This window comes from Trachurus japonicus, unplaced genomic scaffold, assembly GCF_045865225.1.
Source record: "Trachurus japonicus isolate A0001 unplaced genomic scaffold, Traja_1.0 AP030833.1".
Classification (NCBI taxonomy): Eukaryota; Metazoa; Chordata; class Actinopteri; order Carangiformes; family Carangidae; genus Trachurus; species Trachurus japonicus.
The window spans coordinates 65,364-137,452 of record NW_028220966.1 but is presented as its reverse complement, the minus strand read 5'-3'; the positions used below and the strand labels follow the sequence as shown (position 1 = coordinate 137,452).

The window sequence follows — 72,089 nt, the reverse complement described above, 5'->3', positions numbered from 1 at the left end:
ATGCGTACACACGAAATCTAGTGGTAGAACAGTGAAACTACAAATAGAACCCAGTGGAGGAGTCACAGTGTTAAGCAATCTCAAACTTCACACATGTTCCCTGTTTCCTAATTTTAAAAAAATTCTCAATTAGTAATTTAGCAGACATTTTGAATGATTGGTGTGACAAGCTATAAAAGTATGCAGGTAGATTTGTGTCATTATTCAATCAAAAAATATATTTAAAAAAAAAAAAACACTGTTTTTCTTTGATTGAAAATGTTTTTTTTTTATTATTGAAGTGAATGTTTTTTTTTATTGAAAATAGATCTTTTGATTGAAGAATAAAGACACAAATCTACCTTCATATAAAAGACAGCTTTTTTATTTCTCAGTGATCTTTCCTCTGACCCAACAGAATTAACAGTAGTTGTTACTTTCTCCTATGCAGCATTTTTTATTTTGTTGGTCACACCTGCATTTACTGTTCCAAACAGTATTTTTTGGTTTGATTCAACTTCTACAAGTAACTCAGGTAACTCTCGGTATCAGAGAAACTCTTCTTCTCCGCCCTCTTTGCCATGATTTTGGTGTGGGGAAAAAAAAATCCATTCACGCATTATTAAAGGAATTGTTGCTACCATATATGGTCAATTGGGGGCGTTTCTGAATGCAAATGACCCTAACCATGGTAGTTAGGAACAGGTGGGATTTATCATCACTGATTACTTACTAGTGTGCGTACGACCGGTGTCCGCACGTTTGATAAATACAGATTTTTTTGTACTTACACACATTCTAAATTTCATTCCTACGACAGAATTTAGAACCTTTTCTACGCACTGTTGATAAATGAGGGCCCAGATAGGTAGAGGAGAGTCCAGTGGGAACATAGGCACGCTCCCGGCTAAACAGTGAAGAGTCTGTGCGCGCTCCCGTGCCGGTGGCTTCGCTGGTTGCTGGAGTTACCCGCAGCGGCCGTCGCGTCACTAGCCATTCTGATTAATCCTGCCCTATGATCCTTTAAGCATCACTTGTTTTCTTTGTCTGCAACTTTTTAACATTTTATCTGATGTTTTAGTTTAATAAAGGAGCTGCAGCGCCGCCATATTGTGGTGACTGACCTAGATGTCTCACCATCTAATGTCTCTGTCAGCATTGAAGAGGTCCCCCAAAGGTAAGCATCTCAGTGTTACAACTAACTTTTGTAACACTGTAACACTGAGATGCCCATCAGGGGTGGACACATGAAGCACAAAGTATTTTATTTTTATTTTAACAAAGCTCTTTTGCACATTACGGTAGCCCACAGGTGCAGTGGAAACTATATAACAGAAGGAAAATGGCAGAGAAGGGCCTTTACAAAAAGCACTCACTAGACCATGCGCTGCTAAAGGACTTTGCTGTTCATTTGAAGAGAGACCTGGACAACAATAATTTCAAACAGGAGGTGAGTGGCATGATAAAGGCATTTATATAGAGGGATTATACGTCTACGTCACTGACATTCTTCTGCGCATGTCGCCTGCAGAAAGACAGCAGCAAGAGCCGTGATCATGTCTTTTTGTGCTGTTAGTTGCACTAATCATTTTGATAAAACTAACAAAACATGCACATTTTACAGAATACCGCCAATTTGCACCCCTTTCAAGGCAAACGAGAGAGAAAATAGTACACTGGAGATTCATTTTGAGCAATATAATGTGTTAGACACATTGGTTTCTCATAGCTCTTAGTCGACATGAGGGTGAGTAGATAATGAGTGAAATTTGAATTTTGGGTGAACTATCCCTTAAAGGACAATTCCAGGCGAATTCAACTCGGGGGTGTATTTTCATATCATTTTAGGTCTAAAAGAATGAATCTGAAGATTTTCAGTTTAATCGCTCCTGTTTTGCGGTAGTTGCGTCTGTCCCTGCATCGCCACGGCAGCAATGAATGGGAGTGGATGTAAGTTCCGCTGTTTAGGCTGTTTACATCCCTCAAAGCCGCATTTTTTTTCCACAGACAGCGTCAGATGGAGACTCAAACATGCACCGAGAAGTTTATTTACTTCAAGCAAGCCGACATGTTTGTAAAAGTCGATCTAATTCAAAGTCTCCCGGAGTCTCGCGCGAGACCCAGTTGCCGTGCGCGGTGTGTTCAGGAGCAGTGGGAAAAGCTACCGTTTGTGTCATAAACACAGGAATATCAACTCTTTACTTGCTTCAAGTAAAAACAACTTCTCGGCGCATGTTTGAGTAGCCACCTGACGCTGTATGTGGAAAAAAATGTACACTTCAAGCAAGTAAAGAGTTGATATTCCTGTGTTTATGACACAAACGGTAGCTCCGACTGCGCCTGAACACACCGCGCACGGCAACTTCGGGCTCGTGCGAGACTCCGGGAGACTTTGAATTAGATCGACTTTTACAAACATGTCGGCTTGCTTGAAGTAAATAAACTTCTCGGTGCATGTTTGAGTCGCCATCTGACGCTGTCTGTGGAAAAAAAAAGCGGCTTTGAGGGCTGTAAACAGCCTAAACAGCGGAACTTACATCCACTCCCATTCATTGCTGCCGTGGCGATGCACGGACAGACGCAACTACCGCAAAACAGGAGCAATTAAACTGAAAATCTTCAGATTCATTCTTTTAGACCTAAAATGATATGAAAATACACCCCTGAGTTGAATTCGCCTGGAATTGTCCTTTAAACCTCCTGACTGCTCAGCTAATGGGTTGTTGTTATGGGCCGTTGCTATGGCGCTTCCACAGTGCAAAGCGCTGTACCGCTTTAGAATCATGCAATGTGAACACAAACGGTCCAGAAAAAAGAACGCTACAGTTGTATCTGTTCAGTTGCTGAATCGGAACAACTGCAGGTGTGAAAGCGCCCAAATACTTATATGTAAATAATGAAATACATATACCCTCCCCTACAGATTTCTTCACAGATGAGAGACTCCACGCTACAAGTCACCATATTGATATATTAACACTCAATGAGACCTGGTTGCAGCAAGATGAATATGTTAGTTTGAATGAATCTACCCCTCCTAGTTACATTAACTGTCATGTGCCTCGTAACACTGGCAGAGGGGGAACTGCCCATTGGTCCGACCTCCCATTGGTTCGACCTCCCGTTACTCCGACAAAATCAACCACAAGTCGGACCAATAGGAGGTCGAACCAATGGGTGGTCCCGTTAGTTCGAACTGTCATCGCTACTTTGTGACAAGCTCTTCCATTGATAGGAGCATGCAGCTTTCTCTCTCTCTCTCTCTCTACGCACATCACAAACATACACGCGCGGCCCAGAATATAACCATATTCAGTCAGAGAGCCAGATCATGTCAGATCGCGCACAACCATCATAAATGCTGATCAAGATGTGTAAACTGATAATCAAAGCCCTCCCTCTCAAGAGTACAGAGTAAAAGAAATACACTTTTTTTTCTCTCCCCCCCTCCGCTCGAGCACGGCTGAACCTGGCCGGCTTGAGCTCACTTCACGGGTGCGAGCCTGCTGCAGCCGCCGCTGCTGCTGACAGCAGACTGAGAGAGAGAGAGAAAAAAAGTAAATTTTGCTTTGGTTAGGTTCAGGCAATGAAGAAAGGAGTTGGTTAAGTTTAGTAAAAACACCAGGGAGAGGCTAGACAGGCTGGAAGCATAAAGAGCCTTATATGTTATTAATATGAAGTGCTTGTTTTGCAGTTAATTATGCACATGATCCGTTTGATCCCAGAAAGGAAAAAAGGATCAATGCGCAGCCTCTGTTTCCTTCGTCTGTCTGTTCGGAGTGGGAGAAAGAGACAGAGAACCCAATCCACCTGTCTGTAATGTAAGTTTGATTTGATATGAGTGTCAAGGTTTAATTACGGACACTAATGAGCGCGCAGCAGTGCGTAAAAGTTGTGCGTAATGACAGCTCCTCGTTGGTGAAACACAATAAACTGCACCTCTTCTTCCACGTGTGTCTTATTGACAGGTGGAGCCTATATGAATAATTATATAAATGCATAGTGAACGGTAAGAATGGAGAGTTTGACTAATAACTAGTCCAGTTCGATCTAATGAGGACCTCCCATTAGTTCGAACTCTCATTACTCCGATTGTCGGACCAATGGGAGGTCGAACTAATGGGAGGTCGGACCAGTGCCATGGACCCGGCAGAGGAGGAGTGGCTGCTATTTATCAGTCAAATCTGCTTACCAACCCTCGACCTAATAGTTCATATAATACATTTGAAAGCCTTACTGTCAGCCTCTCTCACCCAGACTGGAAAGCAGAAATACCACTCTTACTTGCTGTAGTGTATCGTCCTCCTGCACCTTATGTTCCTAGACGAATTCCCTGACTTTGTCAAATTTAGCAATGAGCTCAGACAAAGTCATTATAGTGGGTGACTTTAACATTCATGTGGACGCTTATTCCAGCAGAGCTTGCTGCCACATCCTGTAACAATATAATGGACAGTTACGCTGATTTCACCCCCACACAGGTGGACTATCTTGTGGATAGCACTGCAGCAGCACTCCTTGGGACACTTGATGCTGTAGCCCCCCTGAAAAAGAAAGTTATGAACCAGAAAACAATAGCTCCCTGGTACAGCCCAAACCTGCGGGCTTTGAAACAGAAGACCAGACAGCTGGAAAGGAAAACACATTCCAGCCAACATGAGGAAGACCGTCAAGCCTGGAAGGATAGTTCATTAATATATAAAAAAGAACTCCATAATGCTAGAAGCAATTACTATTCATATTTAAGTCTCCAGCTGGTCCAGAATGCTACATCAAGGGTTTTGACAGGAGTTAAGGCCCTTTCACACCGGAGACGTATTTTTCGTGCGAATAATTCGCGCATCAATATTTTTTTCGAACCCCGGTTTTCATCACGGGTCCTTTCACACCGACCGCGAATGTGTTGCGGCGAAAATGCGACATCGTTTTTTTTCCGGAGCGAGGTCGATTTTTCTGAGCTTTCGCCCGGCGAATAAACGCATCAACCAATCATGTGGCGTGAAAAGGAGGTAAGCCATGTCACATCCCTCACGTCAGAACACAGACAGCTGTTTCCCATAACAGACGGTGGCCACACAGTCTCGGCCCGCCACAGTCTCTCACAGGAAAAAAGTTGTTTTTTTTAGCGTTTCACCGTCTTTGCTCTCATCTCTGCCAGTCAGCCCCTCCACCTGCCATCTCTCTGGCGTACGGTCGCACCGCACGTACACACACACACACACACACACACACACACACACACGCACACACACACACACACACACACACACAGGCGCATGGACACGTGCTTGGCCGCTAATGTAAACAATGTAAATAACCTGTGTCTTGGAGGAGAGAGGAGAGGAGATGGGGGGGTAAGTGAGAGGGGGAGGAGAAATAGCAATAGAGTGTGTTCATACTGTCAGGACAGTGATCAGATATTGATCAGTGATCAGACAGTGAGCTGCTGTGTTGAGTAAAGTTGGTAACAAGACAACAGTGGCATAGCAACGTGAGGGATAATTAACAGATTGAAGACGTGACGTGGAGGCGAGGAACCACCCGTCGCAAAGCGAAACTTTGGAATCTAATTGTCACATCTGTCGCATATTCGTGTCGCCGCCGGTGTGAATGGTTTTGATGCGAAATATTTGGCCGCGAATATTTCGCAATTTCGTGTCATAAATTCGTTACGTCCACGGTGTGAAAGGGCCTTTAGGAAGAGAGAGCACATCTCTCCCACTTTAGCTTCCCTCCACTGGCTTCCTGTAGGATTTAGAATAGACTTAAAAATCATTCTGCTGACTTATAAGGCTCTTAATGATAAAGCTCCATATTATCTGAAAGAACGAATCATTCCTTACTGTCCCATAGTGATGGGATCGGCAGTTCTTTTGACTGTACTGAATCACTAGAATCAGTTCCTTAAAATGAGTTTTTCAAAAAATTCGTTCACCGAATCACTCCAATCACCCCCCCCCCTGTAAGGGACGAAAAAAAAAGAAAAAAAAAAATTTCCCGCGAATATCTGTACTACACTCTACGTCCCCTATCCTTTTTAAAAAAAAATATTTTATATTTTTTATATTTTATTATTTTTATTTTTATATTACTACACAGTGAACGCGAGTCCTCTGTGCACAGTACATTCACTTAACATGACGCTACACAGCTCTGTGCATGCAGTACCAGGCAGTGAGTGACACAGCGCCACATTCAGCACAGTACGTGAACCTGAATCACGTCTGCAGCAGCAGTTCTCTGGTGCAGGTTCGCGAATCACCAGTGAGTGACTGAGTAACAGCTTCCCCAGCGGCAGTTCTCTGTGTCTGCAGTAGGTTCGCGTATCATGAGTGAGTGAGTGAGAGTGAGTGAGAATCACGTACGTCCTCAGCAGCAGTTCTCTGTGTGTGCAGTAGGTTCGTAAGTGAGTGGCAGCGCGAACCTGAATCACCGTGTCAGTACGTTCGCGAACGACACGGAGTGAATGGGCGGCCTCAGCACAGTACATGCAGTGAACGACGCGCACAGAGAGTGAACTGGAGCCCTCAGCCCCGACTGTCAGTGAACGCATCACTGAACATGCACCGTTCCCTCGCAATGAGAGTCTCCGCCACCAGATTCGCAGGTCATTCAGTGATTCACAGACCACACAGCAGTTCCACTGTCGGCCTGCACGCTGCTGCTGAGCTCAACTACTGAACTGAGAAAGGAACGAATCAGGTCAGGAAGTGATTCTAGTCAGTACGTTCACTTAAATAATTCGTTCCTTCGAATAGACTGCTGGGGACACATCTGGTTACACAGAGCCCTCTCCTCTCCTCTCCTCTAAACTGTCTTGTCTGTAACAACATCTATTGCACGTCTGTCCGTCCTGGGTGAGGGATCCCTCCTCTGTTGCTCACCCTGAGGTTTCTCCAATTTTTCCCTGTTAAAAGGGTTTTCTATGGAGTTTTTCCTCAGTCGATGTGAGGGTCTAAGGACAGAGGATGTTGCTACGATGCCATGTAAAGCCCTTTGAGACAAACTGTTTGTAAAAACGGGCTATACAAATAAAATTGCCTTGCCTTGCCTTGATTAATCCTATCTCTTTTTGTATAGATATGACAGGTTGCTGGAGAAGCAAACTCTCACACCACACGGCTCTTTGGCAGTACTCAGGGCTTTGGGTAAGCTCCACCGAAGAGGACTGGAGACCTGGGGTCTCATTTATAAAACTGTGCGTGGGATCGTTACTAAAAGTGTACGTACGCCCAAAAGCCAAGTTTTGCCTGCGCCAGTAAATATTCAGACTTATAAAACCCTGCGTACGCACACTTCTAAGCAAACGCTTCACGTTCCGCCCTTTACACGCCCTGTTTTAACCGTAGATGGTCAATGCAAACCACCACATGAATGCGATCTGCATGTCAATGAGACTGACGTGCCCTTGTTCTGTCGGTGTTGTAAATTAGCTGCAGGTGTGAAAGTGACAACATGACGTGTTGCTGCAGCTGTTAACGGCGTCAGCGGCACGGAGCGCACGCGGTGTTGTTTTGTTGTGCTGCCCTCTCACATGCTGGACCCGGTTCGGCACATTTACAACAATGACAACAGTTCTAATCTGAAACGAGTTATTAACCATTCATCATGGTCTCACTCTCCCTCTTTTCTCCTCCAGCGGTGCCGTGGTGCAGCATTACGCACGGGGCTCACCGCTGTATTCATACATTTACAGTAATTAGACTGATCGATAAAACTTTGAATAATTAGCAGAATCAGTTACATTCTGAGGAATGATCAAACATGACACTTCTCTTGATAACAAGAAAACAATGTAACAATTGTGGGAACAATTACTGGATTTTTTTTTTTCTTCCAGGGTTTGAGATTTAATTGACTCTCGATCATATGTTCACACAGTATCATAAGAACGGGGGGCAACCGCCATTCCGACATGCCACCACTCCGACATTAGGCCCTAATTGTCGGAATGGTAACACTTTACCCTTTAATAAAAGTCCCATCATTCCGACAATTTTCGTCCCCTAAGGTCGGAATGGCGGTATTTTTGAATTTTTTAAACGTGTTGCCATTCCGACAAATCTTTTAAAAGCCTACCCCAGTAGTAGTAGTTTCTAGTGCTGAACTATGACCAAGCGCGCTGTCCGCTGTGTCAGTGCTGAAATGAATGACAGTGTGTCACCGCCCGAGAGAGAGAGAGGGAGAGAGATGCGCAACCTAATGCATATTATTTACTATTGCGCATTTCCTTTTGCTGCTATAATAATGATACAAATTGATGGAAACTGGTAATAACAAAAATGCATCAAAATTACAGAAAGAAGTGTCAGGCAGGGAAGTGAAGTTTTGCTCGGTGCAGAGGGAGAGAGCAGAGCAGCAGATATTTAGCTTAACTGCTCCACAAAATGACACAAACAGGAGGCAAAAAAGGAAAAAAAATCAATCATTTTTTACTGCCATCTTCGATTAAAAAATATGTCAATTTGATAGGCTTTCAAATCACCAAATGATTTGCTGTGAATCATTTCGTTTGTTGTAATGATTGTGAGCATGGACAACGGACGTCTTGTCTATTGATTACGAAATGTCATTTTACATGTAAGCGGAGCTGAACAGACAGACACACAGCGGCATGCGTAAAACACGTATTTTGACTACTTCGTGCTGTTGCTATTTTTTTTAAAGTTACCTTTCGTTTCCTTTGGATTTTTGTGTGTATTATGAAGCTGTCCTGGTCCATGTTTGTAAGCCTTTTTACCAGGAGTAAATTCCCCAAAGTTGCAACAACTTGTAGTGATCCACTGGGTTTAGCCTGGCCATAGTCTATTGGAGCTGGGGTAGTTTGCTCCCCAGGTTTTTTTCATTGTGTATTAGGCCAGGGAAATTATCAGTTATGCTTGTGGTTTGCGCACGGGGACGTGCGGACCTTTAATAAATGAATGAATGTTTATTTTTTGCTGTACGTTGTGTGCGTAATGCGTGAAAGTGCATTAGTGGGACCGAGGGTTTAAATGGGGAAGTGACGTGATGAGAGGGGAGGAGAGCGAGAGACACAGCACCCCTGCACACACACATGCACGCCGGCACGGACAGTGACTGTGCGCTCGCACACCCACACACATACACACTCATTCCGACGGCTGGGACTCGGACTTAATGGACAGCGGGAGGGGAGAGGGCTTTCGGGTTCTGTTGATCTGTGTGTAATAGTTTATTATATGCCGCCTGTGATGGGCGCGTTTTGAGTTCAGTGAAATACACTGGGAACGGCCGCAACGCGAAACTTACGTTGCGTGACAGCCGCAGCAGCTCGTGCCCATTCAGTCAATGGAAGCTCCTCCACCGGCCATGTGAGCGACGCGCGCTCCAGCGGCCGTCGCGCGGCGTTTCTCTTCTTTTTCGCGAGTCCATTTTATTTCCTCGTCACGTACTACGCGGCCCTCCAACAGGTAGAAAACTACAGAGAACTGTGTATAAAACGAATATATTACGTTTAAAAGTGATTAAAATAAATGTCTCATGTACCAGAGGCAAAGCCAGTAGCAGTGCAACATTATGGGGTTTGTTTTTTTTACATTGTGGATCCATGATCGTGTAGTTAAACAGTTAATTGATACCATTTAATATAGTCTGCACTTGCAAACCTACATAGTCAGCAGATTACCTGTGAAAAAGGTACTGTCAATCCATTTTAACAGGAAGGATGTAAAAATGTGTTGAGATGCATAAAGTGCACTCATTTACTGCAGGCTTGACAAGGTGAAGCTGATCAGCTGCAACAACAAACAGTGAAGCCGTGTCGCGTCGCGTCCGTGCCTGGTGTAGCAGTTAAAAAACTCCGCCCCGCTTACGTATCGCGTAGCGGCCGTTCCCAGTGTATTCCTGGCGTAGCGACTTTGTTTATTGCTTCCCTGGACGCACCAGTAGCGCGAGCTTAGGTCCGCCTGCAGCAGGACTGCGTTGTGCCAGTTCCAGTGCTTAATTTGTAAATCATAAGGTGCCGGAACTCAAAGTACACATGACAGCTCGGGGACGACGAGACGGGCAGAGGTCCCGGAACGTATGCGGCGCACGTCGGGGTCGGGGGGGGACATGCTGTGGGACACAAGCCTCAATTTCAAATAATAGGCTATCCATGTTATGACGTTTACTTGAAATTATTTTAGGCACAGGCAAATGCCCACATCACCACAGGCGGTGCTTTACAGTCAGGAATTTTCTCAACAGGTCTAACTTGTAAAAAGAAGAAAAAAAAGAGCTTATAAAAAATCACACAAATCTTCCTATTATTCAAAGATTGGCACGGCGACCTATTAATAGACAGTATGCTCAGTTCAGTTGGTCCCCGCCTGTTGCTCCGGCCAGTGTTTCCCACAGTTTCAAATTAATTACGTCCGCCACGAATAGATTTTTCGGCAATATCGTTCCGTTCATTCATCTCCGCATAACGCTCTTTCGCCGTTATTGGCACGCACGCACACGCACACACACGGAGAAACAGACTGAGAGGGGGGAGAGAGAGAGAGAGGAAAGGGCGAGTGCAGCAGTGCACAGCGCGGTAAAAGCGAAACTATATACGGCCCGGTCAGTGCGTCAACTTCAACAGATCTCCGACTCTTTCAAATGACTTTAAATCTTAATAAACAACATGGATTTATGGGGATCTGTTCTGTAAATTAATATATACATATTATATATTTTTTTTAAAACATTTTTTTTTATGAGAGGTGCCGGATCTGCCCAAATAAGTACCGGAACACAGGGAGGCCAAAATTAAGAGGTGCCGGATCTTGTTCCGGCAGGATCCGGCTCAAATTAACCCCTGGCCAGTTCCCCTTATCTCCTTGGGGTCATCCCTATGTTCCCACAGCCCTATGTTCCCTCAGCCCTATGTTCCCTCATTTCTAACTTTTGTCGTCACTGAAAATTAGGCCCTATGTTCCCTCATTTCTAACTTTTGTTGTCACTGAAAATTAGGCCCTATTCCCACAGCCCTTTGGTCCCACCATTGGTTGGGTTTAGGCAATGAAGAAAGGAGTTGGTTAAGTTTAGTAAAAAGACCAGGTAGAGGCTAGACAGGCCAGATAGACAGAGTCCAGATAGGTAGAGAGAGTCCAGAGGGAACATAGGGCTGAGGGAACATAGGCACGCTCCCATATCCTTATTGTAAGGGAAATTATTACAAACTGACATTGGAGTGTGTGATTGTAAATGGCAAGACTTTGTGTTTGTTTATTTATTAAGCTTTCACTGACTGTATCACATCTGTACACATGTCTTAAAACATGAAAAAAAAAAAAAACGGAAACACACATACACACACACCCTAACCACCGCTCGGAGTAACGCACATTTCCTTATGGAAATTAAAGCCTTGTCGGAATGGCGGGACGAAACTGTCGGAATGGCAGGACGTTTGCATGTCGAAATGGTGACATGTCTGAATAGTAGAATGGCGGTATGTCGGAGTGGCAGCATGTCGGAATGGCAGCATGTAACCCATAGGAACATATAGTTATTTACACCATGTATTTATCCCATGCAGCCGCGGCGTCCTCTCCTCCTCCTGCGCTCTGGGAGCGGACAATATGACGGAGAGACGGTGGTGATTAAATATAGAGAAGGAATTTTGATTTAGAATTTTAAGTTAGATTCTAAGAGGATGTTTCTGAAACACCAGTCCAATGCAAAATAACGCTGTTGAATTAAATCACCATGGCAACATGGATCTAACGCATACGGATTGAAATTAAATGTGTGACGGCTGATAATAAAAACATATTTGTTCTTCTCACTCTACATTTCCTGAGTCTGACTTCAGTTCACCAGTCTGTGTCGCCAATTCCCCTTTTCCTCCAAACCATGCGTACGCATGGGTCAGAGTTTGCTTCGAGCTGCGCACATTCTCCCGTCAAGTTTGTTTTTTATAGATCACAACCTTGGCGTGGAAAGTCACGTACGCCACTTTCAGGCCCGTTTTGTGCGTACGCAACGGTTATAAATGAGACCCCAGCACGTTAAAGATGGCAGGCTGATCCTTTACTATCTGGAGGCTGTGGTCATATAAAAACACCTCCAAAGGCCAGGAGTGGTGGAACATCTGACTGTGAGTATGGCGGCACCGTTGTCACCTTCATTGTTGGTCAATTTCTCCTGGTGTCTCTCATCATCCTTATCAATTGAACTGATATCCTTATCATGTGCAGGTGCAGGAGTGGGTTGCCCGATGGCAGGATGAGCAGGGCTACGCTGTAGTAGGAGTGAAATAGCACAAAACAGCTGCGCAGCAAGTGGCCACATTTGCTCTGACACAAGAGGAAGAGTTGGTGAATTGAAATTCTATTGAATGGGTCTTGATGGTTACATGCTGCCACTCCGACATACCGCCATTCTACTATTCAGACATGTCACCATTTCGACATGCAAACGTCCTGCCATTCCGACAGTTTCGTCCTGCCATTCCGACAAGGCTTTAATTTCCATAAGGAAATGTGCGTTACTCCGAGCGGTGGTTAGGGTGTGTGTGTGTGTGTGTTTCCGTTTTTTTTTTTCTTTTCGCCGTCATCACCGGCGATAACGGGGGTACAGCCGTACTCTTTAGAAAAAAGAAAAAAGAAAAGAAAAGAGAGAGGGGGGAGCTGTACTCTTTCGCGGCTATTTCCGGAACGGAGAATGATAGCGACGTAATTCTTTTTTTAATGAAAGCAGGACACTTCAGCCTTTACATTGATCCCATCGGTGTGTTTGTAGCTTACCCAGAAGCTGAGAAGTCAAGCCATGACAGGCTAAACTCCAGGGAAAGCTGTGAGCGGTCACACGAGCGGCCAAAGATCGTTTATTTACATCAAGATGCTGCTCTGTTGTTGCCGTGAGTGATAAAAAAAAATGATTAGCTACGCTGGTTCATGCAGCTGCGCGTGAGTTTTCCTCTGTAGGCCTACACATACACCCGCGTACCCACCCGTGTTCATTTGAGTTCCGCCCGTGCCCGACCCGTGAATTTTCACAAGACAGCTTATCCACCCGTTGAACACCGTTTTTGCGGGGTACCCGTCGGATACCCGCGGGGATCCGACCCGATGCAGGACTCTTCCACAGGGTAATCCACCGGGAAAAATAATCCACTATGCCGCTTTGGAATTGCCGCCACGCCAGCTGTCCAAACGCCGACTGTGTCTCACTCTGTGTTCCCACCAAACGCGATGAACGCGATTGAATCGCGCGTCAAATGAAATCGCGTCGCGCTAGACGCTCCAGTTTTGACGCTGGTCCAATATGCCAAAAAACGCCTCATCGCGGCATCGCATCGCGCGACGAGCCCGCCCAAACAACAACATTTCTTCCGCCATTTCATTCTCTCGTCGACCATGGCTGAGATAACCACCATCGCTGCGCTGTACCTGCTCTGGAGGACTTCTCAGCTTCGCCTGCGGGCTAGGCGCCGACGTCGGTTCTGGGTGCATGCTACCCTACGGAGGCGGCGTGAGCTCGGCGAGTTCCACCGTCTCCTGCAGGAGCTACGCCTGGACGACGGCCGGTTCCAGCGGTACTTCAGGCTGACTGTTGGCCAGTTTGAAGACCTGCTAGCCAGGGTTGGTGCCAGGATCTCCCGCCTGGACACCAACTACCGGCGCTCCATTCCAGCTGCGGAGCGCCTTTCCATCTGTCTCCGGTGAGTTAACGTTTTTCGGTTTGTCAAATTCAATCAATCAATATTCACTGTAGTTAGCAAGACTCCGACCGGTACAGGACCGGGAGGTTTAGCTGCTGCTCTGCCCAGAACTGGTGCTTCATAGCCGGCCATAACCTCGTTGTTATCCAGTGGAAAACAATCGCTAAAAAAAAGAAGTAAAAAAGATCTGTGTGTGTGTGTGTGTGTGTGTGTGTGTGCGCCCCCCAACTTTGATTATGGTCAAATTCAATCAATCAATATTCACTGTAGTTAGCAAGACTCCGACCGGTACGGGACCGGGAGGTTTAGCTGCTGCTCTGCCCAGAACTGGTGCTTCATAGCCGGCCATAACCTCGTTGTTATCCTGTGGAAAACAATCACTAAAAAAAAGAAGTAAAAAAGATCTGTGTGTGTGTGTGTGTGTGTGTGTGTGTGTGTGTGTGTGTGTGTGTGTGTGTGTGTGTGTGTGTGTGTGTGTGTGTGTGTGTGTGAAACATCGCAACCCTCCTCACCCCAGTCTCCCGCACAGCAGCAGTGGGCAGGATGCCTCTGAAGTTTGTTCCACAATCATCCGCAGCCACTCATCTCTATATACCAGATCCACACGCCATCTCCAGCACTTCCCTCTTCATCCAGGAACCCTTTGCACATGTATCAATAAAAAAATGTCCTGCAGCTTCTGCATCTGCCTGATTATTGATTAGTGACCTCTGTGTAGACCAAAAACTCACATTAAAGTGTACTATTGCACAGATTAAGAAATTCTTTCTTTGTTTTGATGTTTCCAGCATCTTACCAAAGACAGATCCAGGTTGAACGGCTGACCTCCTGCAGTTTTGGACTTTTAACTGGTCAGGAATTTTCATAAACACACAAATTCACCCTTCAAATTGTGAACTAGGTTATGATGGTTTGTCTTTTAAGTGGGTTCCCTGAAAAAGAGTTTGGAAAACACTACTGATTGTTGATAGTGAGGCAGTGGATTCCTCATCAAATCATAATTTCTTGCCGCCTTAACTGTATATTTAAACTTTTAATGTTAATATGAAAAATCCCTTCAAATTACATTCTTTTGTTTACTTTATCTTAATAAGCTCTGCACAGCTGGAAGCTAAATTTACAGTATAAAATGTTGAAGGTGTGCAACAAATGTATACACATACATATCTGAAGTCTGATGATAATTGTCTGGTGAGAGAAGATGAAAGACAACAAAGGTAATTAACTTTTGTGAAAAAAGATTTATTTAGAAAATAAAATGTTATATATATATATATATAAATAAAAGATTGAAAAAAATAAAATACAAAGACAATATAAAAAAATATAATTTCAAAAATATAATTAATAATTACAAACACACAAAACAAACAAGGAAGAGCCTCAGGAACACATACTTGAGGTCAATATTCCTCGATAGCCTGGTCGTTCCCTGCAGACATTGTTGCCCCATTAGCTAATAAGCTACTCGGCACTGTCCAAATTGAGCACAACTGTGCTAGCTTCATAAATAAGTTTATGAATCTGGAATTTTACATAGGCCTTCACTTGGGGCTCCAATCTCTCCAGGGAAGGAGCCAGGCTATCGAGGAATAATTGATCCTCGGAGCGGGGAGGTTGGGGTGCAGGCTGCGGTGGCCTTTCCCGCAGGGTCTCCAGCAGCAGGGTCTGGATGCGGAGGTGCTCACTTTCATCATCCTCCCTCGCCCTCTTCTGTGTCTTCTTCCTTCCTGTATATAATAGAAACACCATCTGTCTCTTACTTGTCTGTTGGGTTGCTGTCTTTAGCTCTGGTCCTCTGGTCTTCTTCCTGGATCTGTGGCCATCCTCTCTAGATTAATAAAGCACAAGTTACAGTTAAATCAAATCTTGCTTGATCATTTGATCACACTACAGTCAGTAAAACACATTGGAAACTGTTGCTCACTCATCATCTGTTGGGATGTTCTTTCCTCTGGGGAGTCCTCTGGAAATCTGCTGTGGTCCTCTTGCATTTTTCTGCCTGGATCTTGTGTCACTTTTAAAGGAACATAAAGGGCAAAGGCATAAATTAGTTACAGGTTTCAAATCATTGTGTAAACATTTGGCCTGTTATGTTAGTGATGCCAGGAGGGCTAGTTGTAGTTAGCCAAGTCTCTGATATCCCAAGAAAGTCCAGGTTAGAGTCAGTGAGGAGCTTTTCTAATTGTTCAGTTTTAGATATTATGCTTATGTTAATGTGCCCACCTAGTATTCCTTTGGGTTTCGCTGTGGGGTCCCACAGCACCTTGGCATGGTTTACAGTTTGGAAAAAACTGGTATTTTTTTGTTTTTCTGTTACCTTTAGTGCTGGGTAGTGAGCTGGATGAGCTGGCCTTCTGGTGAATGTTGTTCCCTTCCTGACTGATGGAGGGAGCTTCTCAGCTGCTGGGTTAACGTTAGCCGTAGGCGCCCCCCCGCTGAGGGCCGCTGGTGGTGGTGGGGGCTTCTCAGCTGCTGGGCTAACGTTAGCCGTAGGCGCCCCCCCGCTGAGGGCCGCTGGTGGTGGTGGGGGCTTCTCAGCTGCTGGGCTAACGTTAGCCGTAGGCGCCCCCCCGCTGAGGGCCGCTGGTGGTGGTGGGGGCTTCTCAGCTGCTGGGCTAACGTTAGCCGTAGGCGCCCCCCCGCTGAGGGCCGCTGGTGGTGGTGAGTGCCTACTGACTGCTGGGCTAACGTTAGCCGCTGCTGGTGGAGAGCCGGGGCCGGTGGCCTGCAATGCTAGCTGGGGAGCTAGCAGGTGGTGGTGGAGAGCACCATCGCACAAATGACGGAGTCCAAAAAAAAAAAAAAAAAAAAAAATGACGGAGTCCACTGGAACGCCATTATCCATAACTCATCCTGGCTCAATTACTACAAACAAAACCTGGACAAGTTCTTTGACGATTTAAATCAGTTTTGCCAGAAGAAACGCTGATTTTTTGAAACGTAACCATGCCACTGGGGGAGAGGATCAAAGGAGGGTTCCTTGTCCCTGAGATCCAGCACAAGCTGGGTATGACGTCATAGAAGGGAATTACTACAGTGGGACTTTGGCTGACATCCACGGGATGGACGTGCTGGACCTGCACTGTTCTGGTATTGTATTTTAGGTGGTAATTTTTGTGAGTAAATTCATTGTTTGTCCATCACAATATTGTGTAGTTTGCTGCAGTGATGATGTAATTCTACTTTATAAACTTGCACATTGGTCATCCGTAGTTCAAAAAATAAATAAATAAATAAAAAAGAATTAACAAAAAAATAATGAAATATCCCTCCCCTGTTGTTGTTGTTGAGTTGTTGTTACTGGTGTGAGTCCCCTGCAGTCCTCTGGAGGTCTTCTTCCTGGATCAGCTGTCATCTTTGGCATCTGCAGCTTCATTGTTACGGCTTCCCCTCAGACATGCAGGCATACGTGGCAGGAGGAGGCGTGGCAATAGTACAGGGCATTAAATACCTGAGTATTCATAAAGACAAGAAATAAGTTATTACAACAGACATTATATTACATTGGACATTATCACAGTGGTTTTGTCCCACAGTGTAAATGTCTCTTACTTGTCTGTTGGGTTGCTGTCTTTAGCTCTGGTCCTCTGGTCTTCTTCCTGGATCTGTGGCCATCCTCTCTAGATTAATAAAGCACAAGTTACAGTTAAATCAAATCTTGCTTGATCATTTGATCACACTACAGTCAGTAAAACACATTGGAAAGTGTTGCTCACTCATCGTCTGTTGGGAAAGTGTTGCTCACTCATCATCTGTTGGGATGTTCTTTCCTCTGGGGAGTCCTCTGGAAATCTGCTGTGGTCCTCTTGCATTTTTCTGCCTGGATCTTGTGTCACTCTTACAGGAACATAAAGGGCAAAGGCATAAATTAGTTACAGGTTTCAAATCATTGTGTAAACATTTGATCACAAACTTAAAGAATAAAATTGCAATTAAATTAACAAAAAAATAACGAAATATCCCTCCCTTGTTGTTGTTGTTGTTGTTGTTTTTGTTGTTGTTGTTGAGTTGTTGTTACTGGTGAGAGTCCCCTGCAGTCCTCTGGAGGTCTTTTTCCTGGATCAGCTGTCATCTTTGGCATCTCTACTGTGGTCCTCTTGCATTTTTCTGCCTCGATCTTTTGTCACTTTTACAGAAACATAAAAGGCAAAGGCACAAGTAAGTTACAGGTTTCAAAGCATTGTGCAAACATTTGATCATAAACTGGAAAAAATAAAATTGCAGTCAATTAACAAAATAATGAAATATCCCTCCCTTGTTGTTGTTGTTGAGTTGTTGTTACTGGTGAGATTCCCCTGCAGTCCTCTGGAGGTCTTCTTCCTGGGATCAGCTGTCATCTTTGGCATCTGCAGCTTCATTGTTATGGCTTCCCCTCAGACATGCAGGCATACGTGGCAGGAGGAGGCGTGGCAATAGTACAGGGCATTAAATACCTGAGTATTCATAAAGACAAAAAATAAGTTATTACAACAGACATTATATTACATTGGACATCATCACAGTGGTTTTGTCACACAGTGCTAAAGACTACTTACCTGTCTGCTGGGTAGCATGTCCTCAGCTGCGGTCCTCTGGAGGTCTTCCTTCTTGGTCTGTGGTTCCTTGATAGACAAACATGACAAAGGTAACTTACTTTGCATTTTAATTGTTTTAAGAGAGAGAAAAAGAGAGAGACTTACTTTGTGATGGAGGAGGTTGCACCAGCAGCTTGGTCTGCATCTTCACAGTAGGAACTGACATCATCCACTTGGGGGAAAAAAGAAAATCAATTGGTCTAGTGCAAGTTGATAAACATTAACATCATGTTTCACATCAAACTTAATCTTGTGTTTCCCTTTACCTGGTCCTCGGCCCTCCTCCACTGCTGTCCCTACTCAGTCTGCCTCTTTTAGCTGTGTAGAAAGCTGCTGCAGCTGCAGCTTCCTGTCTTGAGCTCCCTGTCTTACATGTGAATGAATACACTGGCACTGTCCTTCTCATCATCTCAATGTCTCAGATATTGCTGACCCCGTATAAATAAATAAATACACATTTAAATAGATGAATAAATAGTTACATAAATAGTTGAATAAATAGATATAAACAGATACATTCATACATAAATAGATACATAAATATATACAGACTTGAACTTGATTAGAATGATCATTATCATGTGACCTGACAATTTCCAGCCAACACATAACACCATAATTAGTGTGTAGAGAAACTTAGATTTGGTTTACACACTTAACGATTAAAATGAAGAGAGCATGCACCCATGGAGCCTGCTCGATGGGAACATGCTTAGACACAACATGTATATGAAAACAATTACACAAACCATGAAACAAAATGCACCCAAATATATACAAGTGATTAGATTTTTCAGACAGACTAAATGAAATGCACCCAGAATGATGACAGCATTATTATGCACCCAGAGACAGCCTTTTTTTTTGTACCCAGAGCCAGTAGATATAATGAGATAAAAAGCCAGCACTTGGCTGGAATAAATAACATTAAATAAAGTTAATCACAGCATATGTGATTGATAAATAGATGAATAAATAACATTAAATAAATAAAGTTCAAATACATTCAATGTACAATCACAGCATGATTTGTGATTGATTGATAAATAAATAAATATATAAATAGTATAAATAGAACATGCACCCAGAGATAGCTTTTTTCAGACAGACTAAATTAAATGCACCCAGAATGATGACAGCATTATTATGCACCCAGAGACAGCCTTTTTTTTGTACCCAGAGCCAGTAGATATAATGAGATAAAAAGCCAGCACTTGGCTGGAATAAATAACATTAAATAAAGTTAATCACAGCATATGTGATTGATAAATAGATGAATAAATAACATGAAATAAATAAAGTTCAAATACATTCAATGTACAATCACAGCATGATTTGTGATTGATTGATAAATAAATAGTATAAATACATAAATAGTATAAATAGAACATGCACCCAGAGATAGCTTTTTTCAGACAGACTAAATGAAATGCACCCAGAATGATGACAGCATTATTATGCACCCAGAGACAGCCTTTTTTTTTTGTACCCAGAGCCAGTAGATATAATGAGATAAAAAGCCAGCACTTGGCTGGAATAAATAACATTAAATAAAGTTAACCACAGCATATGTGATTGATAAATAGATGAGTAAATAACATGAAATAAATAAAGTTCAAATACATTCAATGTACAATCACAGCATGATTTGTGATTGATTGATAAATAAATAAATATATAAATAGTATAAATACATAAATAGTATAAATAGAACATGCACCCAGAGATAGCCTAGCTTTTTTCAGACAGACTAAATTAAAGGCACCCAGAATGATGACAGCATTATTATGCACCCAGAGACAGCCTTTTTTTTGTACCCAGAGCCAGTAGATATGAGATAAAAAGCCAGCACTTGGCTGGAATAAATAACATTAAAGTTAATCACAGCATATGTGATTGATAAATAGATGAATAAATAACATGAAATAAATAAAGTTCAAATACATTCAATGTACAATCACAGCATGATTTGTGATTGACTGATAAATAAATAAATAAATAGTATAAATAAAACCAATATGTGAAACAAAAATGTCATAATTTAACATTTCATTCAAGACATAATTAGCACTTTTTTGGCAGAATGTGTTGGCTGGAGAGGCTATTACCCAGTCAAAGTACAATAAACTGGACTGTGATAACTGTAATATGTTTCTAGAACACCTGACTGAAGGCATTTATCAGGATGTGAAATATAAATGTGATCAATCAGGGTGTTCTTTTCAGTTGTGGAGTCTGTGATCAACTGAGTGTAACCTCTGGACTGGAACAAATCTCTGATGCTTTTCTTTCCTTTTGACAGGAGATCCTCATTAAAGTCCCCACAAACAACAATGGGCTCGTGATTAAGTAATTCCAGTGAGTCCAAGAGGCTTTTCATGTTTGGCAGAAATTTTCCCAAACTGAAATTTGGCGGTTTGTAAACAGTCGCCAATAGCACTTTGACTGGAGCCTCGATTTTCACAACAACAAACTCTAAATCAGTGACATCTTGCATGTATCTGCGAGGCTCTGCTTGAACATCGCTTTTGCAGTACACTGCAACTCCACCTCCATCTTTTTTTGCCATGTCCACACAGGTGTTGTAAGACACCTGTCTGCTGCGTGTGAACATGTCGTATCCCTCCAGCTGGAAAACTGGGGACACAGAGGACCCTGACAGATGTGTCTCTGTGAGGCACAACACATCTGCAAGTCTGAGTTCATGATGTGCTTTCAGGTCCACAATGTGAGATGGAAGTCCTTGTGTGTTGTGGTGGATGATTGTCAAAGTCTTTAGAGTTTGGTCCATTGATTTACAAAGAGTCAACAGGGGTCTAGCACTCTGGAAAGATGCATGAGTCATACTTTCCAGAGCTGTCTTGATTTCGGGGTCAGCATATATCTTTTTCTCATCAAAGTCTGTAATGGTGAGACCTTGAAGGGAAGTTGTTCGGCTCAGAGCGACGTAAGCCATTCCTGGTTCGAAAACACGTTTGAGGGACACGACTGCCGACGTCATGGTCATGCCTTGCACTTTGTGGGAAGTACATGCAAAGGCCAACTTCATCGGAAACTGACGTCGAGTGACTCCCTTCTTGCTCGTGCTCTCCTCAAATCTCTCGATGTACACCAAGTCGTCTGAGGGACCCAGGATCTTTTTACGGAACCTCTGTCCTGCTGTAGGATTGTCCAGCCGCAGCCCAATCAGCTTTGCAGCTTCTGGGCCACTTTTACCCATCACAATGTGCTCGATTGTTCCAAATGTCCCATTAACAAGCCCATCCTCCACGTCGAGATTCCTGGTCAGCATAACGCGTACTCCTTGAGCAGCCATTATGTTGTCAGGCAGGTCTCTTTTGCTTCCTTTGAAGTTGTCGAACAAGTTCACCATGCAGCCTGTTCTTGGGTCTTTTCTGTAGTCTTGGGCTGCAATGTCGACAACATTCTTGTGGAGGGCGGCTACAGTACCAACATTGTAATTGTCGACTTCTTTGTTTGTGGCGTAGATGTGTAGCCCGTCTGCTGGACAATCCTTGCCATCAGCCACTGCCTGTGTGAGCAACTGCCGGTCTTCATCGCTCAGACGATCTCCCTTCAGCTTTACTCGAAGGCGGTTCAGGAGTTCAGCAAAAGCTCGATCGTCTTTCTGTCTCATGATCTCTGTCAGGTTGACCATTGTGAAGTAATCCTTCCAGAGATCGAACTCATTCTCCTCATACACACAGTGGCTTGGCTCTGCCGAGGGGCGGCAGTTGGTAAAAGTCACCTACAGCGAGGACAGACATTCCTCCAAATGGTTTCCTGTTACCTTTGATCTGCTGAAGTCGCCAGTGGACGTAGGCAAACAGCTCTTTGAAAACCATCGATATCTCGTCGATGATGAGAATCTCGGCATTGGCCAGTGCCGCTCTGACGTCGTCTAGTGCATTTCCAAGGCCCTGATATGGTGGCTTCAAGGACCTTGGGAGCTTCAGGATGGAGTGCAACGTTTTGCCTGAGATGTTGAAGGCTGCTGTGCCAGTAAATGCAGTCAGCAGCACTGCAGGCTGGGACATGTCGGCCTTGTCCCGGAATCTGGGGAGCTCACGCAGAATCCTTGTTGCCTCCTGATGAATGCACTTGATGACATGGGATTTGCCACAGCCAGCTCCTCCCGTCATAAAGTAATAAAACGGGTCTGGATCATGGCCCCAGACACATTTAAAGCACCACTGATGCACGCTGTAGAATATCGATGCCTGTGTCTCATTCAGACTCTGATACATCTTTCTCATGTAGTCTGGACTCAACTCTGGTGCGTCTATTATCGGCATGGAGCCCCTCCTATCGTTGTTGACTTCATAGTCGGGGATGTCTTCGTTTTCTTCATGCTCTGTCTCCAAGGGTTCGCGCTCGGCGAGACACTCCAAGCGGTCCAGTTCCATCTCGGGTGCAAAGGTGTTCCAAGCATTGAGAACTGGACCACACTGCTGAAACTGTTGGAGTGCCGCGTCGATTTTTTTGCCTCCTCCTTCGTATCGTTTCTTGTTGGCGTCTACGATACGTCTGATGTCCCTATCACCCCTTTTGGCGCACTTGTAAAACTCTTCGTAAGTGGGGTATTGTGCATCAGTCAGCTCATCATCAGATCTGTGCGGGAGATAAAGCTTCAGCAGCCGCCTGTAGAACTTCTCTGGTGTTTTCTTTTCTGAGAAGCGAGCAAATCTGATGATGCTTGGTTTGCCTACAGTTCTCTTCTGAATGAACCCTTTCTCATTTTGGAGACGAATGGCACTTTTGCTTTCAGTTTGCTGGCCATACACTACCCTGTACTCTGATGCAAACTCAGCCAGACACATACCTTCGAACGGTCGTCCGACAGGTCGGTCTAAGTACTTTTCAGGCACTCCTGACATCCACACCTCCTCCGAACCTGGTTCCATGTTTTGGAGCCTGTTGATGGGATGACTCATTTTTAGACCGTCCTCATCAGTCTGAAGGAACACAACGGAACGAGAGCACTTCTTCAAGGGTAAGCTGCAAGTGCGAGCTGCAGCTTCTTGAGCGCTGACCTCTCTGTGCTTTGCGTACGCCTGCATGATCTGCTTCATCTCATCGCGCTCATTGACCTTGGATTTTTTGACGTTTTTTGATGACCGAGTTGAGGAATTCTGTCATCTCGTGCTCTGGCTTGGAAACATAGGACATCATGTACATTATGCAGCTGAAGTCATCAACCACGTATTGAATGCCCATATTGGCGTTCCAGGCTCGTAGCAGGTCCGGATTGTAGTTGTTGACCCAACAATCATTTGGATCACGCTTCAGCATCACGACATAGCTGCTTGTCAGATGGAAGACGTTGTGCAGGTACTCTTGTTCTGTCATGTTGCATTGGCGGAGCATGTCGGAGAAGCTGCTGAATGACGTGTCTGGTTGCATGAGCATCTCTCTTAGCGGCTTAAGCTTGGACTTGGCTTCCCTTTGCATCATTGATAGCTGTCTCTTCTGCGCCTTCAATTGTGCAGCTGGATCTGGGTTTTCATCTGAGTTGCTGTCTTCATCGGGTGGCCTAGTGATCATCGTTTCTTCCATGGGCAGTTTCGGGAAGCCAAATCTGCAGGAAACATTGCCTTTTTTGCAAGATTTTGAATGTTTCCTGCTGTGCACCTGAACCTCGGATACAATTTTGTGAAGCTCTGGGTCTCTCTTGGGGTCAGGCATCTTGCACGATATGTACTTTTCGATGAAGCTGGTGACGCGGCTGTCAAGGTCCTCTTCAAATCTGGGTGCATCTTTGATCCAGACCAGCATGTGAATGTGTGGGCTTCCTCTGGCTTGAAACTCCACACGGTAGAAGTAATCCTCCACTTCACCAATGGGTTTTGCTGCTGAGAGAATGAGGCTGGTCATCAGAGCGTCTACTTTCTTTTCAAACATGCGCATAACTGTGATGGGGTTGCTGCGCAGAATGTCACATTTGGCGTTCCAATCGAGCTCTGAAAAGTCCCCTAGTTCACCCTGCTGAGCTTTAATGACCTGCACGACTTCAGGCCATCTCATCTCAGCAGCAGAAAACGTCAGGAAGAACGTCGGTTTGCCAATCTGCCTGACCATTGCGTGGACATCTCTCAGTGTTCTCTCCCAATAAGCTGGAGTGCTTCTGAGGGGTTGCATGAATCGTGTTGCATCCTTGTCCATGATAAGTCTCTCCAGCTCTTCTTTGTCTTGCAGCATCGAGTTGGTAACTCTGCGGCCGTCCTTGCTTTTGGATTTTCCTTTGCGCATTTGAATTGACATACTGTTGGTGGCCAAGTGTGTCTCTGTGACAAACTGCGCAAAGAAAAGGTAGCTTTGGTCACTGGCAAACCGTGTATCTGCAGCAAATAGCCTGGCATTAAAGTACATGCTGGGGGACAGTTTGATGGTTCTGGCTTCATCTAAAGTGTTCTGTCCTGTTGGAAACTGCACAGGAAAGGCCATGGCTTCTAATTTTGGTATGGAGAAGAAACCTACTGGTTTGTTACCTTGGGCGGGTGCAATGCTGAAAATTCCATCACCATACGAAAGGATTTCCTGTGCAATGTCCGGGGGCTGCATGCAGGTGTCCAGAGCCAGACCAGGTCTCAGCTCCTCTTTTTCTTTGTCACTCTGCTCTGTCTGTGCTGCTGCATTGGACTGGTCTGGCTCATTTTGGCTGTTGAACACTTCTTCCAGGTCTATTTCACTCTGTGCTGCTGCATTGGACTGGTCTGGCTCATTTTGGCTGTTGAACACCTCTTCTAGGTCTATTTCAGTCTCCTCTGGGTCGCTGTGCTGCTCTGGGGTGCTGTGCTGCTCTGGCTGCGCAGCAACTGCAGTGTTGTGCTGTGAGTCTTCTTCGTCGGCTGACTCATCGTCTTGTAGACTCTCGTAAGTGGCACTGTCGTCAATAGACACATTTTTATACTCAGAATGTAGCTGTTTGAGTTTAGCCAGGCCAGCTAGCACATCCTTCATGTTGACGGTGTAGAAGTATTGGTGGCCTTTGTATTTAATGCGTCTTTTTAGTTTTACTTGCAGTAGCTGTGCTTCAGTGTTGGGCCTTGGGAGACTGTTTACAACTGTTTCCATCTCTGATGGAACACACACAACAGCGCCGTGTACAGCTCTCTGTTGTCCTTTTGGCAGAGCGATTATTTTAGCAAAAGGCAGGATTTTAGCAATGAGCTGCCTTTCAAGCACATTAAGTATAGCCAATTCTGGGGGGATGGGTGCTAACTCTAGATTGTTTGCTACTGCAATGGGTGGCATTCTGCCTCTGCTCAGGTGGTTGTCACAGGTGTGGCATATCCACTCCTGAAGTCTCTCTTGTGGAACAGAGCAGGGGGAAGAGCAGTCATTGTCACAGAAATGAACATAGTTTCCTGTCAAGCATGCGGCTGCCATTTTACTGTGTTTGCTATATTTGCCTCTCTTGCATGGCTTGACCTGATTGGGGAACATCGTTCTGTTACAGATTGTACAGACATATGTAGGGCCATGTCTAATGGTTTCACGGAACGACGCTATGGCTGCTTCCATCACAGGATCCATCAGGGGCTGGGGAGGTCCCTGGCTAACAATGTTTCTGTATTTTTTTCTAATTCTAAGTGCTTTCTGTATCTTGTGATGAATGCAAAACGCAGCATTTGTGGCCAGTTGGTTTACTCTACGCTGGCTAACGCGTTGTATGCAGCGTAGTCTAAACTCTGGGTCATTATGGTATCTGGTGTTCAGATTTTCCTTTTTCTTTTGCCTGTGGCTCTGGTTGGATGCGTATTTGGTTGTCATGTACATTTTCTTCTTTGCTCCGACTTCAGGATTCATGTATGTCTGGGACATGTATTTTTTCTGTTTGCTCCGGAAAGCAGGATCTGCCTTGTACCTCTCAGTTATGTTTTTTTTCTGTTTGCTCCGGAAAGCAGGATCTGCCTTGTACCTCTCAGTTATGTTTTTTTTCTGTCTGCTGCGGAAAGCAGGATCTGCCTTGTACCTCTCAGTTATGTTTTTTTTCTGTTTGCTCCGGAAAGCAGGATCTGCCTTGTACCTCTCAGTTATGTTTTTTTTCTGTTTGCTCCGGAAAGCAGGATCTGCCTTGTACCTCTCAGTTATGTTTTTTTTCTGTTTGCTCCGGAAAGCAGGATCTGCCTTGTACCTCTCAGTTATGTTTTTTTTCTGTCTGCTGCGGAAAGCAGGATCTGTTGCGTATTTTCGGTTGAGTTTTTCCTTCTTTTTGCTTTGAACTTGGGGATCTGCATAATGACGCTTATGACGTTGTTGCTGATGGTGACTGTCTTGAGCAAGTTTAATTTTTGCAGCCTGAATCTTTTTCATTCTAAATTCTGGACAGCTGGCATACTTGTTTTTTTCAGTTTCTGTCTTTCTTTTCCTCTTCAGCTCATGAGACAACGGTGCATGTTCATCTTTGCCGTCACTTACTTTCCGCCCGGCTTTTTGTCGTCTCTGCCTATTCAGCTTGGAGGCATTTGCTGTTTGTGGGACAACTTGTGGGATTGCTGAGGAAGTGTTGATGTGAGCTGCTGGAATCTCTGCTTGTGTTGGGCTGGGGACAGTTTCAGGCTCGGTGTCATTGGCTGGGGCAGCTGATTGTTCAGGCTGTTCACTGGGACTGACAGCGTCAAATGAAATGGGCACAAACTCGTAGCTGGCATGAGGTCCACGATTTTTAAACAGTTTGTGCAGGTGGTCAGCCAGGTCACTAAGCTCAGAGAAGGTCATCATGATTGCAGTTCCATAGTGGTGTGGTAAGCCTGCTGCATTTCTCGTGTGTGAATCAAAGACTCCATACCTCCCTGATTTATCACGGAAAACTGCAATGCACTCTGGAGTTATCATGAGTAAAGCCTGGCTGACTTCTGCTGACAGACACTCTAGCTGTGTGGCAAGGGATCGCCCAAACTGCTCAGTTCCTCCTGGGGTGGGTGGTTGGTCTTTAAGGGGGCCTAGTCTGGCAAAGGACATGTTGACATTGTACATATTTGTGTCTGTCAGCACCTGTTTTGGCATTTCCTCTAATGTCAGGTGGTCATTTTGGAATGTTTTGTCCAGAATTAGCTGCTCTTTAATTCCAACATAGAGTGAGTCTCCCTGTGCCATCACTTTGTCGAGGGCAGTCCTGTTGAACTGACTGCCCTCATTCTGGTATGCCAGGAAAGTCAGAGACATGCAGGTGCACTGTTTATTTCTGGAGAATCTTTTGTATCTCTTGTTTCTCTGACTATGACTGGCCCTCACAGTTTCAACACGTTGCTGCTCTGTCCTGGCCGGAACCTGAAATTATGTTATAAAAGGATTGTTACCATTAGCATTACTCTGTTTCACATTAGCATTGCCATTATTATTATTATTATCATTATTATTATTATTATTATAATAATAGTGTTACAAGTATAAATAATGCAGTTAGGTGTAGGGCTGGGCAATATATCGATATAAAAAATATATCGATATATTTTTTAATGGGATATGGAATTAGACCATATCGCATATATCGATATAGTTCAAATTTGCGCTGTGATCCTTGCTCCATTCAGGCTGCTGATCTGGAGCTATCTGCATTACACCATTACTCCATTACTGTGATTTCAAAAAAGGTACTCTTGTCAGGCAGTATTTATGTTTACATTTTGTTATTTGAGCAGCTGAACATTTATTCATGAACCAGGTGAAGAAACCTGTTTATTATTTATTCATTTGATTTTGAAACTGTTCACTGAAATAGCCGGTTTCAATAAAACTACTTGTGACTTGTCATATTTGGCTTTGACTGAACATTTGCTCTCACTTTGCGGAAAAAATATCTAGATATATATCGTATATCGATATTCAGACTAAATATATCGGAATATGACTTTTGGTCCATATCGCCCGGCCCTAGTTAGGTGGACAGTTCAGCTTTCTTCTAAGTGGGTTATATGAGGTAAACATGAAGTATAATATCTGCTGAGAAACACAGCTGCATCACGCTGCACCGTGACACAGGCAGTATTCTGTTATGAATGACGGACAATTAATCAGCATATTTTTCGGCACCTATGAGAAGTCCTGTCTCAAAATAATACACCTGTAAAGAGTATGATCTAAAGTAAAAAAAAATTGCAATGTATCAGAAAAAGGGTTTCTGTTTTTTTTTTTTTTTAAATCTAAAACTAAACACCTCACCTGCAACTCACTCAGTAGGCTACTCCTACACACAGACAGGCTCCACAATGAATGAATGAATGAATGCTGTATCACTCACTCACTTGGAGTGAGTACTGAGTGAGTTGCAGGTGAGATGGCTAGTTTCAAATACAAAAAAAAAAATCCAACCGGCTGATGCATTGGAATTTTTTACTTTATATCATACTCTTACACTGGTGTATGTTTTGAGACTTATCGTATGCAGTGAAAAACATGCTGATTAATTGTCCCTCATTCACAACAGTTACTACCTGTGTCTTGGTGCAGCATGATGCACCAGTGCTTCTCAGTCGGGGGCCAGATATTACACTTGATGGCAATTTATACCTCATCCAACCCCACTTCAAAAAAGCTTAACTATCACTTTAAAATGTATATTTAACATCATATTTGACAATCAGTTTGCTTAAACACACGTCTGTGTCATTTGAAGATAATTACATAAAGGAACCTTCCACACAATGATGATTATTGTTATTATTATTATCATTAATATTAGTAGTAGTAGTACCACCAGTAGAATTGACACTGCATACTTGACTATAACCTATCAATGTGAAATTATTACCTATGTTTTATATCATTAAAACGTGTTCCTGACATTGGTTTATATCAGTTTTCTGTGTGACATGTCCATTAAAGTCTTGTTGATCAAAGTTGACAAACCCCTGAAAGACCTACCTTCACCACATTGAAATTTCAGGATGTTGACAGTATTAACAAAAAAAAAAGGAGGTTGGTCCTCTATTTTTTAGAGAGAGACAGAGCAGTCTGTGGCGGCTAGATGAGGACAGAGGAGACAGAGTAGTCTGTGTGAGGAGCAGGGAGCAGGAAGGGGGGGGGCTAGAGGAGGACGGGGGGCTTCTGTCCTCCGGGGGCAGGATCTCCTTGATCCAGAAATCTGCTGATATTTCCTTTACAATCGATGCCAATATCACTGAAAACTCTGTATTTATACTATGAGCAGCATGAGCAGCACGGCTGGGAGTAAAAGTTTGGTGCACATAGCAACAGTAACCAAGGGGGGGTTGGAGAACTGTCATTGGACCGATCTGATGTTAATATTGTGTTCTGGTTGCTGATTGGTAGAGAGGAAAAAATCCTAAATGCATTGAGTGAATGGAAGGAGATCCCGCCCCCAGGTGTCTAGAGGAGGACAGAAGCCCTCCGTCCTCCTTAGAGGAGCAGAGCGATAGATATAAAATCGCTCTGTAGAGGAGGACAGAAGCCCCCCGTCCTCCTATAGCCCCCCCCTTCCTGCTCCCTGCTCCTCACACAGACTGATCTGTCTCCTCCGCCTGCAGGCGGCGCTGTTGAACCGTTTTAAGTGGATTTTCTTCCATAAAAGAGATTAAAAAATATGTTATAAATGATTTGGTAAAGGTTTATTTCAACCAGCTAGTCTTTATTAAAGGGATAGTTCACCCAAAATTCAAATTTCACTCATGATCTCCTCCCCCTCATGTGGACTAAGGGCTGGGAGAATTTTCAGAGTCCTCCATGCCTTCTCGGAGTTACGGTGGGGTCCGCGCAGCAGTATTTGTCCATATAATGGTTGTGAATGGTGCTCACGTTTATTCATTCAAAAAGACACACCAAAAAACATCCAAATACCTCCATACTGCTCGTCTGTAATATCCCTCTTGTATTGAAGCCCCGACATGAAGCCCCGACATGAGAAATTGTTCCGCCGGGACACATGAAGAGCAGTGAACTGAGACACTGGGATCTTCCGCTACAAACAAGCTTTTTTCTGAACAATTTCTCATGTTGGGGCTTCGATACAAGAGGGACATTACAGACGAGCACTATGGAGGTATTTAGATGTTTTTTGGACGAAGAAAAGTGAGCTCCGTTCTCAACCGTCATATGGACATGCAGTGCTGCACGGAGCCCCGCTGTAACTCAGAGAAGCCACGGAGGACTCTATCTACTCACCCTCATGTGGACTAAGGGCTGGGAGAAGTTTCAATGACTGATATTTGAATTTTGGGTGAACTATCCCTTTAAAAATATGTTGATTTTCCTCTTGCCTCTGAAAAATAGAGGACCAACCTCCTCTGACTCTATGGACCAGCCTCCACTGACATATATACATGGATATATATATATGTGTATATCCCATAAGGACCCACGGTGACACAGGTGTCACACTGCCTTCAAGTGTCCTGGAAAGCCCCTTACACATATTTATGTTGAACTTTTAACTCATGAAGTCCCTAAGTGACATCTACTCAACATCCTGGTGCAGTCACATGACTCTCTGTGAAACTCTCTATCCATGACAACATTTCCAAGATGGTGGCCAGCAGAGTTGGCACATTTCACAGAGGCCCCTACTTTTAAAAAGCTTGCCTTCTGTCAATAAAATAAGCCACCACCCATTTCACAATGCAAATCCTTTTATAACATGTCCCTTGTTGTATTTAACCTGTTCTGACCTCATTTTTTGAAGAAACTCATATAAAACAACTTAAGAAAATATTGCTGTGACATATACGTCACATCGGGCCTTAGTCTTAAAAAAGTCAGGAAAAATACCATGTGACGCCTATGTCACAATGAGGAAAATGGGAAAGAACTGCTCAATTAAATTAGGTGATTCAGGTATTTTGAATTAATATACTCTATGTTGTTCAATTTAAAACATAATTTAAAAATGTTAACATATAAATAATGTCAAATTCAATCAATATTTAATAAAATGATATATCAATCCGGAAATTGAACCACAGATTTAGCAGAGACACTCTTCTCAGTAAATGAACAAGATTTTAGTATCCCATGCTGGTCCCATATTAATGTAATTATGCTTTTTTGCTGTATTTTCTGTAACAAAATAGGATACAGTGTTCAGGATGTACTGACGACCATCAGACGTGCAATAGATGTTGTATACAGAACAACACATACAGCAAAGAAGAATGAGAGTTTACATAAGAAAATATTAGGAAACAAATAAGAAAAGTTAACTCAGTCAAACAGTCATGAACCAGGTTTGAGACAAGGGTTCTGGACTGCTGCACTGATGGGAGAGAGGGTCCCATGTGGTGCATTGTGAGAGAAGGACGTTTTACCCAGCTCAGTTCTGACGAATGGAATATGACCCAACTATCAGTTCTGTGAGTGGGTACCAATGTTTTGTGATTTCATAGTTAACAGAGATGATAAATAAGGAGACAATAACTGTGACAGGGCTTTAAAAATGGATAAAAACCAATGCTGTTTTCCCCTTACTGTCAGAAATGACCAGCCGACATTTTGATAAAGAGTGCCGTGCTGAGTATTATATGAATCATTGGAAATGAAATGTAAGGCTGAGTGGTAAACAGCATTCAGGGGAATCAAAGTGGAACTAGCAGCTCTTCCATAGATGTCATCTCCATACTCTAAAACAGAGAAAAAATAGTGTCTCCAATTTTTTTCCTGTGGTGAGTAGGAAAACGGTGCTTATTTCTGTATAGAAAGCCAAGTATTGTTCTTAGTTTAGCAATGAGGGTGGTGATATGGTGCTTAAAATTAAGACAACTGTCCATCCAGATGCCAAGGTATTTGTAGTTGGAAAGAAAATTGTGGTTGCACAGCTTTTAAGGCTTCAGTAACTGGTTAAAGCCTTCAATATGAGGCAATATTCACATTTCTATAGTGTTTGCCCTTTTTTGTTGTGAAACTTGTCTTAAAAAGGTGTTAATAGTAACCAGCAAATTTGTAATTTTGATATATGTTATGGAAATGCAAATAAAAGGTCAAATTTGTGTTACAGAGCAAAAGAAAATGTTAAGCCCATTTATTTTCAAGGGAAAATTTAAGATACCAAAAACGCCCGATGTGACATATATGCAACATTCCAGATCTCTGACAATAGGTGGCGCTATTTCAAAAAAAACTTCAAAAATGTGTTCCATGCATTCCACTTGGTCTGTGTTTCACCCCACTTAATTTTCCTTCAAGGATAAATGGGTCTGGGTTCTTATGGGATATGTATAAGGTATATGTATATATATAATAAGTAATAATATAATGATCATAAAATCTTTGATCCATTACTTGTACTTATTTCATTTTTCAATAATTTCTGAGATTATGTCAAAAACCACTGAATATTAGCTCATTCGCATTATAATTTCCCTGATTACTTAACATCACTATTATTATTACCACCAGCAGTAGTAGCAGCTGTAGCAGTAGTGCTAGCAGTATAATTTATGTGATTTAAACTAACTCAAAAACAGTAAAGGCTTTCTCTAAGATGTAACCAGACATAATATATAAACATTTTAAACAATATATTTACAACCACTCTGCATACATATCTTAAACACACAAGGTCAGTTGAAGTACTTGCCAAAATAATAATGTTCATAAAATCTTTGTTTAATTACTTAATTATTAATAATATAATGTGATCATAAAAACATTTTAATAATTATGTTACGAATTTTATCAATCACAATATTTTGCTTTATTATTGTTTAACATTTACATTTAAACAACTGTTTTGCACACTCTCTTCAACTGACCATTGATAAAACATATCCTTCATTGTTTATTGTGCTTTTGAGTTGAAGTAAACCACACACACACAAAGACACTTTATTTAACCCCTGATGTACCCAAATGTAATGTCCAGTGTGTGTTGGCTGGGGAATAGAGAAACTTACTTCATTAGCTGGGGTATGAGAGGTGGAGGGTGCATCAGAGATAAACCAGGGCCAAGCAGCTGATGATGGAGTCGGTGTTTGAGGCGTCTACAACAAAAGATAATACCAATTAATCTTTACACATGAGGCAACATATTGGACTACGAAAAGTTGGTAAACTGAATTTCAGAAACATTATCTCGGCGAACAATGTGGAACAATAAGGTGGATGTATTTCAAAAAACTTATTTCACCACTCCATGTATTGATTTTTTGCGGCTTCATTGTAAACAAATGCACATGGCCAGGGACTGCGGGGAAAAGCAGTGGACTTGCATATTCCTCTTTGATTAAACATTTGAAATCCCTAGTTTAATGTTACACTACTCTCACATTTCCATTGAAGGTAGGCTACAGCTCCCCTCCCCAGACTTTTTTTCTCTTTTTTTCCCCCAAGCACAGACTGATGCAGGCAAGGTGCGCTTGTGTGCGTCAGGGCGGAAGATGATGGTAAAATAATAAGTAAGGTAAAGTAAGTAAGTTTGTATTGACATGATCGCCGCTGTTTACGGGCTTCCCTCTTCAAACGGGGTGTTTGTGCAAGACGCTATATCTGAAGACCCCACATGCACGCTGCAACTATTAAGGTGGCGGCAAAAAATCACCATAGATCGGCACTGTTGGGTAAAGTCGGGCGGACATTTGCGTGTGCTTCACCTGTAAAGACGGCGGCGCTAAAAAAAAAAAAAAAAGGACAAGCAGTCATAGGAGCTCTGCTATACTTTTCAGCCTGTAGCCTACACTAATGTTTGGCTGTACTTGGTATAAAAAAATCGGTAACACTTTACTTGAATGCGTATTCATAAGCGTGTCATAAGCTTGTCATAACAGTGTCATAAGTCCGTCATGAATGTGTCATAAACATTATGTCAAATGTCATAATGGTTTATGACTGTTGTCATTAAGTGTCGTTCAGTTTTTGTAATGACAACTTGACATTGTTTGGGTTGTCTTGATTATGACAACTTGACATTAATCAAAGTGACATTACCAGAAGTTGTCTGTGTCATGACAACTTGACATTAAATTTGTTTGGGATGTCCTTCTTATGACAACCTGACATTAATCAAAGTGACATTACCAGAAAATGTCTTTGTCATGACGGTAACACTTTAGGCGAATGGGTGTTCATAAGACTGACATAACACCGTCATAATCATGACATGACGCCTGTCATAAAAAAACGTGGTAGGAGCGCACGCCTGTCATAAACATTAATGATGGATTATGACAGTTGTCGTTAAGTTTCATTCGGTAAATTATGTCACTTTTGATGCAAAGTTGACATTGTTTGAGATGTCCTTGTTATGACACCAACAAAACCTGTCATAAATATGTCATAGCAGATGTAACTGCCAGAAAAAAGGTATCCATCAAGCTTAATATCTTAACATGACATTAAACTGTCATATATGGAGTCTTTTGACACTGGCTGTCACAAGACCATTATAATTCTGTCATACATGTATCCTTTTCATTAAGATGTCGTTAAGTGTAACTACACTGCCAAATTTAATTTATAACTGTCACATTTCCCTCCTACAGTGATTTAATAATGATTTTGACTTTTCATTAAGCTGTCATCAAGTGTCATTACATAGTCAAATCAGTTTATAACACTGTCATGACTGTTTTTACTGCATTCAAGTAAAGTGGAAAGATTTTGACTCTTCATTAAACTGTCATCAAGTGTCATTACATAGTCAAATCAGTTTATAACGCTGTCATGACTGTTTTTACTGCATTCAAGTAAAGTGGAAAGATTTTGACTCTTCATTAAGCTGTCATCAAGTGTCATTACATAGTCAAATCAGTTTATAACACTGTCATGACTGTTTTTACTGATTTCAAGTAAAGTGGAAAGATTTTGACTCTTCATTAAGCTGTCACCAAGTGTCATTACATAGTCAAATCAGTTTATAACACTGTCATGACTGTTTTTACTGATTTCAAGTAAAGTGGAAAGATTTTGACTCCTCATTAAACTGTCACCAAGTGTCATTACATAGTCAAATCAGTTTATAACGCTGTCGTGACTGTTTTTACTGCATTCAAGTAAAGTGGAAAGATTTTGACTCTTCATTAAACTGTCATGAAGTGTCATTACATAGTCAAATCAGTTTATAACGCTGTCATGACTGTTTTTACTGCATTCAAGTAAAGTGGAAATATTTTGACTCTTCATTAAGCTGTCACCAAGTGTCATTACATAGTCAAATCAGTTTATAACACTGTCATGACTGTTTTTACTGCATTCAAGTAAAGTGGAAAGATTTTGACTCTTCATTAAACTGTCAAGTGTCATTGCATAGTCAAATCAGTTCATAACGCTGTCATGACTGTTTTTACTGCATTCAAGTAAAGTGGAAAGATTTTGACTCTTCATTAAGCTGTCATCAAGTGTCATTACATAGTCAAATCAGTTTATAACACTGTCATGACTGTTTTTACTGAATTCAAGTAAAGTGGAAAGATTTTGACTCTTCATTAAACTGTCACCAAGTGTCATTACATAGTCAAATCAGTTTATAACACTGTCATGACTGTTTTTACTGCATTCAAGTAAAGTGGAAAGATTTTGACTCTTCATTAAACTGTCATGAAGTGTCATTACATAGTCAAATCAGTTTATAACGCTGTCATGACTGTTTTTACTGAATTCAAGTAAAGTGGAAAGATTTTGACTCTTCATTAAACTGTCACCAAGTGTCATTACATAGTCAAATCAGTTTATAACACTGTCATGACTGTTTTTACTGAATTCAATTAAGGGGAAAGATTTTGACTCTTCATTAAACTGTCATCAAGTGTCATTACATAGTCAAATCAGTTTATAACGCTGTCGTGACTGTTTTTACTGATTTCAAGTAAAGTGGAATGATTTGAATGTTTCGTTAAAATGTCATTAAGGGTAATTGCACTGTCAGCAGTTATACATACCTTAAGAAAAAGCAACACAGGAGTCCAGAGATAGATAAACCATACTTCCTGATTTTTTTTCTCCAACAACATATCCAACAACAAACATATTACATAACATATGTTAAAAACAAACTTCCTTTTGACCTGAATCTTTAAACAGGTGAACAAAATCTCAACAAGTCTTAGTCTTAGATGTTAACATCTATTAACATTTTATGTGTACTTATACACAATTGGGAGGAGCTTCCCACTCTTTTTCCCAGATGTGATGGTGTTCGCCATCTCTTCATTAATGGCTGCACGGCAACGCTCCGCAAGCCCCGCGATCTTCTCATCACCTGCTGTGAGTAAAGTTTTAAATGTGTCTGGAAACACAATAGCAACCTCCGCAATCACAGCGGTGCGAGCTATTGTGTTGCGATCCACATTAATTTTTTGGAAGGCCTTCTTCATCGACCCACACTTTTTAAAGATCCGAAGGACCTCCTTGTAACGTTGGATGACTCCATCCGTTGTGGTCACTTTAAGAAAACAACCAAAAAAAGAGATCAAAACTTGTCAGGTATGCACAGGCATTGTTGATTTTGCACCATATAGGTTTTGTAGTACTAGCAAATTAGAAAGGATCCTATACTTTTGCATCCATCTTCTAGACTGGTTATATTACTTATTGGAACACGGCTCTCTTGAATACTCGATCCTGATTGGTCAATCACCAAAATTCTGCGGTGTTTATTTTTCGATAGACCACCGCTGAGCGGACAATAATCACCGTTGCTAGGGACTCCATAGCAACGGCCGACTGGAGGAGCAATCACTCATCACCAGCTTACAGTCAAGAGAAACTTTACCTTATGTTTTGTTTTTTATCGTCAATAAACAGCTTTGGACTAATAGTGATGTTAGATAAATGACTAGTAAGTTGTTACAAGGAGAGCGGAGGCTCCTTTCACATCGTGGCTGCTGATCAGAGCCTCTGACCCCGTCTCAGCGCTCCTCTCGTCTCGGTGGCACCGCCACTCCGCCACACAAACGCACCCGTAGGCTAAACGGTAAAGTTATAATCTCTTGTTTATGACAGATAAGACTACACACAATACACACATTGTAACACGTGTATGGTAATCAATCGATCCACTGATTGTTATCAAAGGCTTCAAATGCACGAACGGGAGGAGGCTCAGCAAAACAGCGGACGTGACCAGTCTCGCAGATTCGCTAAATGATGCAATTAAAAATCGATTAAAGTCGTATTTTGATCAACATTATGTTTCAAATTAATCATTTTACTCGTAGGCCGTGTTCTAAGCGGGATAATGTATAGTTGGTCGGTTGTTATGGAGGAATAAACCCCTTTCATGAAGTATGGAAGTTCCATACTTCCTGTCAGGGTTTATTTCTCCATAACAACCTCCGAACTATACATTATCCCTTACCTATATTACTCCTACCCGACTATGTGGCTAGCAACATCTGCCTTCATCAGTCTAGAAGGAGGATGCCCAGGAAGTAGTCCTCTCTTACAGGCCTGTATCATACATAACCAGCTTACCGTAGATAAGAGGATGCACAGTGAACTAGGATGGTACAGTAAGTAGTTTTTTTAAAATATATTTTTCTTTTTGAGAGGTTAAATATCTAACTAAACCAGGGAGGATCATAGAATAATTTAGAGCAAGAGAGCTACACAAGGCTGTAGAGATCTCAATCACTGATTTTCAGAATGATTACTAAATATATTAGATATAACATTATATTTATCCCCATCTAATTATTAGTAAAAAAAGCCCATGGATGTTGTTGCTTTTCATATAAATTTAATCCATAAAAGGTTAAGTAGCGTTCAACTTTACGATTGTTATAAAGGTGATTATAAAGATGATCAACATCTCTGCTTACTTCTTGAACGGCTGTAAGAAACATGGTGTTTTTTAGCCTTCTTGTTCTTCTTCTTGAGCTTCTTCTTCTTCTTTTTCTTCTCCTCTTCTTCTGAGGAGAAGCTCGAGTCCGAGGAGGGAGTCAAAGAAGCCGAAGAGGAAGAGGAAGGGGAAGAAGTTTCCGGACGAGTAGTCTTCCTGCCTGGGGGAAGGACAGTGGGGGAAGCTGGAGAAGCAGATATGTTTATAAGTAAACAAAGCAAAAAAGTTAAGAATAAACTTTTTCAATGTCATTCATGGTGATGTATTGTGATTTTGAGAGCAGAACACTGCTTTTTTATAGATTATGACTTTCATTATTCAGGGATGTGATTCGCCAAGGAAAAAAAAAGCAGGAAATTATACAGACCCATAGCGCGATGCGGCATCAGTACAGCCATTACACACTCTTATTAAAAGTATCAAACAGATATTATTACAGTGACATAATTTTCATTTTGATCATTCAAAATGTGTCTGAGAGTGAGAGAGACCAGAGAGACATTAATCCGATTGATTATTGAAAAGGCTTCGTTGAAAACAGACGCATACGACCGGGAGGAGGCGGGAAAACAGCTGATTAGTGAGCCACGTGTCGGCTACGGGCAGGTACGAAGGTAAACAGAACGTTGACAAAAAGTAATTGTCGAGCCCGTCAAAAATTTTTAAAATATTAATTCAGACTAAAAAAAAATTGGTCTGCCGACACAAGTCAAAGAATGTGAAACATTGCAACATCCCAGGATGCTACGAGTGACAGACAAACCAATCAGCTAACCGCTGTAGTTGGGTTGCAGCACCATCTGCAGCAGTGAGAATGTGAGGCTGAAGGAGAGGAGGTTAAAAAAAGGACACGATAGCTCCTCGCTATGGTAATGCTGGTAACAGGTGACTGTTACTGTTGTTGTATGGTGCATCTGCCCCGACTCTGAACTGTGCGTCTGCCCAGACTCTGAACAGTGGCGGAGACGCAGCGTTAATGAAGCAGCGTCGGGCGCGACGGTCCTACCCTAATCACATCCCTGATTATTATTTGCTTGCACTGTCATTGATAATTAATGCACACAAAGTTAGATGTTTGTACCAGAACACCCACATGTCTCAATTTTACTCTGTCTGGTTATATGAATGTTAATTGTAGTGCATTTGTACCTTTCCCAGTAGATTCAGACATGCTGGGGGTTTCTTTCATTTGGGCAACTAGGAAGTCTTTGTCGGCTTTGGGGTCCCTGTTGGCCTCCTCCAGGTAATTTATGCGCTCCTCGAGGTATTGAATCTTCTGTCGATCCAACTTGCTTTGCTCCTTCAGTTTGGCCAACTCCAAGGCCCCTGTTGGAGAGACTGAAGCATAGGAAGTACTTTAAGTGGATTGAGGTCAGTGACTTGTGTTGGTGTAATCTACTGGGGTGCATTATATTGATCTGTGTCCTTTTTGTCTCATTCATTAATAATTATTCATTAACACAAAACATTCCCAGTACTTGTGTGCATATTGTTTATTGAGAAGATAGGCAAAAATGGAAATACGTGCCTCAATCAGCTAACTTACTACTATACAGTGGGTACTAGTTTCAAATGGATGTTTCCCTCACGGAAAGCGTGACATTGTAGGTAACATTGTAGCCACTAGGTGGAAGCATCAGACTGAGATGCAGCTCAAAAGATTTTGGGATAACTCCACATTTATTTCAGGATATCCTTTGTTTTATCGCCCAGCCCAAAAATGACACAGGCGATTGCCTGTTCATTCACGAGAAATCATTCAGCTACACTCTCAATCAAAGAAAGTGAGGAATGAGAAATCTGCGGCACTACTGTACTACTACTACTATACTGTAGCTAGGGGTGTAACGGTACACAAAAGTCACGGTTCGGTACGTACCTCGGTTCAGGGGTCACGGTTCGGTACGGTTTCGGTACAACAGACACTAATTGAATGTAAAACTAAAATCTGTCTTGTGTTATAAAAGTAAAAAGAAAAAAGAATACAAAATAAAACAAGTGCATTAGGAGTGTTATAATGCCATTCATTCATTATAGAGGGAAAAAAAAACGTGCACTTGACAACTGGCAACTATTATTCGAATTATTAAATTATTATTATTATTAAAAAAACAAAACAATAAACTGACATCAATGTTGGTTTACACAGTTAAATTAGACTAGCAGTTACTTTGGTGATGTTTCTGGTCCTGCCTGTGTTCATAAAACATATTAGGCAGCTACACGCACATCCCCCAAAAAACTGAAGACTAGGTGCTGGATCACCAAGAAAGACACAGGTAAGGAAAAAAGGAGACCGCACACTAGTTAAAAGCTCCCGTGACAGTTTAATGTCACTCACACGTTTCGGGCGTCAGCCCTTCATCAGACAAAATGTGTCTTATTATATATAGTGTGCGGTCTCCTTTTCTCCTCACCTGTCTGTGTTCATGTCAAGAGGCTTAAAAGCTGCGGGATAAGTTGTTGCACACAACTTGTCTTTTTCCTTGCACCAGTGATTGACATATCGGGTTGAACATGCGCTACGTGTTTGATGCGTTTCTAGCGACGCACCGCGCATCCGTGAAACATCGCCGACGGACTTTGTCCGGTGGACCAGTCGCGAGCATGGATGTATTATGGTCGCGAGCCGCCGCCGCCGCCGCCGTTTGTTTCATTGAGAAGCCACAGTGACATGAATGAAGCAGACAGCTCTCCTCCTCTAACTTCACTCTCTCATCACTTCTCTTCTTCGTCTGCTATGACGGCTGCAGGCAGCTTTGAGGCTCATTACCGCCACCTGGATTCGAGTGAGGACTCGACTTTTTTTTTTTTTTTTTTTTTTAATATTCATTCAGACGTATTCGTCGTGTGACTGTGTGCACCGAACCGTGACCCCCGTACCGTGACGGCACGGGACGAATACATATACCGTTACACCCCTAACTGTAGCCTATTATTACATTGCATTCCCCATTCGTATTTACTGCTCCGTGCTGCTGTATGGAGGCGTCCTGCTGTTCACAGATGCCATCTGGCGGTTGTTTGGGCACATTGCAGCTTCTGGTGAAAACACAATTACTCCTCCACAAAAAATCTGCGTGACTCTCCTGTGACTCAAAGGTGAGTCACGTCCAAATGAAACTAGTACCCACTGTATTTGTATAAATAAAAAGTAAATTTACAGCCCAACTGGCAAAAGTAGAAAAAAACATAATTAAACTAGACTTACTTTTTTTCTTTGGGGAATTTTTTTTCTTTGGGGAATATTTCACAGGCATTTTCTTGGGCATCACAAGGACCTCTTCCACCAGGTCCTCCTCCTCAACTTGCAGCAGCTCAGGGTTACTGGTACCTTCGTTGCTTTCCACAGCCATCCCGCTCCGTTGGCGTTTACTCAAACGGGTATCCATCTACAGCTGTGTAAGCAAAAAATGCGTCATAGTAACACTGTCAGTGGCTTAAGTACCATGCAAGTAATGGTAGAAAAAAAACATAAACTCATTCAGTGCCAAACAAGTTTCTACAAGTTTTTTTCAAGGGCAACTAAGGTTTTTTTTCAACCTGGGCCCTGTTTTCATATCTTTTTCTGTATATGTGAGTGATGGATAATACTTTTATTGAGGTCGCTGCAGTATTGATGCTGCCTTCATGTGCTATGGTACAGATGGTATTTTCCACTTGTGATCTAGTGTTTACCAGTGCGTTGTGTTCATGTGCTTTTGTTGTTGTACAGAGAAAATGAAGATGGTGGACACACAGATTCAGACTGCTTACTTGGGTAAAATCATAGATAAACGTGCAACATCTACATGTATGGGGTAAAACAATCTTGAAGATGAATTGTCAACATTATCAAAACTGAAATGGTTAATATTAATATTCACGGAGATTTAGTGCTGCCTATTTGGCTAGCTTTTTAAAAGCGTTTTTACTGTACATGCACGCATACATAAAGTGAATAGCTGCTAACTGTTTTCTAAAGGCTTATTGCCTTGTTTACCGTTAACGAATCTTGCGTTGCTTGCCGCCATTTTGAAAAGGTCAAGGTTATTCTCATCACGGAAACTCGGACATCAAAACATTCTACGAGTTTCCCTGTGGAAAATAGTGTTCTTGTGCACTTTTCAAGTCGTCTCCTGGTATTTACCATAATTACCATAGCACATAAAGGCAGCATGAGGCGGGCAGTCAGCCTGCAGCCCAGCTAACGTTCTCCCATGGGACAAGTGGCTCCCATCAAAGTTCGCCGTATAAAATAGCATTTTTTTCAAACTGACAGGCTCAGATAGTTATAATGAGTGTCCGACAACATACTAGAACGGAGAAATCAACGTATTCAGGGTTTTTTTCTGGCCAAAATTTGGGTTGTGGGGTGGGGGGGTTCAGTTAGAAAAAAATGTTCAATACGGCTAACTTTGATGGGAGCCACGTGCCCCATGGAAGAGCGCTAGCTGGGCTGCAGGCTGCCTGCCCGCCTCAATACTGCAGCGACCTCAATAAAAGTATTATCCATCACTCACATATACAGAAAAATATATGAAAACAGGGCCCAGGTCGAAAAAAAAACCGAAGTTGCCCCCCAGTTTACTAGTTGTTTAGAATTAAGACTAACGTGCTAAAGCCTGGAGTTAGCAGCCAATTTAAGCTAGCAGTTTACATAAAACGGCATTTATTGCAAACAAAAAGACTGACACCACGGCCATAATGTCCTCTTTTAAATACAAAACAAAATCTTACACCGGTTTTTCGCTTTAGCTTACCTCAAACTGTAACCCGAGGATCCAGAATCCAGCCTTGTGCTCTCAACTCCTGTCTCTGTCGCGGAGGGATCTACAGTGACTACAATTCGTGTAGTCACCGTCACCAGTCACGTTACGTAAACGTTACGTTACGCGCGCATTCAGTTCAAATTCAAATTTGAACTATGAAATACAAAATCAATGTGTTTTATATTTGTTAGTGTGTGTTTTATTGAACTTCTACAGATAAATTAAAATCAGGCCTATTTTTTAGGCCTTTTCTCGAAAATTGCATATCCATAATAAAATGAGTATATCTCTGCTACCACAAGGTCTATTTGAATACTTTTGGTGTCATAGTAAAGGGAAAAAAAATGAGGAATTGCTGAAATGTGTAAATTTCTGTATATCTGTTACTGGTGAAGAGTAAATGAAGATGACACACAGAAAAAAATTAATAAAATTAATATTCGCCTAAAAAAAATCATATTTTTGATGAGTGCCCTTTAGAATAATGTTGATGAAGCTCAAACTCTCTATAAAATCATTGTACAACATGTGAACATTGTCTCTGCAGTGGTTGATTCTGATTAATTGAAGCAGGACAAAATGATTGAGATTTTACTACAAAATATCCAGGCGAACTTTCCAAAATGTCCATTTTTGGCACAGCTTGGAACCACCTGCTACTATAAACTATTAATCTTTATTTTCACACAATTTGGATAAACTAACTGAAAATAAATCTACTGGAACCGATTGTAAATAACTAACATAGTGGATTCAGTGTCTCTGCGTCCCTGCTGCTCAGAGCAGCTTATTTGGGTGGGTTTGGCTTTCAGCCTCTATCTCTGCAGCGGAGTGGTCGATTCGAGTGAGTGGCGGCTCATTGTGACCATTAGAGAGAGAGGAATGACGCTAGACCCAGGTCGATGTGATTGGCCGCACTGGCAGCCATGTGACAGCCATGAACCAGTCAGATCAGCAGATCCACGTGCAGGCCAACGTGGGGTTGTGTGCGCTCCGTCAGGCTTCCGTGCAGGGTCCTAGAGCCGTCGGGTTTCGGCCCGGCTGATTCAGATGTAAACACTAGGCAGAGTTCAACTGGAAATATTGTGGATTTACCCATAACACAACCTTTTCACGGCAAAACAGCAAAGGTAAGAGCAAATGTACGACCATGTTTTGGCCATGCAGTGTCTGTGTTTGCTCGACTTTGCTGGTTGTTGTCTTCTCCCTCTGCCGTGCTGCTGCTAGCTGCTGTGTTAGCCGCTGTTGTTGAGGGACGCCCCAGTGTTTACGTTCAGATGAGAGGTCGCTGATGTGTTTTGCATAATGTACAGTAGTATACGAGCCAGAAATGTGGCGACTGGGTCCACACAGAGGTGCTTTATGAAGTTTGATGTCTAGTTGTTTGTTTGAGTAGTGTTTGGGCTGTGTTTGGGTCATATAAACATGGTTTTTTACACGTTGTAGCCCAGCTTCTGCTGTTTAATTTGACATATAATATGACCATATTCTTTCATAATTAGTGCACTGGGGGCTCTGTTATTGTTATGCATGTCCTCAAGTCCCCCAAATGGGGGACTCTGGATTTTAATATTAATGATATGTGAGCTTTTGGAGCGCCACTCCATTTTTTTTTTTAAATTGATAGAAGAGTTTTAGAAATGTCATTACTTCAATTTACTACACATCTTAAAATAAGACTTTTTGCTTCTCATATTATTCATATTCGTTTTATTTAGAAAACCCAAACGCGTTTGAAATCCATGGATCCATGTTGAAATCTCAGAACACTTAGGCTATTCTGCCCTGCAGACACACACTGGCGCTGTTCTGTCTAGTTAGTGGAGCATATGCATTGAACCACTGAGCGACGAGAAGAAGACTGCCGTACTTCCGGACTTTCAAAATAAGGCGCGGAGAACGTCTTTTGCGCGGTCGCGGATCAGGTCTGAGACGGATGACCACTGCAATGGCACTAATGGAGGAACTTCTCAAAAATGTTCGGCGTTCAAATACAGTTAAGAACAAAAGGAAAATTGTCAGATGGCTGCAGAGACGTGGTGTCATGAAGAGGACGATGAAGTGCGCAAAATGCAACCGTCGCATGCGTCTCGTCAAATGCTGTATTATGGATGGGCTGTGGTGGTAAGCAGAGGCTAATTAAGATTTTCTAACTTAATTCAAACCGGGACTAATCCGGTACTAATAACAACAACAACAACAACAATAATAATAATAATAATAATAATACAGAGAAGGCCAATCAATTTAAAGTCCTGAATGGTCGTCCTGCTTTTATCCAGGCATGCAAGCTCTGGGGCCTCTTTTCATTAACAAGTTGTGTTATCTGCGACTCGGCGAGAGTCCATGTATGGTGTCCAGACACCAATCTGACACATATCTGTTTACCATTTAGCTCCGTTAGCATAATTAGCTCGGTTAGCGCGCCTACAGTCAAACTGGAGTGATCCATTATTAGACGAAATGAGCACCAACAAATAACCATTGTACCTGTCGCTTAAAGTTTAGCATTACTTCAGACTCATTTTTACAATGGGGAGTCATGTAAACATGATGCCAAGCAAGTCTTGTTCCGGTTAGGCTAGTTGTCATGGGAACATGAAGCTCTGCTAGTGTTGTGTTTGGACCGTAGGTTTGGATCAGAGTGAAAATAAACGTGTGTTTTAACTGGTACCCTACATGTTTTAACTGGTACCCACTTTTTTCCTGATTTTTCACCAGGGTCTGTAAGCATCATAAAAATTCCGGACAGTCTGTTCGTAATGGCTCAATATTCACAAAGTCTCACATTCCTCTGAAAAAATGGCTCGAGTTCATGCACAGGTACAATCAGATGTATATGTGTTTAAATAAAAATGTGAATTATTTTTATGTAATTCATATAGGATCCTTTTATTCTGATCCACTGGCAACTTTTTTATTTATTTTAGATATAAATGTCTTTTAAAATAATTCAATCTTAGTTTTATCTCTGCCCAATTCATAAATTATGTTTCCTAATTTTTCCTTTCTTCAGATTTGCTCAGGGCTTGCAGTTGAAGCAACTAGCCATGATCGCTGATGGGATAGCAGCAAGCTCCAGGACACTGACAAGAATGACAAAAGCACTCAGAAAGGTAGTCACATTACATACCAGACAAGTCTCTAACTATTCATGGGTTGCATTGACGTCACGTCGAAGTGACCACCGCCATATTTGTGTCCAATTTGACAGTTCTCCTCATATGAGAGCATGCAAACCGCAGGATGGGAATGACAGTTTCTTGACAAACTGACAGGGTCTCATACATCCTGTTTGGGTTTATTTCTCCATAACAACAGACTAACTCTACATTATCCCACGTATTACACGGTTAATGAGTGAATTATTTAATTTGATACGTAATGTTGATAAAAGTCTGAAGTCCGGTCACTTCTCCACTGTTTCCTCCCCACCCTCCTCCCGGTCGACTCGTGTGCAGTTGTTTTCAACGAGCTTTTAATAATCAGTAGATCAATGAATTATCATGTAAATGTCACGATGTGCGCATTTATGTAGTCATGTCTGTAATAAGGGACTACGGTTACGGGACGCGTTTGTGTCGCAGACTCGCGGTGGCACAGACACAGCTGGTCTGCGCTGGTCCGTCCGCTCTGATCGCAGGTTTGGTTTCCAGCAGCGGTGTGGGAGGCAGAGAGCCTCCACTCTCCCTCTAACACGCTTAAAGTCATTTTAACATCACAATTAGTCTGAAGCTTTTTAACTCATTGAGTGCCAACCACGTAATTTCTCGTTTTTCGTTCCCATGCGTTGAGTGCCAAAAACGAAATTTTTCGTTTTTTGCTTTTTTTTTAAATTATGAAAATAGACACTTTAATACACATTATATGTAAATTTGGGGACTCTACGACGAGGAGAACTGAAATAGATGACGATCAAAGTCACATGACAGCTCATGATCTGGAAGTTTTTATCATAACTCAGCTTCTGCAAACGGAGGTCTGCATGTGGATGCAGCAGCTGCTCCGCTGCTGCTCCGCTCTCACCCGCGAGGCTGCAGCAGCTGGGAGCTGAACCAGGAAGCTCTCAGCCCACTGTCCCGCCCGGTCTTCATCTGGAGCAACACCGTGTCCTCCCCAAAGTCCTCCCGCAGTAAAATCTGATGGTCTCTGGACCAAAGCAGACCGGCACCACCGACCCGTACCACAGACGGACCGCGACCACCGGCGGGACCGGTGTTCGCGAGCCGCTGTGGCCGGCAGAGCCTCACGTTCCGCGGCGAGAGGCTGTGACACGGCACGGTGCGTCTGTGTTATTGCTGTTTAGTGGCGCCCCCCCCGCCCCCGATGGTGGTTTTGTGAATAGAACAACAATTGTTGTGTATATTTATCTTATACGAGCCCTTTGATCCAGAAATGCGAGTGTCTGAAGAGCGACAGACACAAACAGCGCACCTTTCATAAAAGACGCTCTATCTCCTTTTCTAGAAAAAAAGGAGGGATTTTGGTGAAACCCAGCCATGTTTAGCTTGACTTTTCTCAGGAACGGAGGCACGTAGAAACAAACGGTTTGTGGCCATTTGAAGGATAAAGTTAAACCTTTCAAATGAGCTACAGTATGTGTTGGTGGCAATAATATAGAATACACTATGGCTCTAAAATAAAAAGTCAAATATGGTCTAATTTGCCGGTACACTTGACTAAAACTTTGGAAAGGAGCGCGGCACTCAATGAGTTAATGACGGTAAAAATGAAACACAATCCTGCATAGTTCTTCTGCCCTGCTCCGCTGATCATAGCAGCGTCCCTAGCAACGCTCCGTTTTACTTAGCAACGGTCTGTTATACCAGAGACCGGCTCTGGTTATACAGAAATAAAAACACCCAAAATGCAGAATCAGTGAGTAATTAATAAGAAAGTATGATAATCAAAATGCAGAATTCAATCCATGTTATTAAAAAAATAATGAATCCACTCTTTGTGTCACAGCCCATGCTGCGAGGCAGCGACTGATCACTGCCTCCAGTCGACCATCCGCCGATAACTTTACGTCTTTTAGGATGGAATAAAACTGCAGTCCGGGGTTTCTTTGGTTACTGCTATCACAGCCAACAGCCCAATATAATCCTAGTATCTTTCAAATAATGTAAATTTTTGGTCTCTTGCTGATTTCCTCCTACTACTCCACTTGTTCTGGTGACATGACGCTGTAACCTGTGCCCAGATCGCCCTGATTCGGACACAAATATGGTGGCGCAGAAACACAGTGACGTCATGTGAATCTAATGATTAGGTTAAAAAAAAAAAAAAGAAGCATCACATGCAGTGCAACTTTGTTCCTAAATGTGTGCATACATATTTATAATATTCCATACTAAGACATAGTCATCGCTCAAGATGCTGATGTTTTATATTTACATTTGAAGGTGTGCATTGCTGCTGTCAAGCGACTGAGGAAAAGGGGGATGAAGATCGGTGGTCGTCATCGATTTGTTGTCATTGACGAGAGCAAATTTGCCCACAAACGAAAGGTGGGCTACATGTGCATCTATACTATATTTAGATCAGGATTTTATGATTAGGGCGATGATGGTAATATTTTATACTTTATCCAGCAGCACATGTGGGAAGGATATGTGTTAACATGTAATACTGTACAGCCTAAACCTTATGAAATATTTGTACTTTATTCTTTTTTTCTCATTAACTTTCAGTACCATCGTGGTCGGGTTGGCAACACTTGGCGCCGTGAACGGCAGTGGGTCTTTGGAATGCTTGAGGTTGACCAGAAGTCCAGGAGACCCATACTCAGACTTGTCAGGGATCGGGGGCGGAGAACACTTGTAGGTCACATTAGACGCTATGTCAGACGAGGAACATCAATCTTGAGTGATGAATGGCGCGCCTACAAGGGGCAACTTGCCCAATATGGGTATCATCATTACTCGGTCTGTCATAAAAACAACTTCGTTGAAAGAGCAACTGGTGCTCATACCCAACATATCGAGCGTGCGTGGCAAACAAGCTGGAGGTGTGGCGGCACAGAGGGAATCGCACGCCTGATTCACTGAAGCTTAATCTAAGAATGATAGAGTGGCATCACTGGTTGGGGGTCCGCCATCGCAATGGTGTGTTGGGCAGACTTTTCCATGACATCAGAAAACAAATCAAGTAAATTTGACTCCCTGCAAAAAAAAAAAAAGAGATGGCCGAAACCATAACCCCAGTACACATGAAATTCATTGATCATCACTTGTTCAGATTTTGTTCAACTGTTTAAAGTTTGTTTTTAATATAATACGTTATGTAATATGTTGTTTATATTTTCATAAAGCGGTAGAAAAAAATCAGGAAGTATGGTGTATCTATCTCTGGACTCCTGTGTTGCTTTTTCTTAAGGTATGTATAACTGCTGACAGTGCAATTACCCTTAATGACATTTTAACGAAACATTCAAATCATTCCACTTTACTTGAATTCAGTAAAAAACAGTCATGACAGTGTTATAAACTGATTTGACTATGTAATGACACTTGATAACAGTTTAATGAAGAGTCAGAATCTTTCCACTTTACTTGAATGCAGTAAAAACAGTCATGACAGTGTTATAAACCGATTTGACTATGTAATGACACTTGATGACAGTTTAATGAAGAGTCAAAATCTTTCCACTTTACTTGAAATCAGTAAAAACAGTCATGACAGTGTTATAAACTGATTTGACTATGTAATGACACTTGGTGACAGCTTAATGAAGAGTCAAAATATTTCCACTTTACTTGAATGCAGTAAAAACAGTCATGACAGCGTTATAAACTGATTTGACTATGTAATGACACTTGATGACAGTTTAATGAAGAGTCAAAATCTTTCCACTTTACTTGAATGCAGTAAAAACAGTCATGACAGCGTTATAAACTGATTTGACTATGTAATGACACTTGATGACAGTTTAATGAGGAGTCAAAATCTTTCCACTTTACTTGAAATCAGTAAAAACAGTCATGACAGTGTTATAAACTGATTTGACTATGTAATGACACTTGGTGACAGTTTAATGAGGAGTCAAAATCTTTCCACTTTACTTGAAATCAGTAAAAACAGTCATGACAGTGTTATAAACTGATTTGACTATGTAATGACACTTGGTGACAGCTTAATGAAGAGTCAAAATCTTTCCACTTTACTTGAATGCAGTAAAAACAGTCATGACAGCGTTATAAACTGATTTGACTATGTAATGACACTTGATGACAGTTTAATGAAGAGTCAAAATCTTTCCACTTTACTTGAATGCAGTAAAAACAGTCATGACAGTGTTATAAACTGATTTGACTATGTAATGACACTTGATGACAGCTTAATGAAGAGTCAAAATCTTTCCACTTTACTTGAATGCAGTAAAAACAGTCATGACAGCGTTATAAACTGATTTGACTATGTAATGACACTTGATGACAGTTTAATGAAGAGTCAAAATCTTTCCACTTTACTTGAATGCAGTAAAAACAGTCATGACAGTGTTATAAACTGATTTGACTATGTAATGACACTTGATGACAGCTTAATGAAAAGTCAAAATCATTATTAAATCACTGTAGGAGGGAAATGTGACAGTTATAAATTAAATTTGGCAGTGTAGTTACACTTAACGACATCTTAATGAAAAGGATACATGTATGACAGAATTATAATGGTCTTGTGACAGCCAGTGTCAAAAGACTCCATATATGACAGTTTAATGTCATGTTAAGATATTAAGCTTGATGGATACCTTTTTTCTGGCAGTTACATCTGCTATGACATATTTATGACAGGTTTTGTTGGTGTCATAACAAGGACATCTCAAACAATGTCAACTTTGCATCAAAAGTGACATAATTTACCGAATGAAACTTAACGACAACTGTCATAATCCATCATTAATGTTTATGACAGGCGTGCGCTCCTACCACGTTTTTTTATGACAGGCGTCATGTCATGATTATGACGGTGTTATGTCAGTCTTATGAACACCCATTCGCCTAAAGTGTTACCGTCATGACAAAGACATTTTCTGGTAATGTCACTTTGATTAATGTCAGGTTGTCATAAGAAGGACATCCCAAACAAATTTAATGTCAAGTTGTCATGACACAGACAACTTCTGGTAATGTCACTTTGATTAATGTCAAGTTGTCATAATCAAGACAACCCAAACAATGTCAAGTTGTCATTACAAAAACCGAACAACACTTAATGACAACAGTCATAAACCATTATGACATTTGACATAATGTTTATGACACATTCATGACGGACTTATGACACTGTTATGACAAGCTTATGACACGCTTATGAATACGCATTCAAGTAAAGTGTTACCAAAAAATCTAACTTCATTCAGTATGGGTAAACTAGACAAACAAAGATGTGTGTGGGTGTGTGTCATTTACAGTGGCGGCTGGTGAAAAATATTGTTGGTGGGGCTGTGCCATATCAAGTCAGTTTCAGTAACCATCCCAACACAACTGAACAGAAACAGCAGGATATCAGTGCTCTGTGAAATAATTATTTAATGCCAATATTAATAACTTGAGGCATTTTTACAGAAAACATAAACAACATATCACACAACCACAATTTTGGCAATAAATTGCTTATTAAACTTACAAATTTGTATATTTTTATATACAGCTGAGCACATAAAACAGTGCATTAGTGGTAAATCGAAGACTCAAGTATTATGTTAAGTATATTAAGATTTAAGATTGGAATAGAAAAATGCTGTACAGTAAATTATGACCAAGCTACAGTAAATGTTACTAATATGATCAGAACTGCAACAATTAACTGATTTTTCAATAAGCAGATCAAGAAAAATACTATCTGCAACAATTTTGATCATTTCAACATGTGATTGAACAATCCAGAAAATGATGAGCAGATTACACATACAATTATATAAGAAAACACACTACTTAGAAAAAATATCAGACATTTCTTAAGTGCAATGCATTGCTGGATGATGTGTACTGTTGTGCTAGGGTCAACTTTATACAAAGGAATATCTGGTCAAGGGGATGAATGTGTTTGTTTACTTCTTCAACAGAAGAGTACTGTGTATGAATATGAAACTGGCCTGGACAAAAATGATGGTACCCCTGACTTAATATTTTGTTGCACAACCTTTTGAGCCAATCACTGCAGCCAGGGGATTTCTGTAACTCACAGTGAGACCTCTGCACCTGTCAACTCCTGGTGAGTTAACTGCTCCAGCTGTCTCAGGTTTGAAGACTGTACTTCTCCAGACTGCCTGTTCCAGCTCCTGCCACAGATGTTCAGTAGGATTTCAGATCAGGGCTCATTGGAGGCCACTTCAGAACAGTGCAGTGTGTTGCTCTCAGCCTTTCCTCAGTGTGTAACCGTGTGTTTCAGGTCATTACCCTGTGCAACGACCCCTGACCTGTGACCTAGACCAGGCTTTCTGACACTGGGCAGCACATTTGGCTCCAGAACGCCTTCACAGTCTTAAGAGTTCACTGAGTCCTGCACAGATTCAAGACACCATGTGCCAGGTGCAGCAAAGCAGCCTCAGAACAGAACCAAGCCTGATCCATGTTTCACAGTAGGTAAAGTAGTTCTTCTCTTTGTTTGCTTCATTTTTTCATCTGTGTATGGTGAGCTGATGTGACTCCAGTGTTGTCTCATCTGTCCACAAAGCTTCAGTTTTTGATCAGCAAGGATCAGAGGTCTGGTCTCTGTTGTCTATTGTGACCTGACAAGAAGCTTTAGTTTTGGATCAGCAAGGATCAGGTCTTTGCTGGAGCTTTTTGATCCAAAAAGGAAGCTTCTTGTCAGGTCACAACAGACAACACTGGTCAGACCTCTGATCCTTGCTGATCCAAAACTGAAACTTTTGATGTGACCTGACAAAAAGCTTCAGTTTTGGATCAGCAGGGACCAGAGGACATTCTCCCAGAAGCTTTGTGGACAGATGAGACAGCACTGGAGTTACATCAACTCACCATACACAGATGTAGAAATGAAGCAAACAAAGAGAAGAACTACTGTAAACATGGAACTGATAAATGTTTCACAGTAGTTCTTCTCTTTGCTTCATGTTTTCATCTGTGAGCTGATGTGACTCCAGTGTTGTCTAATCTGTCCACAAAGCTTCAGTTTTGGATCAGAAAGCTCCAACAAAGACCAGACCTCTGATCCTTGCTGATCAAAAACTGAAGCTTTGTGGACAGATGAGACAACACTGGAGTCACATCAGCTCACCATACACAGATGAAAAAATGAAGCAAACAAAGAGAAGAACTACTTTACCTACTGTGAAACATGGATCAGGCTTGGTTCTGTTCTGAGGCTGCTTTGCTGCACCTGGCACATGGTGTCTTGAATCTGTGCAGGACTCAGTGAACTCTTAAGACTGTGAAGGCGTTCTGGAGCCAAATGTGCTGCCCAGTGTCAGAAAGCCTGGTCTAGGTCACAGGTCAGGGGTCGTTGCACAGGGTAATGACCTGAAACACACGGTTACACACTGAGGAAAGGCTGAGAGCAACACACTGCACTGTTCTGAAGTGGCCTCCAATGAGCCCTGATCTGAAATCCTACTGAACATCTGTGGCAGGAGCTGGAACAGGCAGTCTGGAGAAGTACAGTCTTCAAACCTGAGACAGCTGGAGCAGTTAACTCACCAGGAGTTGACAGGTGCAGAGGTCTCACTGTGAGTTACAGAAATCCCCTGGCTGCAGTGATTGGCTAAACAACAACATTGTGCAACAAAATATTAAGTTAAGATTAAGTTAAGGGTACCATCATTTTTGTCCACGTCTGTGTGAGAGTGTGTGTGTGTGTGTGTGTGTGTGTGTGTGTGTGTGTGTGTGTGTGTTCCTATTTGTACAGGAATTTTGCCCTTCTGTCCTTCTGAGTGGCAAAGCGCTCAATGACCTTCTTATTGAAGTCAGGGATGTTTCTGATCAGTTTTTTCTCCATAGAGAGCATGGCCAGAGCGTTCAGGCGATCCTGTGTCATGGTGTTCCTCAGGAAAGATTTGATTCTCTTTAAAGTAGAGAAGCATCTTTCTGATTCTGCGGTTGTCATGGGGGTGGTGATGAGAATCTTGAGAAGACTTACAGTCTCAGTGAACGTGCCCTGAAGGTTGTTCTCCATGAAAAACTGGAACAGAGTCAGTGCACCACTGCAGGCCTTGAACTCGTCGTTCTCATAGATGAGGGACAGCTCTGTTCTCAGCTTGGCTTTGTTCAACATGGGGTAGGCCTCCACGGTCGATTCCAGCGCTGCATCTGGGAACTGTGCAATGTGTTGCACGAACAAGTCTCCGTGTAACAGAGTGGCACTGATGAGGTGCTTGGTAAATGAGAACCGCTCTTCTGCATGGCTCAGAATGGTACCACATACCTATGACATGAAACATAAGTAATAATTAAAAAAAAGGTGAGTGCACATAGTAAACCTTAGCATAGTAAATAGTGTCATCACCAGTATTCTCTTACAAGATGAGATCAGTGTCTGCCATCCTCAGTAGTTGCACAGCGATTAGAATATAGCATAATAAAAACAAATGTGTAAGTCAGTGGTTCCCAACCTTTTTTGACTCGTGACCCCATTTTGACATCACAAATTTTTGGCAACCCCACAATCATGTGCATGTGCCAGTTCAGATATTTTTATGTGCTGCATTTTATTTGAACTCAATTTATATTCAAGAAAGTGAAAGTATAGAATACAGTTGTTTAAGATTGTGTATGGTGTTTTTTAATCATAAAGTTTAAAAAGAATAATAATTAGTTAAAAAATATTTGTATCAATTACTAGACATTTCAGGCGACCAAATTTGAATTTCAGGCGACCCCACGTGGGGTCCCGACCCCAAGGTTGGGAAACACTGGTGTAAGTCTTATCATTACACAGGAATTGAGGAAGGCAGACAGAGACATATAGCATATAGTAATTTTACTTATCAATAAAGGTAAAAACACCTATTGGCTGTCTTGTAAACAGGACTGTAATATTGCAGCTTACCTCTGAAGCCAACTCCTGTCGTTCTCCCTGTCCAAATGCCCTCCTTCTCTTTGTGGACTGCTGCTGCACAGATGCGCTGTTTTCCTCACTCAAAGAAGGAATGGAGTCCCTAATCAGAAAAACAGGTTAACATCCACAATGACGGTTTCAAAAACTAACATACTAGAGACTTTTATTACAATAATGATAAATAATTATTCACCTGATCTTTTGCATGCTGTTGGTGAACGTCTGGATGACTCCTGCGATGTAGATAGAGTCGATGTTCCTCTTCTGCAACTGGTTAAACAGCATGTCCACATGTGGCAGGATCTTGTGAAACAAGGCCAGGAGAAAGCAGAAGTCTTCTTCCTCCAGCATTCTCACAAAGCCTCCTGCCTCTCTGACAGTGATTGGATCGAAGTCACCGGAGTCTCTGATGGTTTGGAAACACCTGACAAGGTCATCCTTGTGTTCAAACACTGTATTAACAGCACGGCTATGAAAGTTCCACCTGGTTGTTGAGGTCCCTGGAAGTCTCCGAGCCACAATTTGGTCAAGCACAGCGGTTCGCTTGAATGACCGGGAGAAAAATGCAGCAAATCCACCAAGGTCTGAAAAAAAAGCCCTGACTCTGGGGATGCGTGATGTTGCCTGCTGCATGATGAGGTTGAGCTGATGGGCATAGCAATGAATGTAGTGTGCACCTGCATACACATCTTTTACCTTGCGCTGCACTCCACCTGTGGCTCCCCTCATCACTGCAGCCCCATCATAGGCTTGGGCGATCAGCCGACTTTCCTGTCCGGGAGGGAGGATGATGCTCAGTCTCTCCAACAGTGCTGTGGCGATCGTGTCAGCGGCAGAATTCTGAAGAGGGATGAACTCGAAAAAACGCTCTTGAATGTTGGAGTGAGTGTCTATGTATCTTAGCACAAGCACTAACTGACAGCGGGTGGAAATGTCAGTTGTCTCATCAGCCTGAATAGCGAGATAGTCCGCGCTTTTGACTTCCTCGAGAATGTGCGTCTTCAGTACTGACAACATGCAGTCCAGCAGTTCGTTCTGCACGGTCTTTGAGGTGCCTTTGAAAATGGTCGCTGTCTTCAGGTGCTCCTCCAGCACGGTATCAAGCGTTGCGACCAGATCCACTAAGCCCCTAAACACACCGGGGTTGTCTGAGGATTCCGTCTCATCGTGGCCGCGCAGAGCCAGCTCAAAACCCCCACAGAATCGAATACAGTCAATGATCTTCGACAAAATGTGTCGGTTCTTGTCCACCTCTTCGTTGTGCCTCCTCACACCAAGCCTGTGCCCTTCATCCAGCTGCGTCGCTATGTTAGCTCTGCCTAGCATCGTTAGCTTTACTGTGCTCTCCATATGTGCTCGCGTACACTCATGTTTTTTTATCTTCTCGGATAAATGTTTCATGTCCCTCACTCCTGTAACAGTCCATGCCGTATCTGTCCCAGCCGTTTTAAAGAGCAAACACGGGAAGCAATACAGAGCATTTACATGTCCGCATCCAGCTAGCCAAGCCTTCCTGCTATACCAATTACGAGAAAAGCCTCTCTGGTAAACTTTACCTTTCTCGCTGGCTTGCTGTCTTATTTTTATGTTGGGTTGATCTGGTCCTCGCTGTTTAACGTCAAGTTTTTCCACCAATGTTCTCCTTTCGAATGGATTCTGGAGAAGAGACCGAATTGAATTGGAAGGAAATCCTACATTTTCACTGTCTGCTTCGTCCGTCATTGTCACTGTCATCAAAAATCCAACCTACTCCCACAAGCACACTCGGCTTGGGGCGATATATTTATCGCCCTCCAGACATCAAATTCGACGACGCTGATTGGATAAATTCCTGTTGCTATGCGAATTCTCTTGTCGCTAATTGGCTGCTCTGCCACACTGGCAGGGCGATTTTTCTATCGCCCCAGCAACTCAGCAGCAGAGCAGCACAGACGGAGATATGCGCAGGAAACAATTTCCCCCGAAAATTATAATTTATATTTTGTATATGACATGTCATTGCTAATTTATACACACATGGTGCTCAAAATAAGTGATTATTGTTTATTTTAAAATTATTTATTTTAAAAATTAAAAATCAAAAACATCAGGGGGGGCGGCGCCCGAGCGCCCTCTACTGGCCAGCCGCCACTGGTCATTTAAGTCAGACTGTGTCTGACGCAGCGCACCTGTATGCACTATAGTTGGTTTGAAATGTGTGCGGGAATTTCCCGCATTATGAGTGTTATAGGCTGTTTGCGGGAAATAATAAGTTGAAAAGTAGGTTATTTATGTTGGTTATTTGCACTTAAAAAGTTGGGAAACCATTAAAGTTTAAAAAGTAGAGCTCAAATGCTACAAGCCAAGTTGTGGCACCCCGCATTTTGCCTGACTGCCCCCCTCTCAGCCCTCACGCTCCCAGCGCCCCCCACAAAGTTTAGAACGCCCCCGTTGAGAAACCCTAATTTAGATGTAGCTCATTGTACTGTAAACATTTTGTGTGTGGATGGGAGGGAAGAAAATACCTTAGGTGGGGAGGGAGGGTCGCAGCCTGCATCTCTAATGGTCCAGGATGGCGCAACTGGTGACGGCGTCTTAAGCTTGGCCATCTGAGAACACATTACAACACATTCAGTGAAACTGAAGACTTTAATGAAACAATGCACTTTATTCAGGTGGAGTGAAATTTACCTTTGCAGCTGGTGAGCAGCAGGGGGTTTCTGCATCGCCCCAACTCAAGGGAAATCTGGTTGGGGGTGATCCAACCAGCTGTTGACAGATGACAAAAAACATTACACTCCAGACAGTGTGGATAATCTAGACATGTCTCAGTTAAAACACATTAAAGTAACATACATCGTCCACAGGAGGTCGGGAGCCCGAGGGCTGCCTTTCCCCGGTCCAGGGCCGTCTCACCGGGGACACTGTTGGAGACTTCACAAAGAAAAGGACCGATTGAACCTTTGTCATTACATAGTGCATTCACTGGACATGTATGACTATTGAGAATGACAGTAGCTGAGTTCATTAAAAAAACAAGTAATATTGTTAATGTTCTGAAAGCTACTTCTGGAAAACAAATTAGACTAAATGATTAGATGAACACATACCGTCTGAGGCAAAGAAGTTGGGCTGGAAGGGGCCTCCTCCTCCTCCTCCTCTGAACTCCAGGACGCTCTGGATGGGGGTGATCCAACCAGCTGTTGACATGAAAACCAAATGTCAGACAGAGTGGACAGTCTAGTAATGTGTATCTAGTGACTATTCTGGAAGTGTATGGTGTCTGTGGTAGTTGTGAGAAACAGTAGCATACATTGTTCACTGGAGAGCGGGGTCGGCGGGGGGGTCGAGCTGTGGCCCTGGGGCGTCTGGCTGACGCTGAGGAGGCCGCCTACACAATGAAAGAAAACATATCAATTAAGCTTTCATCACTACAGCTATACAAGTCACCCACTGAATTACAATTAAAAATATGTTTGAGAACAGCTTGAGTTTGTTCAGCTACCATTATTATTAGTATCAATGCTTATTTTGAAAAGTATTAGCATTATTGACTGTTGGGAATCAGGTGACAGTTATAACAAACCCTAAAATAATAGATAAATGTAAATCACTCAAATTACCCTCTTGTGCTTTGGAGAGGGCTGGTAGTCCACTGGGCAAGACAGATCAGAAGGAGAAACTTCCTCCATAGCATGTAATGCTGCGCTGCTGAACCAGACTGGGTTCAGTGGAAAGAAGCTCTCCTCCGCCTGTGAAACAAAAAGAAAAATCCACTGACTACATGTCTTATCACATACACAAAGTATACATTAAGAACCAACTAGAAACAGCATTTCCTAACGGAACATGCGTGTGAATGCTGAAACCCAATGCTGAACCATGCTGAATTAGCAGAATAAATTGACAAAGACATGCGGAATGGCATACAAGAAACATGTCCATGGAAGGAATTGAACCCACAACTCCATGAGTGGTAACCTAACACACTAACCATACGGCCACAGAGAACCTGAGTTACAATGAGCTTTATACTATGAGGAATCAAAGACTGTCCAATGACAGCTGAATAATTGGAATCAAAACTCAAGCAATGATGTGAAATGCCTGAGGCAGGAATCGAACCTATGACCTTATGATCATAAAGCCTTCACTCTGCCACTCGGCTACAGAGAGCACACTGCTTTCAAGACTGTTGTCATTCATTGTAATGTGATGATGTGCTGCAAACTGGTATGAGTAATCAAGCAGATAACAAACACCTGTAACCAATTGAAGGCGGTGGAGGAGAGCAGAATTCAACATAACATAACAAGAGTTCTTCCCTTGGAGTCGAACCAGTGACCTTGGGGTTGGCAAACGGCCACCCTAACCCCTACACTACAGTGGTGTTGTGCAAAAGAGGTTGAGACTTTGATGAATGTGAGATTTTTCAATGATGCTTAAAAAAAAAGTAAGGAAAGTGCAGAAATTAGCCACACCAAGCAAGAAGAGGACTTTTTTGTGACCTGTGACTATTTTTTTGTGAATTAAAATGAATTAAAAAGCACTTAACAGCAAGTTACAAAGTTGAGCTCCTTCTCCTGCTGCAGAGCAGAGAGCTCCCTGGCTGCATTTAAAAAATATTTTAAATTATTATCTAAGAATGGAAGAATGAAGAATGGAATGGAATTGTTTGTTTGTGTATGCGTGCATGTGTGACTGTGTGTGAGTGTCTGTGTGTGTCTGTGTGTGAGTGTGATACCTGTGTTTGTGCGTGGACATCCTCTGTCAGTCTGGTTTATCATGTGTGTGTGTGGGGCTGTGTTTAAAAACATCTTAACGAGCGGCCAGGCTGCACCTGCACTTGTTCTATTTATAGACTTTGATAACGAGCTGGCCCCAACAGCTGGACCAACTGCACACAGAGCAGAGCAGAGCAGAGAGATTTGAGCTCAGTGCAGCTTCTGAAAACAGCCCAGAAAAAGAGAACCGTACCTCTGATCAGAATGTGGCCATGTGACTACTGGGGCAAGGAGACCTTCCTGAGCACATTGATGTGCATTAAATGTTTGTAGGGCAAAAACTTTTCTCAGGGTCGCAAGGTAGAAAAGGGGGGCATTTCTGCTTTTCTAAAAAAATCAGCTCCTACTTTTATATTGAAGTGGATGAGCCACTGGAGCGGGTCTAGCTGGACAATTAGGCTCATAGAGACAATTCTGTAAGTGTGTCTGCTGTTTTGAGCACATCAGATGAGACACGACAAGTGTGGCTACAAACCAGTGAGGAAATCATGTGTCTAGAGTTTAATTTGTGGCCGTGCTGGCAATTTATCCAGAAAAAATCCTGAATGTTTTTTCGATCCCTCTCACTCTAACGATGATGTCACTCACTCTGACCCAACCCCATACACACTCATTGAAAAGTGTGAAATTTGTCAGAAATCCTCATGTGCTTTTAAAGGATTTATCTCAAAAACGGTACAAGCTATGAATAAGTTGTAAATACAGGATGAATACATTAGAAGTTTGTCTACAGCTCAGGATTTGAATGAAGTCTCTAGCTGAAAGTATGTGGACGCTTTAAAGGCTGAAAGAAGTAAGAAGATTTGAAGAGTTTCAAGACTGTTCCAATGCATTCTCTATGGGGAAAAAAAAATCAGAAATAGTTGAATATTGCAAAAAGTATGAATAGTTGAAAAGAGAAAAGACATAGCACACCTGTCCCGAAAAGGCTGAACATTTTGATATTTGAATTGTTGAAATAGCACAAAGTATGAAGGACTAGTTACATGACGAAGAAAGGCAGAAAATGGCCGAACCGAATAACAATAGTGTGAATGCTTCCAGCATTCACACTAATAAGAAGAAAAAATCCACACAATAACAGTAGTGCCCGGGCACTGGTCCCTGCAGCTATTTCATAGCTGTAGGGATCAGTGCCCGGTGCGATTGCCCGTGGCCCTAATAATAAATTTCACATGTAAGGGGAGCTGAACATATAGTTTTCATTCACAAACCAATGTGGGAGAGCTCCAAGACGCGTGTGCCAGACGCACAGAGGCATGCGTAAAACACCGACCTGTTTAGTTAATCTTTTAGTTAATTTTTGTTTCTTTTGGATTTTTGTGCGTATTTTGGAGCCGTTTTGGTCCATGTTTGTAAGCCTTTTTTCCCCCTGAATTATATTTTCTAAAGTGCAACAAGTGGGTTCGGAAAATACAATTTTGTTTTATTTTATGAAGTTATAACATGGTTACGGTACACGACAGAGCAGGATAGTATGCTGTTTCCAATACAGCCTGCATGTAGCCCACAGCCAGCCACCATTCCGGCTCTGTCCTTCCTGCGTCCAATCAATGCGCGCCTCATTACATATTAATACAGTGAACATCCGGACCAGTCAAAACCTCACGCCTACTCTCACGAGAGAAAGTTGCCATATGAAAAAGTGTCAGAACAAGCTCTATGTTTGAATTTAAAAAAAAAAAAAATGTTTCCAATAAGTTTTAAGAACTGATTCAAAGCAATTTAAGGGGGATACATAAAAAAAACAGGTGATGACTCCTTTAAGTTTAATAGCCAATAGGAAATATACCTACTTTGAGTCTGTAGCCAACTTGGCCAGCAGTCGACTTGCCTCAACCACATTCTCCGGCAGCTTCATTCGGTAGTGTTTTTCAGCTGTCGCAGTTGAATGAGTGAGGTAGTCAGCCACCGACTTTTCCATATCATTCATACTTTTTGTGGCCGTCTCAAACACTCTGCGCGCCAACTGACTTGACACCTCCAGTACTTTGTACCTGAAATACACATTTAAATAACATTAAAATACGAGAGCCTACACACATAATAAGAAAAGTCTATTGGAGAAGGAATGGGTTGCGACAGATAACTTACTTTGACTGCAGCCGTGTCAGGTCATTGCAGGGGTTGTAAATTGGCCTCCCTGTGCTGGAGATGAAAAATCGATGCTGCTCTCCCTCTTCTTCTTCTTCTTCGTCACTCTTTTGTGTCTTCCGACATGCCGCCACTCCGACATTAGGCCCTAATTGTCGGAATGGCAACATTTTACCCTTTAATAAACGTCCCATCATTCCGACAATTTTCGTCTCCTAAGGTCGGAATGGTGGTATTTTTTTCTTTTTTAAACGTGTTGCCATTCCGACAAATCTTTTAAAAGCCTACCCCAACCCCCTCAAAAAAAAAAATAAATAAATAAAATAAATAGGCCTAACACGATTTTGCACTAATGATATGCCGGCGCAAAATAGCAGTTTGTCCAGTGCATCTCATTAAAGCACACAGATTGGTCAGATAATTCAAACGGCAGACGATTTCAAAGCCTCAGATTTTAAGCAGAGAGACTCCACATTACCTCGTAAACCAACAAAGGAGGAGATAGGCCTTGAACGGGAAGCAGACCGTGCTTTCAATCACACCCTCCGAACCCACTTGTTGCACTTTAGAAAATATAATTCAGGGGGAAAAAAGGCTTACAAACATGGACCAAAACGGCTCAAAAATACGCACAAAAATCCAAAAGAAACGAAAATTAACTAAAAGATTAACTAAACAGGTCGGTGTTTTACGCATGCCTTGGAGCTCTCCCACATTGGTTTGTGAATGAAAACTATATGTTCAGCTCCCCTTACATGTGAAATTTATTATTTATTGTTATTATTGCTGTACGAGTCAAATACGACGCAGACGCTCGAAACGTTGTCTTTTGAATTAAAAAATATATACATATATTATTCAACTTCGGGAGAAGACGGTGTTGAGTTCTCTTTCTGCCTCATATATGGACAGTGCCATGGATTTATCGGTGAAGCGTGAACTGCTGATATTTTGTAGTGCTGAACTATGACCAAGCGCGCTGTCCGCTGTCTCAGTGCTGAAATGAATGACAGCATGTCACTGCCCGAGAGAGAGAGAGAGAAAGAGAGAGAGAGGCTCTGACTCTTTATTTTCTTTTTTCCATGGACCAGCTTTCCTGCTTGTCTGTTGATTACTGTACGCAACGAAATGTCTTTTTACATGTAAGCGGAGCTGAACAGGCAGACGCACAGTGGCATGCGTAAAACACATATTTTGACTACTTCATGCTGTTGCTATTTTTTTTAAAGTTACCTTTCGTTTCCTTTGGATTTTTGTGCGTATTATGAAGCTGGTCCATGTTTGTAAGCCTTTTTACCAGGAGTAAATTCCCCCAAAGTTGCAACAACTTGTAGTGATCCACTGGGTTTAGCCTGGCCAGCTGAGGTAGTTGATTTGCAGGTTTGCTCCCCAGGTTTTCATTGTGTATTAGGCCAGGGAAATGATCAATTATCCTTGTGGTTTGCGCACGGGGACATGCGGACCTGTAATGAATGAATGAATGAATGTTTCTTTTTTGCTGTAAGTTGTATGTATAATTGTAGAGCCCTCTCCTTCCTTTCCTTTCCTCTCCTCTCCTCAGTATATTTTTGAACTGTCATTTTCTGTTGTACTTTGTAGTTTGGCCTTGGTGTCTCGCACTCTCTCTGTGTTTCCGCAGATCCACCAGAGCTCCATCTCTCTGCACCAGCCGCCGCCTGCATCGCCCCCCTCCCTCCCCTTCCCCTGCTGTTAGACCGGCCTCCCCTTCCTTCCCATGGACCAGTCTGTCACCCAGTCCTCCCATCGAGCTGACCCCCCCTCCCTCTCCCCTCACCACACCAGAGACTGCCTTCATCAACTCCTGCTAACATTTCCATATTTCGCACATTCTGTGACAAACTGTAAACTGTTTTCTTGTCTGTAACAACATCTATTGCACGTCTGTCCGTCCTGGGTGAGGGATCCCTCCTCTGTTGCTCACCCTGAGGTTTCTCCGATTTTTCCCTGTTAAAAGGGTTTCCATGGAGTTTTTCCTCAGTCGATGTGAGGGTCTAAGGACAGAGGATGTTGTTACGATGCCATGTAAAGCCCTTTGAGACAAACTGTTTGTAAAAACGGGCTATACAAATAAAATTGCCTTGCCTTGCCTTGCCTTGCCTATCGGTTCATTGTAAAACATGTATTTATTGATGCAAATGTGGTGATTTCTGTAGGTAGACTACAGAGCCCCGGTGCAAAGCTGCTGCTGCTCTGTGTGAAGCTTCACTTTTTATTCAAACAAACTGCTACTGCCACAATTGTTAGATTTCATCAATGAGACAAACATTTATCTCCTAAAAAGAATTTAACCAGCCGGTGGTAAACCTCTAAAAACCTGCGGGTAAGTTAATTAGCGATAGTTTTGTCCCACGGGAGGACGACAGAGGCTGGCCGACCGAGCAGCATTGCAGAGCCGACACTGTCTCTGTGATGTCCCGGTCGTTGCTCCACAGGTGGAGCTTCACTTCTCCGAAAAAAAAAAAAAGCTTAGTCTCTCCGAGAAACATCGGAGGAAACTTCTAAACAACCGTCATCTGGATAAACTGGCCGTATATTTGGCATCTAAACAGTTACTTTCTCGCATGAAAAAATATTAAAACTTTACACACAAGGAGGGCAAGTGACGTTGTTGTTGTTGTTGCTGTTGCTATCAGGTTGCTATGCGGGATTCTGATTGGCTGACGTGGGTTTGAGCTTCTCGCTACACTGCCACCTACAGGTTTGGCATGCTCTTGACGGCATATATACACGGGTCAGTGTAAATGAAACGTTTTCTGAAAACGGACTGGTGTGCATGCAGTGTTTTTTATAAACGGAGAGGGGGAAATGGCCGTTTATGAAAATAGCCGGGCACGTGTAAACGCAGTCTTAATCACCCGGGCTTTTAATTGAACCGGCGTTTATTATGCCAAATGGGCTGGGACCCCGGCGGCTATTAGAGCACAGGCGCGTATTTGCACGTGGGCGACTATTTGGTCATCTATGGTACTTCTTTTTGAAGACACTTAGTTTTGCTTATTTTTTGACCTCCTCATCTAGGTCATTCCATTGTCTAACACCTGTGACCGATATGGAAAAGGATTTTAGTGTAGTTTGTACCTTTCTTTGCCTGAAAATCATGTTCCCTCTCAGATTGGGTATCTTCTCTCTGTCTAGGAATAGTATTTGCAGGTTGTGCGGGAGGCTTTTGTTGGCAGCCTTGATCTGTACTGTGCGATAATTTATTAAATCATATAATTTGAGTATTTTTTATTTGATAAATAGTTGATTTGTGTGTGCCCTTTAGTTGGGCACACAGTTCAGTTTGATGTTAAATGTTAAGACACTGGACCTTTGTTAAAGCAGAAGTAAGTGATATATTTGTGTTAATATAAGTCTTAAATAGTTATATCTTCCGACAGCAATCACTTACATAGAGTGTTTGGACTGAAACACGGGTCTCTCAGTCCCTCTGCTCTGCTCTGAGCCCAGGAGAAAACAACGGCATGCAGGGCTGTGTGTGCAGCCAAGGGTTGCGCCTGAATGTGGCGACGTAGGGACGAGGACTGTTATGGTGCGTTCAAGGAAACTCGTATTTTTCCGACCGTGAAGTGGTACCAGTTCGATCTGGTACGAGTTCAGGTGGATGTGAAGGATTGTTTGCTTTTATTGGCAGGACATCTTCCGGAAGATCCGCCTCACAGAGGGAATATTTTTCCTCCAGCCTCTCTTGGAAATCCACCTTCTCAGATCGTTCTCAGTGGGCCGACGTCTGCAGTCAATGGGCCGACGTCTGCTGAACTGAGCTGTTGGGGAAAAGGGAAATTATTTTTTAGTTCTGTTGTTGTACAATGAACAGCTTGAATTGTGTACACAGAACTTTGGAGCTAAAAATGTCATTAACATAAAACACTCACAGAGAACATGCTGCTCACGTAGCTTCATCTGCACCTTCAGCCAGCGCTCATACAGCTGCCTCTGAAACTATGGTGACACCAGTGAGTGCTGAGTCCAGTCTGGCACGTCTCCATTTAGAGTCACTGGGTGTGTCTTCAGAAGCTTCCCATCCATGCATTAAAGGAGTCATCACCCGGAAATCGCATTTTTCCTTGTTAAAACATGTATACTGGTGTTGGACCTCAGTGGAAACTTGCCTGAAACCTGGGGTTTGAAAGTGGCTGAGTTTTTTCGTTTGGGCTCTTTGTTTAAGCCAGAGTAGCTCATGAGGCTGCGCACCACAAAATTACGAGATTTTGATTCTGCTCCTACGGTGACGTCACCGTGGAGACTGCTTTCATAAACACACCTCTCTTCCACCACCCCGACTTCTGCCGCGCCGCCATTACGGGTTGTTTTAATTCCCACTGTAGCGCTGTTATTTCGTCACTTTATTAAGTTTTAATAATTTTTCATGCGAGAAAGTAAGGGTTTAGATCCCCAATGTGCGGTTAGTTTATCCAAATGACGGCTGTTTAGAAGTTTGCTCCGCGTTGGGAGAAGTGAGGTGCAGCCAGCTGCAGCCAGCACCAGAGGAGCGGAGGAGGAGTGACTCCTCAACCCGCCTGCAGCGCTCGTTTACCTGGCCGAACAACATCGTCATGCCGCCGAAAGAAACTATCGTTAATTTATTAAGTTTTAATATTTTTTCATGCGAGAAAGTAAGGGTTTAGATCCCCAACGTGCGGTTAGTTTATATCCGAATGACGGCTGTTTAGAAGTTAGCTCCGCGTTGGGAGAAGTGAGGTGCAGCCAGCTGCAGTGAGCACCAGAGGAGCGGAGGAGGAGTGACTCCTCAACCCGCCTGCAGTGCTCGTTTAGCTGGCCGATAACAACGTCGTCGTGCCGCCGGGGGAAAGGGTCGTTAATTTATTACGTTTTAATTTTTGTTCATGCGAGAAAGTAAGGGTTTAGATCCCCAATGTGCGGTTAGTTTATCCAAATGACGGCTTAGAAGTTTGCTTCGCGTTGGGAGAAGTGAAGCTCCAGCGAGCCCCGAGGCAGAGGAGCGGAGAATGACTCGTCAGCAACCCGCCTGCAGCTGCTCGTTAACCGGTCAAACTACGTTGTCATGCCCGCGGAGGAAACAATCGTTAATTAACTTACCCGCAGGTTTGTAGAGGTTCAATCAATCAATCAATCAATTTTTTTATTTCGGGCATGTCAATTTAAATCATCATCATCACACTTCATCTTCGTTCAAATAATACAATACACAGGTTTGTAGAGGTTTACCGCCGACTGGTTAAATTCTTTTTAGGAGATAAATGTTTGTCTCATTGATGAAATCTAACAATTGTGGCAGTAGCATTAGTTTGTTTGAATGAAAAGTGAAGCTTCACACAGAGAAGCAGCAGCTTTGCACCGGGGATCTGTAGCCTACCTACAGAAATCACCACATTTGCATCAATAAATACATGTTTTACAATGAACCGATACAATTTTGTTTTATTTTATGAAGTTATAACATGGTTACGGTACACGACAGAGCAGGATAGTATGCTGTTTTCAATACAGCCTGCATGTAGCCCACTGGGCCAGCCACCATTCCGGCTCTGTCCTTCCTGCGTCCAATCAATGCGCGCCTCATTACATATTAATACAGTGAACATCCGGACCAGTCAAAACCTCGCGCCTACTCTCACGAGAGAAAGTTGCCATATGAAAAAGTGTCAGAACAAGCTCTATGTTTGAATTTAAAAAAAAAAAAATGTTTCCAATAAGTTTTAAGAACTGATTCAAAGCAATTTAAGGGGGATACATAAAAAACCAGGTGATGACTCCTTTAAGTTTAATAGCCAATAGGAAATATACCTACTTTGAGTCTGTAGCCAACTTGGCCAGCAGTCGACTTGCCTCAACCACATTCTCCGGCAGCTTCATTCGGTAGTGTTTTTCAGCTGTCGCAGTTGAATGAGTGAGGTAGTCAGCCACCGACTTTTCCATATCATTCATACTTTTTGTGGCCGTCACAAACACTCTGCGCGCCAACTGACTTGACACCTCCAGTACTTTGTACCTGAAATACACGTTTAAACAACGTTTAAATACGAGAGCCGACACATATAATAAGAAAAGTCTATTGGAGAAGGAATGGGTTGCGACAGATAACTTACTTTGACTGCAGCCGTGTCAGGTCATTGCAGGGGTTGTAAATTAGCCTCCCTGTGCTGGAGATGAAAAATCGATGCTGCTCTCCCTCTTCTTCTTCTTCGTCACTCTTTTGTGTCTTTTTGGCCAGGAATTGTGGCCTCACCAGGCTAAAATACATAGTGAACCACTGTTGGCAGACATAGAAGAGGGATGAAGATCAAATTCAACAACACATCAAGACGGGGGGCAACCGCCATTCCGACATGCCGCCACTCCGACATTAGGCCCTAATTGTCGGAATGGCAACATTTTACCCTTTAATAAACGTCCCATCATTCCGACAATTTTCGTCTCCTAAGGTCGGAATGGTGGTATTTTTTTCTTTTTTAAACGTGTTGCCATTCCGACAAATCTTTTAAAAGCCTACCCCAACCCCCTCAAAAAAATAAATAAATAAATAAAATAAATAGGCCTAACACGATTTTGCACTAATGATATGCCGGCGCAAAATAGCAGTTTGTCCAGTGCATCTCATTAAAGCACACAGATTGGTCAGATAATTCAAACGGCAGACGATTTCAAAGCCTCAGATTTTAAGCAGAGAGACTCCACAACCTCGTAAACCAACAAAGGAGGAGATAGGCCTTGAACGGGAAGCAGACCGTGCTTTCAATCACACCCTCCGAACCCACTTGTTGCACTTTAGAAAATATAATTCAGGGGGAAAAAAGGCTTACAAACATGGACCAAAACGGCTCCAAAATACGCACAAAAATCCAAAAGAAACGAAAATTAACTAAAAGATTAAAGCAGAAGTAAGTGGTCCGGTCGTTTTCGCTAATGCTGCGTTCCAGGCAGGCTTTTGAAATCGTAAATTACAGCTTCAAGTCACAACTTACGACTTTGTAGCGTTCCAGGCAACCCACTCGTGTTTTTCCGACCTGTTTTACCGGTGAAAGTCACTATAACGGCCACTCGTAACTTCTGACCGGTGAACTCGTACCAGATCGAACTGGTGCGACTTCACGGTCGGAAAAATACGAGTTTCCTTGAACGCACCATAACAGTCCTCGTCCCTACGTCGCCACATTCACGGCGTCCCTTGGCTGCACACACAGCCCTGCATGCCGTTCTCTCTCCTCATTGGATAAAAACTGTAGGATACGATAAATGTTTTCTCCTGGGCTCAGAGCAGAGCAGAGTGACTGACAGACCCGTGTTTCAGTCCAAACACTCTATGTAAGTGATTGCTGTCGGAAGATATAACTATTTAAGACTTATATTAACACAAATATATCACTTACTTCTGCTTTAACTAAACAGGTCGGTGTTTTACGCATGCCTCTGTGCGTCTGGCACACGCGTCTTGGAGCTCTCCCACATTGGTTTGTGAATGAAAACTATATGTTCAGCTCCCCTTACATGTGAAATTTATTATTTATTATTTTTATTATTATTATTATTATTATTATTATTGCTGTACGAGTCAAATACGACGCAGACGCTCGAAATGTTGTCTTTTGAATTAAAAAATATATACATATATTTTTCAACTTCGGGAGAAGACGGTGTTGAGTTCTCTTTCTGCCTCATATATGGACAGTGCCATGGATTTATCGGTGAAGAGTGAACTGCTGATATTTTGTAGTGCTGAACTATGACCAAGCGCGCTGTCCGCTGTCTCAGTGCTGAAATGAATGACAGCATGTCACTGCCCGAGAGAGAGAGAGAGAGAGAGAGAGAGGCTCTGACTCTTTATTTTCTTTTTTCCATGGACCAGCTTTCCTGCTTGTCTGTTGATTACTGTTCGCAACGAAATGTCTTTTTACATGTAAGCTGAGCTGAACAGGCAGACGCACAGTGGCATGCGTAAAACACATATTTTGACTACTTCATGCTGTTGCTATTTTTTTTTAAAGTTACCTTTCGTTTCCTTTGGATTTTTGTGCGTATTATGAAGCTGGTCCATGTTTGTAAGCCTTTTTACCAGGAGTAAATTCCCCCAAAGTTGCAACAACTTGTAGTGATCCACTGGGTTTAGCCTGGCCAGCTGAGGTAGATGATTTGCAGGTTTGCTCCCCAGGTTTTCATTGTGTATTAGGACAGGAAAATGATCAATTATCCTTGTGGTCTGCGCACGGGGACGTGCGGACCTGTAATGAATGAATGAATGAATGTTTCTTTTTTGCTGTAAGTTGTGTGCGTAATGCGTAAAAGTGCATTAGTGGGACTGAGGCTTTAAATGGGGAAGTGACGTGGTGAGAGGTAGTGATGGGATCGGCAGTTCTTTTGACTGTACTGAATCACTAGAATCAGTTCCTTAACCCATTTAGGCCTAAAACGCCTGGAAAAAATGCCTGTAAAACCTATGGACGATTTTAAAATAACCCCCTAAAACCTGAAGTTTTTCTGGAAATTCAACATAAGTGTCAACGCCTACTAAATAATTGATTTCTCAGGCTCTGTAGCAGATAGAAATGAAATTCAAAAAGTATTTGAGAGCTTATACCTGTGGCTTTCATGAGAAGTTGAGTTTATTTGTCCAAACCTTCAATAAAGTTTTTTAAAAAATCAACAAACTCAGCAAATTGAGAAAAAAAGGCTTTTTCGCCTTTATTGAACAGGAGAGTTGACAGGAAATGGCAGTGAGAACCATAGCCTCAACACATGGGGCTAAACACTGCCCCAAGCAGCACTATTTTCAATCAAAATGTAAAAAAATAAAGTGTCAGTACAAGAATAAGTGCCTGGGATTGGGCAGTGAGGTAGTTCAGGAACCAGCACATTTTCCAGAGCTTGTCATCTCTGTTCACATCTGCTGCCTGGTTGTTCTGGAGGTGTAGATACCTGAAAAAATATAGACACAGGTAAGCTACCTTGGATGAAAGCATAATATAAAACATAATATTCATATAAAACATAATATTTATATATTCATATAAAACACAATATTCATAATTCTCATGTGTTGTGACTATGTGACATGTAGGCTACTGTCTATATTGTAAATTACATTGGACTGTAAGCTACTGTTTACAGTTGAATAAAAATCCTATGCATAATAGGCCTACCATCTATATTGAAATTACATTGGACTGTAAGCTAACGTTACTGTTTATACTAGTACTGTATGTGATGATGACTGAATAAAAATCCTATCCTTCCGTATGTCTTTCTTCCTAAGATAGGAAGAAAGACATACGTTAGGAAGAAAGACATACGGTAGCTCTCATTAGCCTACTGTAATAATAATAAACAATAATAAATACCTCCATCGGTGATCGGTGTTGCATCTGCAGGTGACTTTCGCCCCTGGGGTGCGGTTGAATCGCCTTCGAGGATTACGTTAGGGTGGTAATTATTCGTCCTACTCGGTTTCAAAACCTACAAAATCATCGTCCTCATCTTCGTCGTCTAAAAACATATTCTTCGTCCATAAATACCGGTCAATTGGTTCCAAGGGTTCAAAGTCCGGATCAGCAATAAAACTGAGTGAATAGTTTTCATCAAGATCGCTTTTTTCACTCACTTCGGAGCTCCCTCCGTCTTCCGCCATGATTTCAAAGTTTTTTTGTTTTTTTTTAAAGTCCCATGTGGCATTGCGACGCTCCTACGTGTATTCTGATGCATTTCATTGGCCAAGAGACCGGAAATAGGCGGAAAAAAACTACAAAGACTACAAAATGACGTATCCGCTTTCCCGGTTTGAAAGGTAGAATGACGCAACAGCGCCCCCGGTTTTAATGGTAGAAATGCGGTAATGCTGTCCCGGTCTAAATGGGTTAAAGCAGAAGTAAGTGGTCCGGTCGTTTTCGCTAATGCTGCGTTCCAGGCAGGCTTTTGAAATCGTAAATTACAGCTTCAAGTCACAACTTACGACTTTGTAGTGTTTCAGGCAACCCACTCGTGTTTCTCCGACCTGTTTTACCGGTGAAAGTCACTATAACGGCCACTCGTAACTTCCGACCGGTGAACTCGTACCAGATCGAACTGGTACCACTTCACGGTCGGAAAAATACGAGTTTCCTTGAACGCACCATAACAGTCCTCGTCCCTACGTCACCACATTCACGGCGTTCCTTGGCTGCACACACAGCCCTGCATGCCGTTCTCTCTCCTCATTGGATAAAAACTGTAGGATACGATAAATGTTTTCTCTTCGGCTCAGAGCAGAGCAGAGTGACTGACAGACCCATGTTTCAGTCCAAACACTCTATGTAAGTGATTGCTGTCGGAAGATAATACTATTTAAGACTTATATTAACACAAATATATCACTTACTTCTGCTTTAAAATGAGTCGTTCAAAAAATTCGTTCACCTAATCACCCCCCCCCCCCCCACCCCCCCCCCCCCCCCCCCCGTCAGATGTTACAACCCCCCCCCCTCTCTGTAAGGGACGGTGAAAAAAAAAATAAAAAAAAAATCCCGCGAATATCTGTACTGTACACTCTAC

At 42.4% G+C, this 72,089-nt stretch overlaps 1 protein-coding gene across 1 annotated transcript; it reads right to left on the bottom strand.

Moving 5' to 3' along the window:
• Positions 1–25,475: 25,475 nt before the first annotated feature.
• LOC146959952 (uncharacterized) lies at positions 25,476–57,834 on the bottom strand. The gene is made up of 7 exons (XM_085772758.1): positions 57,798–57,834; positions 57,544–57,621; positions 57,379–57,456; positions 57,213–57,296; positions 33,057–33,143; positions 25,876–27,483; positions 25,476–25,520 (listed from the first exon to the last, which is right to left on the bottom strand). The coding sequence occupies exons 4-7, from the start codon at positions 57,294–57,296 to the stop codon at positions 25,476–25,478; spliced, it is 1,824 nt and encodes a 607-aa protein (XP_085628884.1). The 5' UTR covers positions 57,379–57,456; positions 57,544–57,621; positions 57,798–57,834.
• Positions 57,835–72,089: the final 14,255 nt, after the last annotated feature.

What these genes read in the sequence shown, in the direction of transcription:
- LOC146959952 (XM_085772758.1), bottom strand. Translation starts at nt 57,296, where the DNA reads ATGGCCAAGCTTAAGACGCCGTCACCAGTTGCGCCATCCTGGACCATT. An exon ending in ACCCTCCCTCCCCACCTAAG is followed by an intron (nt 33,144 to 57,212) that starts GTATTTTCTTCC and finishes CTTTTGTTGTAG; the next exon opens with ACGCCTCAAACACCGACTCC. An exon ending in GACTACGCTGCATACAACGC is followed by an intron (nt 25,521 to 25,875) that starts GTTAGCCAGCGT and finishes CTGTTCCACAAG; the next exon opens with AGAGACTTCAGGAGTGGATA.